The sequence below is a fragment of the Sorex araneus genome, chromosome 8 (assembly GCF_027595985.1).
Source record: "Sorex araneus isolate mSorAra2 chromosome 8, mSorAra2.pri, whole genome shotgun sequence".
In the NCBI taxonomy this organism is placed as follows: domain Eukaryota; kingdom Metazoa; phylum Chordata; class Mammalia; order Eulipotyphla; family Soricidae; genus Sorex; species Sorex araneus.
This window is the reverse complement of record NC_073309.1, coordinates 40,065,384-40,135,333: the sequence shown is the minus strand read 5'-3', so window position 1 is coordinate 40,135,333 and position 69,950 is coordinate 40,065,384. Positions and strand designations below refer to the sequence as shown.

At 50.6% G+C, this 69,950-nt stretch overlaps 5 protein-coding genes across 5 annotated transcripts; all 5 read right to left on the bottom strand.

The window, feature by feature from the left end:
• Window positions 1-26,797: 26,797 nt before the first annotated feature.
• On the bottom strand, window positions 26,798-27,769 carry LOC101558467 (free fatty acid receptor 3-like). Its single transcript, XM_004601005.2, has one exon. It carries the CDS (start codon window positions 27,767-27,769, stop codon window positions 26,798-26,800), a length of 972 nt encoding a protein of 323 aa, XP_004601062.2.
• Window positions 27,770-37,726: 9,957 nt separating this feature from the next.
• Window positions 37,727-38,704, bottom strand: LOC101558200 (G-protein coupled receptor 42-like). Its single transcript, XM_004601004.2, has one exon. The coding sequence runs from the start codon at window positions 38,702-38,704 to the stop codon at window positions 37,727-37,729; it is 978 nt and encodes a 325-aa protein (XP_004601061.2).
• A 3,903-nt stretch (window positions 38,705-42,607) lies between these two features.
• Window positions 42,608-43,549, bottom strand: LOC101557924 (free fatty acid receptor 3-like). Its single transcript, XM_004601003.2, has one exon. The coding sequence runs from the start codon at window positions 43,547-43,549 to the stop codon at window positions 42,608-42,610; it is 942 nt and encodes a 313-aa protein (XP_004601060.2).
• Window positions 43,550-50,587: 7,038 nt separating this feature from the next.
• FFAR1 (free fatty acid receptor 1) lies at window positions 50,588-51,490 on the bottom strand. The gene has a single exon (XM_004600744.2). It carries the CDS (start codon window positions 51,488-51,490, stop codon window positions 50,588-50,590), a length of 903 nt encoding a protein of 300 aa, XP_004600801.1.
• A 5,033-nt stretch (window positions 51,491-56,523) lies between these two features.
• On the bottom strand, window positions 56,524-68,787 carry CD22 (CD22 molecule). Its single transcript, XM_055146022.1, has 15 exons — window positions 68,719-68,787; window positions 66,948-67,028; window positions 66,204-66,259; window positions 65,601-65,996; window positions 63,803-64,096; window positions 62,443-62,724; window positions 62,054-62,314; window positions 60,855-61,106; window positions 60,409-60,669; window positions 60,058-60,321; window positions 58,323-58,419; window positions 58,111-58,186; window positions 57,600-57,706; window positions 57,233-57,323; window positions 56,524-57,061 (listed from the first exon to the last, which is right to left on the bottom strand). Exons 3-15 carry the CDS (start codon window positions 66,235-66,237, stop codon window positions 56,924-56,926), a joined length of 2,553 nt encoding a protein of 850 aa, XP_055001997.1. The 5' UTR covers window positions 66,238-66,259; window positions 66,948-67,028; window positions 68,719-68,787; the 3' UTR covers window positions 56,524-56,923.
• Between the last annotated feature and the right edge of the window lie 1,163 nt (window positions 68,788-69,950).

Below are 69,950 nucleotides of genomic sequence, written 5' to 3'. Positions count from 1 at the left end.
ATCAATAGATATGGAATGTGAAGGGAAGTTGGGTCTCAGTCCACAGCACTGTTAGGCCCCTGGCCCCCCACTTTTGTCTCTTCTCTCTCTCTCTCTCTCTCTCTCTCTCTCTCTCTCTCTCTCTCTCTCTCTCTCTCTCTTCAGTTTCTGAGCCACATGTGGCAAGATGCTGGGGGTTACTCCTGGCTCTGCACTCAGCAACCACTCCCAGAAGTGCTCAAGGGCATCATATGGAATGCTGAGGATTAAACCCAGGTGAGCCGCGTGCAGAGCAAGCACCGCACCTGCTGTACTAACTCTCCGGCCCGTTTCATTTTCTCAATCTTCCGTAGTGACTCAGATTCAACCCTGTTCAGCAGGCTGGTCCCCTGTGTTGGAACTGTTGGCTCTCCATGTGGAAGAGATAGAATCAGACAACAGTTATAAATTCCGGTAGGTATATGGAAACATCATATGTGGTTTTAGTTTTGTTTTGGGGTGACACCTGGCGGTGCTCAGGGCTTTCTCCGGCTTCTGTGCTCATGAATCACTCCTGGCAGGCTCAAGGGTACTGGGGATGGAAGCCAGGTTGGCTGCATGCAAGGCAAACACCCTACTGGCTGTACTATCACTCTGAGGATCATGTATGGATTTTTAGTGTGTGTGTGTGTGTGTGTGTGTGTGTGTGTGTGAATGTGTGTAAGTGTGAAAGTGTGTGTGTATGTATGTATAAATGTGAGTGTGAGTGTGTGAAAGTGTGTGTGTATGTATGTATGAATGTGAGTGTGAGAGAGAGAGAGAGTGTGTGTGTGTGTGTGTGTGTGTGTGTGTGTGTGTGTGTGTGTGTTCAGACCATACCTGCTGTGCTCGTGGCTTATTCCTGTCTCTGAACACAGGGATCACTCCTGGCAGACTCCGGGGACCATATGAGTTGCGGATGGATCAAGTCCAGTGGGTTAAATGCAAGGTAGGCACCCAACCTGCTATCACTCTGGCCCCAAGACCATCTATGTTATTAAAGAGTATTGCAGCTGTTATTATATAAAATCATTTTAAGTACTGAGACATTTTATTGTATAATTCATATGATTTTTAAAATAAATTTATTATTTATTTAATGTTTTATTATGTTTATGAGGACCTAAACATAAAAGTGATTGAAAGAAATGACAGATATGAGCACATAAAAATATAAAGCTAGATCCACATATGTGTTACATATGTGCTAGAGCACATACTGGGCTTGTACAAGGCACTGAGTTCAGAGGCCACGTGTTGAGGCGGCCATGAGGTGCCCTGAGTACTGCTGGGTGTAGGCTGGTGGTCCCCATCTCTCCCACCCCTGAGCAGCATTGCACTGAGGGACAGACCGTCACCAGGAGATGCCCCAGGCCCCCCAAACACCACTGAAAGAGACCCTTATTTAAAAAATTGGAAAAGTAGGGCTGGATCGATAGCACAGCGGGTAGGGCATTTGCCTTGCACAAGGCCGATCCAGGTTCGATTCCCAGCATCCCATATTGTTCCCTGAGCACCGCCAGGAGTGATTCCTGAGTGCAGAGCCAGGAGTAACCCCTGAGCATCGCTGGGTGTGACCTAAAAAGAAAAAAAATTGGAAAAGTATAGTTAATAAAGTTAAAAGATCATTGTCTTTCTACATATACATGATCAAGCATTACTAGAACACCTTTAAATCAAATAAGAAAATGGCAAGCATATAGAATAAGCATAAATGACAAGGCTCAATTTGCAAATATTTTCCACCTCATTTTCCGTCTGAGAGTGAAGTTGGTTTTTATGTTTCAGATTGACTGATACTTGGCCACGCATCTGGGAGGATTTGAATGAATAATGGGAGTGGGTAAAGTTTGAGTCGAGCCGATTCCCCTCCATAATCAGCTGGAAACCTGAGTAGGAGAAGGGGCTGACCTCCCCTTACGGAGAGGGAACTCTCCAGCAAACTGCGTCCAGCCTTCCTCAGTCTGCCAGCCGATTGCCTTTGGATGTGAGCGCAGATGCTTCCCTGCATCAGCAGCCTGCCAGCTCCTCCATCAGATTTCGGACCCTTACCACCGCCACCATCACGTGAGCCAATTTCTTTATTAAATTGCTTTACATGAAATAGAACACTTTAATGCCCTTGGAATCATTGTGGATATTTTTTATTTTTTAAAAAATTATTTATTTATTTACACCTTACTTTCTCTCTGCTTTGATCACTTAGACTGGAAAGCTTTGTAACTGTTCTCATGGTGATTCAATAAAAAAATATAAATAAATAAATAATTTAAAGATTATTTATTTTAAAAAATTGAATTGCAGTGAGATACACAGTTACAAGGTTGTTTACGGTTGGCTTTCAGATATATAATGTTCCAACACCCATCCCTTCACCAGTGTACATTTCCCACCACCAATGTCCTCAGTTTCCCTTCCATCCACCTCTATGGCCGGCACTTCTCTCTCTCTCTCTCTCTCTCTCTCTCTCTCTTTCTTTCTCTCTCTCTCTCTCTCTCTCTTCCCTTTGGGCATTATGGTTACCTACTTCCAGCACTCAGTTTTTGTCCGGAGTGATCATTTCCAACTATTATTGTCATACTGGTTCCGTGGCTATCCTAACTGCCTTTCGTGTCCCCTACCTTCCACCCTGCCACTTGTGTCAAGCTTCCAGTCATCGACCAGACCTGGCCCCTGTTTTACCTGACCTTGGATATCAGTCTCATACTATTTTTTTTTGACATCTTACAAATGAATGCAGTCATTCTATATCTGTCCTTCTCCTTCTGATTCATTTCACTCAGCATGATACTCTCCATGTCCATCCATTTATAAGTTAATTTCATGAATTCATTTTTCCTAACAGCTGCATAGTGTTCCACTACGTAGATATTTTCTTTATCCGTCGTCTATTCTCAGGCACTCGGGTTGTTTCCAGATTTTGGTTATTGTGAGTAGTGCTGCAGTGAATGTAGGAGTGGAGATGGTGTTTCTGCTATGTGTTTTGGGGCCTCCAGGGTATATTCCCAGAAGTGGTATTGATGGGTCAAATGGAAGAAAGAATCTTTTCACATCCAGAAGTTGCATGCCACATCTCTTCTAGTACTTGCCCCAGGTAACAAAAGTGTTATATTCTAAAGCAATGACTTACTTTTAAAATAGAATCCATGGGGGTCAGAGAGATAGTACTGTGGTTAAGGTGCTCATCACATGGTCCCCATGAGCCAGTCAGGAAAGATCCCTGAGCAGGTGTAAGCCCTGAGCAGAGTCGGGTATGCTCCCTCCCCTAAAAAATATAGGGGAAACATATAGGCATACTTTACATAAATATGGTTTTGAAAAATTGCTTTACATTTGTTGACACATTCTATTGTTTCTGTTGTCCTGGAGAACTAGAACACAACTCTTAAATTTTGAATGGTCAACTTGAAAAAAAAAGTTGATATCTTCCCTTACTGGCTAGCATATAGAATGGTAGAAGAGGGAAAGAAGATTTGACTTACCCAGGGAATAATCATTTGTTAATATGAGGATTTCAAATGTTTGTATCACTTAATAAAGCAGTACCAATTTCTGGTTTGTTTTGGGGGCTTTACTTGGTGGTGCTCAGGGTTTACTCTTGGTTCTGTGCTCAGGAATCACCTTGGTGGGCTCGGAGGGACCCTATGTGGTGCTGGGGATTGAACGTGGGTCAGCTGCAAGCAAAATAAGAGCAAGGCAAATGCCTTCCCCACTGTACTAGCTCTCCAGCCCCTACTCTTCAGAAAAGTGTAAGTACACAGTATTTATGTTTAGAGCATATTCCTCGTAACATTATTGAGACTAGCAGAAACTGAAAGATTTATTTATATTTTATTATTCCTCTATTTGTCAATTTGTATCATTATTCATCTTTATTACTCATTATTATTCATCTATTTGTTTATCAGGGTGTTGACTCTGCGGTCTGTATTGCTTCAGGCAGAGAGCAATGAATTAAACAGGAAGCCACACTGCTGCCAATGGCTTTGCTATCTGGAGGGAGGATGATCACATAGTTAAGAAATGAAAGGACCTTGGGGCCGGAGCTATAGCACAGTGGGTAGGGCGTTTGCCTTGCACGCAGCCAACCTGGGTTCAATCCCCAGCATTCCATATGGTCCCCTGAGCACCACCAGGAGTAATTCCTGAGTGCAGAGCCAGGAGTAACCCCGGAGCATCACTGGGTGTGACCCAAAAAGACACACACACACACACATACACACACACACACACAAGAAAGAAGTGAAAGGACCAATATATAAATCCAGTGGCCCTGGCACATTGGGTTGACTATGAGGGACTATTCCATGGTGAGGGTGCTGCGCACGGCCGTGAGAGAGGCCTCTGGAGAGAGACTCTGGGGAGACGCCCAGGAGGAGTCAGGGTAGTGAGCATGGGGGACAAGTTGCAGGCTGACAGCAGAGTTAGGGAACATGGCAGGCTGGAGTCAGGCTGCAGAAGCCATCAGAGGGCTGGGTGGGCAGCAGAGGAGCTCAGGAAAGAGGGGGCCCAGGTGCGGCGGAACAGCAGCCAATCAAGGAGCCACCCACAGCTTTATCCCGGGCAGTGTGGCTCCCGTGTGTGTGCTCACCAAAGTCCCCTTGGACCGTGGTGGGAATAGGACCAGGAACAAGGACAAAGGACAGCGCGGGGGCGGGGAGAACGTCGGCAGGAGATCCCGGGGAGAGAAGACGCACCTTCCCACAAGGCCTCCTCTGGGGTGGAGACAAGAAGACCAGGAGAGGAGGCCACGGGTGGCTCTCCTGCCCCTCAGGGCCTCTCAGAGCTGGAGGGAGGAGACTGATGACAGCAGTGCAGTAGAGAGGCCAGAGTGATAGCACAGCGGAAAGGATGTTTGCCTGGCACGCGGCCGGCCCGGGTTCTACCCTTGGTGTCTCATAGGGTTCCCCGAGCACCGCCAGGAGCCATTCCTGTGTGCAGAGTCAGGAGGAACCCCTGAACATAGTCAGGTGTGACCCAAAACAACAATAACCAAAAAAATAATAATAACCACATCGCACGGGAGAGTCTGAGGAGCATCTGAGTCTCCCAAACAGGGCAGAACGGCAGAGCTGAGTGGGCAAATGCGGGCAAGTGAGGTTGGACCTACAGTGACCACAGGGTTCAGCCTCCTGGGCATTCGACCCAGAGACATGAAAGCTTTATCCACACAGAAGTGAGTCCAAGAGCAGGTGTAAAGGGAAACAAGCAAATGTCCTTCAGCAGGTAGGTGGGGGAGGAACTTGTCATGACACTGTCAGGCCCCGGAACAGCAGCTCAGCAGGAAGTCCTATCTTAGTGGCCTCATAGGGTGAATCTCAAAGACACGCAGAGGGGCAGGAGGGCTAGCTGACGTGACCCTGAGTTTGATCCCCGGCACTGCCGAATGTGAACCTGAACACTGCCAGAAACCTCAGGTCCACACGGTCAGACCCCCAGGAGTGCGCCTTGATATAAAAGACACGATGCTGAGTGAAAGAAGAATGTGGTCCCGCCGATGTGACATACTTTAAGTGTTTTTGTCTTGAATGCAGGAGCAGAGCTGTGGTTGTCAGCGGTCAGGGGTGAGGGGAAGGTATGACTTAACTGCTCCTTATCTTGATTTTGCTGGTGTGATGGGAAACTCCAGTTTGCTAAAATCCACAGATCAGTACTCCCCCTCCCTGAAAAATGTCCCTTTCATCGTGTGGTCATTTTTAACAGCAAGGGGGAAAATTAAAAAGCTTTTAAAATTATTTATTAATTGGCTTGGGGCCACCCCCGTGATGCTTAGAGCTTACTCCTGGCTTTGCACTAGTAATTACTCCTGGCGGTGCTTGGGTGACCATCTGGGGTGCCAGGGATTGAACTGGGTTGGCTGCACATGTAAGGCAAGTGCCCTACCCTCTGTACTGTTTCTCCAGCCCTTAAACATATATATATTTTTATTGATGTCTGGGCCTTTGGGTTTCTGAATCCAAATTTCTGTGAGTGTGTGTGTGTGTGTGTGTGTGAGAGAGAGAGAGAGAGAGAGAGAGAGAACATCAACAAGTGACTCAGTTCTAACACTGTCAGCCTAAATATAGCAGTCAATCTCACAGGCAATGGGGTCAATGCCACAAGAATTCCCCAAAGCCCTATCCCCACCTGGTCACACCTTCTGAGCAAGAGACAGACAGACAGACAGACAGAGACACAGAGAGACAAAGAAACAGAGAGAGACAGAGAGAGAGAGAGAGAACATCTGAGCAGCTACAGGTCAGGCATCCCCCTGTCATGTGATCATTCCTCCTCCGGTTCAATTAATTTTGCTCAATTGGCTATAGAACTCACAGAAACATTTTACTTACTAGATTTCTGGTGTGTTCTCCAGGGAGCGACTTCTGAGCACAGCCAGGTGTAACCCCAAAACCAAACCAAATCAAAATGAAACAGAAATTTACCTGAGGAGAAGGGGGTGGGGGAGAAAAATGAGAGAAGGTATAAAAATAACTTTATTTCCAAGAAACTGTTATTTGTTTACAGACTCCTTTGTAAACTAAAATTAAATAAAAAAAAAACCCAAAGGTAGGGGCCGAGTACTAGTACAGCAGGTAGGGCTCTTGCCTCAAACATGGCTGACCCAAGTTCAATTCCCAGCATCCCATATGGTCCCCAGAGCGAGAGAGAGAGACAGAGAGACAGAGACAGAGATAGAGACAGAGAAAGACTGAGAGTGTATTCCTTTTTTTTTTCTTTTTGGGTCACACCTGGCGATGCACAGGAGTTACTCCTGACTCAGGAACTACTCCTGGAAGTGCTCGTGGGACAAAGGCAGAGCCACAGACCAGTGGAACAAGGTTGAATATCCTGAAACACATCCTCAAATATATGATCATCTTATCTTTGATAAGGGATCAAGAAATGTGAAGTGGAGCAAGGAAAGCCTCTTCAAATGGTGCTGGCAAAACTGGACAGCTACGTGCAAAAAATGGGGCTCAGATCTCTACCTAACACCATGTACAAAAGTCAGGTCAAGGTGGATTAAAGATCTCAACATCAGACCAGAATTTATAAGGTACATGGAAGACAAGGTTGGCAAAACCCTCCATGACATTGAAGCTAAAGGTATTTTCAAAGATGACACGCCATTGGCCAAGCAAGTGAAAACAGAGATAAACAAATGGGACTATCTTAAACTAAGAAGCTTCTGCACCTCAAAAGAAACAGTGACCAGAATACAAAGACAGTCTACAGAATGGGAAAGGATATTCACCCAATAACCATCTGATGAGGGGTTGGTATCAAGGATATATAAGACACTGGTTGAACTCTACAAGAAGAAAACATCCAACCCCATCGGGAAATGGGGGGTGGAAGTGAACAGAAATTTTCTCAAAGAAAAAAATCCGAATGACTAAAAGACTCGTGAGAAAATGTTCTACATCACTAACCATCAGGGAAATGCAGATCAAAACAACTATGAGATATCATTTCACACCACAGAGACTGGCCCACATCCAAAAGAGCAAAAGCAACTGGTGTTGGCGTGGATGTGGGGAGAAAGGGACTCTCCTTCACTGCTGGTGGGAATGCCGCCTTGTTCAGCCCTTTTGGAAAACAATATGGACGATTCTCAAAAATTAGAAATTGAGCTTCCATTGGAGGACCATGTGGGATGCTGGGAATCAAACCCAGGTCTGCCGCATACAAGGCAAATGCCCTATCCGCTGTGCTATCACTCCAGCCCCTAGAGTAATATTCCTTAGGTGGAGGAGCAGCCACCCCGGAAAATGGGGAGGTGGGCTGTTGGCTCTTGTAAGTTGGCTTTATAGGTTTCTCCCAAGCTGCCCCCATGTGGAGCATGGCTATCAAGGAGAAGACTTTGAATCTTTCCATAGTATTCCTTCCTGTCCTTCTCACAACCTTTTGGTCATGCCTGAGCTTTTCTCCTCTGGGCCTGCCTGTGCTGGCACATCCCCGCGTTCACTGAATGAGTCAGGCAATAATGCTTTAGGGCTAGTGACAAAGTGACTTTTTCAAATCCCATCTTGGTTTTATTACCAAGAACTTACTGCCAACTCTCCACCCCCAATTACCTGCCTGCTTCAAAAGCAAGGGGCCAGAGAGAAAATACAATGGTTAGGGTTCTTGCCTTGCACACCCTGAGCTCAGAGCCAGGAATAGGCTCTGAGCACCACCAGATGTGTCCCCGCCCTTTCCCCCAAGAAAGTGGAGAAAGCACCATTCGGTAGATTCGAGTGGAACGGAGGATGCTTGGAGTCTGGCTTCTCCTTGAGAGTTAAGATAGTCTCTGCAAATCAGAGGCTCTCTGGTCCGTGGTGAGTCAGTGATCGGGATGCTTCTTGACCATGTGTTTGGAGGTGGTGGTCCTGGCCACAAAGGTCACCAAGGCCCCAGCACTTGTCCATACTGCTGCTCGGCCATCCGAAGCTGCATAGCGTTCTTCTTCAAGGCTGTGGCCCTCTGGTCCCGGAGCAGCTGCTTTAGCTCTCACTGCCGCATCCTCACAGGCAACAGGAAGAAGGGGCACCCCTTCACACCTCTCAGCAGGGAGGAGCTAGTTCTTGGGGACCCCACAGCACTCACCAGCACAGGAATTGGTTCCTGTGTCCATTTTGTGTTCCACCACTAATAAATGGAGTCAAGCGTGTCATGCTTAGTGCCAAGGACAATTCTACCTCTGCGATGGGAGGGTCGGCCACAGGATGGTTGGTTCGCTTTGCTCGCTGTACTCTGCCTGTCCTAACCCCTGTAAAATCCCACTCTTCCTAAAAATGTTGGTGCCAGCCAAGGAGATGGCTCAAAGCTCCCCTGAGCATATGTTTTGTATTTGGTTTGGGGGCCACACCTGGTGGCGTTCAGGGTTTACTCTTGGCTTTGCATTCGGGGATAACTCCTGGTGGGGCTCAGGGGATCACAGGGGGATGCCGGAGATCAAGCCTGGTTGGCAGTGTGTAAGGTAAGTGCCTGACCCACTGTACTATGGCTTCAGTCCTAGAGTGTGTACTTTGTATGTGGGGACCCTGGGTTTAAGCCTCAGCACTCCTGGGAGTGGCCCCAAACCAAAAATAAATAGATCGCTGTACTCCACTTCCCTTTCCCACGTGTATTATCCCCCCAACCTTCTCCCCAGTTCTATGGCCCCCAGGGCTGCCTGGAGCTGCTCCCTGCACCTTCTTACTCCCTCCAGTGCCAGTCACATTTCAGTCTTTCTCTCCCATCTTTATCTGGAATGTGGCCCCAGAATCCTTTTCCCAGAATATGGGCCACTTTTGTGATGCTTTGAGCATAAAGATAGTTTTTCAGAACCAGCTTTAAAGGGAAGTCAGCAAGTCTCTGGTAGAGTTTGCTTTGTTTGGCTTTTTGGGACACACCCGACGATGCACAGGGGTTACTCCTGGCTCTGCACTCAGGAATTACCCCTGGCGGTGCTCAGGGAACCATATGGGATGCTGGGAATCGAACCGGGTCGCCAGCCGCTCGCTCGTGCAAGGCAAATGCCCTACCCGCTGTGCTATTGTTCCAGTCCTAACACTTTTTTTTTTAAACAAGAGAGAGGAAGGTAAAAAGCTGAGCTCTTCCTCACACTATGTCACTCTGTCTGTTCCCTTACCCACACAAGCTCTCACCTTTAGTTCTCCTCACCCAGAATCTGTGGCCTGGCACCAGGATCTCTCTACTGCCATTGCAGCTTCATCTCTTCGGCCTTAATTCTTGAGACTCAATTGCAGACCCCATGCTTCTTGCTCATATCATTTGTTCAACATTCCCCCCCCCACCCATTTTCTCCTCCTCATGCCCTCACCTGGTCTGGGTCTTGCACTTTCCAGGATCCTGTGGAGGCAGGTGGACAGCCCCCCCCACCCCAGCTAACTGCCATGCCCTTGCCCCTGGCACATGTGGATAGACTGGGGTGGGGGGCTTCCCCCCAGCTGATGCTTTGGCCCAGGAACAAGCATCCCAGCCTAGTTCCTCCTCAGTTCCTGTCTGCCCCCTCTGCCCCGCCCCTCTGACAGGGGCTGTGAACCCTCCTAGGCTCGGCAGGAGCCCAGCTGCCAGCCAGGCCAGACAGAACCATCTTTGCTGGATCTTTGCTGACCTCCGGAGCTTTGGCTCTAGTCACATGGTGGATTAACGCCTCTATGATACCTCCTGCCCCTTGTCAGCTGACTTGCCCTGGGGGAAGCCAGCAGTGGCCTGGACAGGTCAGGTGTGCTGTCCTCCCTCCCCTCTGGGTTTGCAGGGATGTGGGCATGGGAGTCCTCTAGACAGGAGGGAATAGCCATCAGACTTTATTTTAAGGGCACCCTGATTTATCATTCTGTTTACTAAGAGAATTTCAGACTGGCAATGTTCCAACCCCGTGTGGTGTCTCCCAAGTCAACCAGTGCCAGTGAGGTTGACTGGGAGTGAAGATGGGAAAGAGGGTGAAATAGAGTGGAGTCTGGATAAGAGATCTGTCCCCAGGAGAGGAGTGAAGCCTACGGGCTAATTAGAAAGGAGAGGGAGAGTATGAGAGCCCAGCGTGAAGGAGGCATTTGCACAGGATTCATGATATTACCCTCAACACCAACAACAGAGAGCAAAGAAGGGGAAAAAGAAAAATTAGGGAAGGGTTGAATTGCTTTCCCTTGAGTCAATTAAAAGACATCAGTGTGGTCATCTCCCACTGGAAGTTGTCCTAGGCCCAGTCATTGGGTGCCCCACCAAGCTCAGGGGAGGGGGAGTCGGACTGAACAACTCCCAAGACCTCTTCCTCAGTGCTGGATGGGGCGATGGCTGTAAAGGACAGGGGGCTCCCCGTTTTGCAGGGAGGGGCAGTTGCTTTTCCAATATCCATGGTGTTTGCCAGGGTAGAAGGTGGAGGGCCTTGTTGGAGCACTGCTTGCTCCAGTGTCTGTACTGTTTTCACTGGAAACATCCTGTGGGAGTCTGGGTCTATCTGAGGTGGTGAGACGAACTGTGGGCCTGTATTTGTTCTTGGGGGACACGGTTGCTCTGGGGGAGAGTCACTCTTCTTTAGATTCCTCCTTCACCCTGTTGCTAGGGACCCTGAAGGTCATATTAAGAATTGGCCCTGAGGGCTAGAGCGATAGCACAGTAGATAAGGTGGTTACCTTGCACGTGGCCGACCCGGGTTCGATTCCTAGCATCCCATAGGGTCCCCCAAGCACCTCCAGGAATAATTCCTGAGTGTAGAGCCAGGAGTAACCCATGTGCATTTCCGGGTGTGACCCAAAAAAGAAAAAAAAAAAAGGATTGATCTTGAAGAAGTGGTGGTTGTTTATTGAGCTGCTGGGGGTTTGTTGAATGTCCTGGGCTGACTAGGATGTAAAATGTATAGCTAACATGGTTCTCTCCTCCACGGAGTCAGGGGTCTATATTCCCATGCTTAGGAAGGGTCTCGGAAAGATGGCTAAGAAAAGCTTGGGGGCTTTCATGGGGCTCTTGAGTGACTTCCTAACTTAACTGGTCATCATGGAAGGGTTTGGTGGGTGCCAGTTTTATGCCCTAAAGGAGACATTCAATCCTATGATCTCACCAAACACATTCAAGGGATTTAGGATGAGAGTCCCACTCAGTCTCTATTTTGGGATCTGTCTGCTGTCCCAGACGGGGTGTCTGTTATTTCGAGCATGAGGCTAGTCTGCACATGCGCGTGCTTTGGAGTAGGGGTGGTGTCTTTCCAGGGAGCAGCGGAGAAACCCATGTGGTGTCTCCCAAGTCAAGTCAGAGGAGCGAACTTTTCAGCAAATTGGGTAGAATCAGAGGATAAAGAGCCCAGGGTGGCTTTAAGATAAGCAGCGATGTGACAGGAGGGAACCTAGAGAAATGGGAAATGACAGCAGTTCGCAGAGATCGGGATAATCGCAGTCTGCACGGAGGGCACTTAGACACGAAAGTTCTCTTCTGCAGAAGATAAAAAGCATTGACAAGGGTGTTAAATTGCAAGATCCACCAGGGGCCTAAGACCTCATTGTCATTGGGTGAGTACCAAGGGCAGGCTGCATTTCTAGAGAAAACCAGATAAACGGTTAGAAGCACTGCCCCATCAAGTACGAGTTCTGAGATTGAGGAAGCGGCAGAGTTTAGGGCAGTCTGGAGGCAGTTCGCTTCACTGGTTTCCCACTTTGGGCCAACCTGAACAGAAGGAAACATGAGGCCTCAGAGGAAAATCTTGCATTATGGAACTGAACGCAGTGCAGTCACTCTAGGTGCTCCCAGAATGAAGAGCATTGAGTTTGGCCTGTTAAGTAGTAGAAGGCTGGGGCTGTAGTGATAGCACAGGGGGTAGGGTGTTTGCCTTGCACGCGGCTGACCCGGGTTTGATTTCCAGCATCCCATATGGTCCCCTGAGCACCGCCAGGGGTGATTCCTGAGTGCAGAGCCAGGAGTAACTCCTGTGCATCGCCGGGTATGACCCCAAAAGAAAAAAAAATAATAATAATAGTAGAAGGCTCTGTAGCCAGGAGGTTCAAGATAGGTAAGAGGCGTCATTACAAACGCATCTAGCCTTTGAGTCCCACAATGGCTGGAAGACTGAGACAAATATGGGGCATTCCTACAAAGTCTCCACAAACATTCCTCCCTGATTTATCTGGCCTTAGGGATAAGCCTGGTTGGGGGCTTGAGTCTAATTCTGCAAGTGAAGCAAATCACCAACCCGGCTAGATTCACATCTCAGAGGCAAAGAAGCAATGAGTCTGGGTCTTGGGTGGGTATTTCTTGCCCATTTATTCACCAAATGATGAATCAGATGAGATTGAGCAAGTAGATCATGAAATAGTATGAAGACAGGAGATGATGAAATAAACGTTTACTTCTACAAGGGCCCGTCAAGTATGCAAAATACAGGAGAATCTCCCTCGTCATCCTAGGAAAGGGGAAGTGGGTTTACAGAGGCTTTACAGATTAGCTTATGCAGAACCAAGAAAAATATTAGGAAATTTTAAGAGGTCAGAGCAATAGTGCAGTGGGTAGGCTGTTTGCCTTGCAAACAGCCAATCCAAGTCCCCAGCACAACATAAGCTTCCCTGAGCAACACCAGGAGTGATCCCTTAGTACAGAGGCAGGAGTAAGCCATGAGCACAGCTGAATGAGACCCCCACCCCACAAAAGAAGAAATATTAAAATTTCAGTTTCTTCAGAAGACTTTACTTCAGGGGACTGGATGCCTGGACAGGAACAAATTTGCTGAATTTGCAAGGCCCGTTTAAAGCTGTGAGCTGGGGGCTCCATATTAACTGTAAAAGGGGTTTTGTTCTACAGGGTATTCTTCATGTCCTGAAAAAAAAAAACAACTAAAGTTATTTACTCAAAATGTCTCAATCCAGATGGAGTTTTTTAAATTTTATTTTTATAAAGTTGTTCACAATCATTTATTGCATTCAATATTTCAACACCAATCCCACCACCATTGCACCTTCCCTCCAACATTATTTTGAACTTTTTTTTTTTTTTTTTTTTGCTTTTTGGGTCACACCCAGCGATGCTCAGGGGTTACTCCTGGCTTTGCACTCAGGAACTACTCCTGGCGGTGCTTGGGGGACCATATGGGATGCCGGGGATCGAACCCGGGTCGGCCGCATGCAAGGCAAACGCCCTACCCGCTGTGCTATCGCTCCGGCCCCTATTTTGAACTTTTTCACCACCACCCCAAGCCTGCCCCAAAGGCAGATGTTAAATTATTTATTTTGTATTGCTTATTATGAATAATCCACTAAAAGTGATCAAAAGATTTCCTTAGAGGAAAGTGTGTGAAAATTGTTGTATCTCACCTTGGGATAATTAAACCCCTGTATAAGAGATCTCTAACATGTTGTTACAGGTTGAGCCTTGTGTGCTAATACATACATATGTATATGTGTGTGTGTGTATATATATATATATATACACATACAATTTTTTTAATCAAAATTGGTTGCCTTTACTTTACACCCCCTCAAATTTGTGTGCTACTCTTGGTATATCAGTGGCATAAAGTCTGCTCCAGGAATTCTAAAATTTTAAATAGGGTGTTAGAACTGAAGTTAAATTTTTAACCGGATGGTGATTTGGGGGTCCGGAGACATGCAGTGTGTTGCTCTTTTCTGAGATTTCTTTGTGGGTCTCTGGATCATGGCTGTTAATGAGCTGATATGGCGCCAGAGGCAGTTTGTGGGCGTAACTGCCTTCAGATGGATTTAGCCTTAAGACTCTAGTTGGATGTGCACCCTAACTTTAGTGTCTGAGATGCCTTCGCTGAAACTCTCAGAGCAGAAAGCTTCCGCCTCTGTGTCATGGGCTTCGTCTCAGATGCTCCTGTGAGCTCCAGGATGTTCTATTCTCACAGACAGGATACAAACAGTTCAGTTTCTCAAATTGGATCAGATGACCCAGACTGCCCACCCAGCTGCCGCACAGTTAATGCTCAAGGATATTTAAAGTCCCCACCTGCTCTCCTGACTCTTCAATTTGGGAAGTTATCCCAGGACTGGTGTGGTGAAGAGCCTGCACATTTATAAACACCTTTGCAGGGGCACTCCAGGGACTTGCTACTATAATAAAAAAGGCACCAGGCTTCCTACTAAAACGATTACACTAATAACCACCATCATTCCTCATTCGGTCTTCCACACAGTCTTCAAAGTGACAGTGGCCCTTATTTCAAGTCTCCAATCTCACACAAAGACAGCAACTGTGAGCATAGAATCATGAAAAGGATATTCTGAGCCTCTTCCAGCTGCTGCCCATCAGCTCCGCATTACACCCTGGGCCCTTCTAGTCCTCCCCCCTTTAGATCTCAAGTCTGGGGGCGGTCTTCAAAACCACAACAATTCTCTTCTAAATTTGTTACTTGGCGATCTCAGGTCTCAGGTCTTATTCACTCCACTGACACTGACCAAGTCTCTATGTTTACATGTGCCCTATCTTGAATACACCTGAAAAAGACTCCTAGGTTACACTTGCTCGCCTCCCAAAAGCAGAACCTTTAACCTCTCCCCCACGCTGTTTTACAACCTGGAGTCTGGGTTGTACTTAAAAACTCCAGGAGTTACTAAATATCTCCATCCCAAGTGGGAAGGATCCTTCCTTGTTATCCTCCCAAACTTCTAGAAATAGAATCTTGGATACCTCTCAACCCTCTAAAGCCAGCCCTGGGGCTGGAGCGATAGCACAGCGAGTAGGGAGTTTGCCTTGCACGCGGCTGACGCGAGTTGGAATCCCAGCATCCTGTATGGTCCCCTGAGCACCTCCAGGAGTAATTCTTGAGTGCAAAGCCAGAAACAACCCCTGTGCATCACCGGGTGTGACCTAAAAAGAAAAAAATCTAAAGCCAGTCCTGGGGTCAGCAATTGTCCCTATACTCCCCAGAAGCACCCCAAGATAACAACCAAAGTCTTACATCTCCAAAGTGCTCAGTGACTGAAAAGGATTCTGCCTATGAGTGAATCCTTACCTTCGAGGGAGAATTTCCCTCCCACCGCAGGGTTCTCTTTGTTTTGTGTAATTTCATTTCTTTGTTTTTTAAAATTTTATTTTATTGAATCACCGTGACAAAAGTTACAAAGCTTTAAGGTTTAAGTCTCAATCATATAATGATCAGAGCCCCATCCCTTCACCAGTGCCCCAGTTCCCCCACCAAGAACCCCAATATACCCCCCTCCCACACCCCCATTCCCTGCAACTGAGTGGCCAATAATCTTTACTTTATTCTCTCTATACTTTGGATACATTTAATATTTCAACAGAGAACTGACTATTATTATTCGGAATTTTCCCCCCAACAATCAAATCTGCTGAAAAGGCATCATTTGATAGTTTGTTTTCCATGGCTGAGAATGAAGATTATAGGAGCTTGCGCAGCCGCAACAGTGGCCTCGCAGTTTTGAATTTCTGTTGTTTTAGCTCAGTTTACAGTCTAGATGCATTTCTTTAAGTCTCTGGTTGCCAAAATGGGTTAGTAGAACCTCCCAGATCATAGTCTTTAAGGAGCAGAGGGGCCATGTCGTGCGAGGCTGCTCCGGATCATAATTTCATTTCTGCTGTGATTGTGCTGCTGAGAAACTTCTTCAGTTCAGGGAATGGAAATTTTTTTTATCTTTTTCCCCTTCTAAATCAAATGCTGTTTATTCCATACTTATTTTCTCTTCTCTTTCTTCACAGCACCCTCCCCCCACCCCCAACACACACACAAATTCTTTTTTGGCTTTTTGTTGAGCATCTGTTGATGCTCGGGTATAATTCCCAACTCTACACTGAGGAATTACTCCTGACGGTGCTCGGGGGACCATATGGGATGCCAGGGATCAAACTTGGGTTGGTCATGTGCAAGGAAAGCACACTCTCCACTGTACTATCATTCCTGATCCTCTTTCTCCTGAATTTTATCCCACCTTTGCTTCTTCACCAAAAGTCCTATGTCTCTATCATGCTATTCTTCAAGACATCAACAATTCTGTCCTCAAGTTGTTGGAGTGAATGTCACCGATGCAAATAGGTTTGCCATTGGGCTACCCAGGGAATTCCTTCAGGGAACTCTAATTTCTAATATTTGAAACCTCCTTATATCTTCACTTCTAACACTCATAGCAAATAGATATGCTAATATCTATTTCAAGCTCAGAGATCACTCCTTATTTCCTTAGCATTTAAAAAAAGGCAATTAAAACTAAAAAGCTTCTGCACCACAAAAGATACTGTGACTAGAATACAAAGACAATCTACAGAATGGGAAAGGATATTCATCCAATACCCATCAGATAAGGGGTTGATATCAAGGGTATATAAGGCACTGGTTGAACTCTACAAGAAGAAAACATCCAACTCCATCAGAAAATGGGGCGAAAAAATCAACAGAAACTTTCCCAAGGAAGAGATACAAATGGCCAAAAGGCACATGAAAAACTGCTCTACATCACTAATCATCAGGGAGATGCAGATCAAAACAACCATGAGATACCACCTCACACCACAGAGACTGGCACACATCCAAAAGAACAAAAGCAACCTCTGTTGGAGAGGATGTGGGGAGAAAGGGACCCTTCTACACTGCTGGTGGGAATGCCAACTGGTTCAGCCCTTTTGGAAAACAATATGGGCGATTCTCAAAAAATTAGAAATTGAGCTCCCATTTGACCCAGCAATACCACTGCTGGGAATATATCCCAGAGAAGCAAAAAAGTATAGTCGAAATGATATCTGCACTTATATGTTCATCGCAGCACTGTTTACTATAGCCAGAATCTGGAAAAAACCCGAGTGCCCTAGAACAGATGACTGGTTAAAGAAACTTTGGTACATCTATATAATGAAATACTATGCAGCTGTTAGAAAAATGAAGTCATGAACTTTGCGTATAAGTGGATCAATATGGAAAGTATCATGCTAAGTGAAATGAGCCAGAAAGAGAGACAGACATAGAAAGATTGTACTCATCTGTGGAATATAAAATAACAGAGTAGGAGACAAACACCCAAGAATAGTAGAAATAAGTACCAGATGGTTGACTCCATGGCTTGGAAACTGGCCTCACATTCTGGGGAAAAGGCAGCTCAGATAAAGAAGGGAACACCAAGTAAAATGTGGTTGGAGGCCACTCGGGGGAAGGGTGATGCATGCTGAAAGTAGACTAGAGACTTAACACGATGGCCACTCAACAACCCTATTGCAAACCACAACACCCAGTTGGAGAGAGAAAACAAAAGGGAATACCCTGCCACAGAGGCAGGGTGGGGTGGGGGGAGATGGGATTGGGAGGTGGAAGGGATGCTGGGTTTATTGATGGTGGGGAATGAGCACTGGTGAAGGGATGGGTTCTCGAACATTGTATGAGGGAAACACGAGCACGAAAATGTATAAATCTGTAACTGTACCCTCACAGTGATTTACTAATTAAAAAATATTTTTTAAAAAAATAAAATTAAAATTAAAAAAAGGCAATTAATGGGATTGGAGAGATAGGACAGCAGGTAGGGTACTTGCCATGCACAAGGCTGAACCTGGTTTGATCCCCGACATCCCATATGGTTCCTAAGCACTGACAGGTGTGATTCCTGAGTGTAGAGCCAGGGGTAACCCCTGAGCACCAAACAAACAAAAACCAAAAAAATAAAACCCCAAACAATTGTTAAAAAGGCAACTGAAGCCCTAAGTTAATGCTGGGCTCAGTATGTGGTGTGTGTCTGGGTATGTATCTCTGGCTTCCCAAACTTCAGCCTCATTCCTGTGCCAGCCACTCTCACTGACTGGTCTACAGCACCAGCCACTTTACATTCTCACGCAATTTCTCCCAATAAATGAATTTAACTCAATATCTGAAATTTGGGCTTGTAATGGATACTTAGAAATCAACATTTCACAAACATTAACTTGATGTAACTTTCTTACTTTACCTTCTTTTTTTTTTCAATTTTTGAACCACACCCAGCAGTGCTCAGGAGTTATTCCTGACTATGTTCATGAATCCTTCCTGGCAATGCTCAGGGACCATATGGGGTGCCAGGGATCAAACCCAGAGTGACTTCATGCAAGGCAAATACCTTATCTGCCGTACTATCATTCTGGCCCCTGTCTCATTTTTCCTTCTATAGAACCCAGAAGTACGCATCAATCTACCTTCCTTTTCCCATCATCCTCACTCTAAACTGCATACAACCAGCCACTTAAAAATTTTTTTTTAAATTTTATTAAATCACCGTGAAATAGTTACAAGCTTTCATGCTTGGGTTACAATCTCACAATGATCAAACACCCATCCCTCCACCAGTGCACATTCCCCCACCACCAATATCCCTGGTATACCTCCCCTTTCCCACCCTCCCCCTGCCTCCATGGCAGACAATATTCCCCATACTCTCTCTGCTTTTGGGCATTATGGCTTACAACACAGACACTGAGAGGTCATCATGTTTGGTCCAATATCTACTTTTGGCATGCATCTCCCATCCCAACTGACAACCAGCCACTTTATCCCATGGTAAAAGATGACCTCCAAACTCCTCAGCTTCAATAACTCTAGTCTAATAATGTCAACACTGCACGGAGTAGGACAGCACAAGCCAGCTCTGTCACTCTGATGCCCATCTGCCCCAAACTCCCTGCAAACTATTCTCATCTTAGTCACAACTTATCTCTTTCACTCCAGTAGCATTCAGACTTGCCAACATTATTGTGGTATCCGTGATAGCATCTGGGCAATGGACTTGACCATCCTTATTTCTCTTACTGAGTTAAGCGTTGACCTCTTAAATGCTTCCTGTGACCCTATTTGCGACCTATTTCAGAAACTGCAATTGGAGGATCCAGAGAGAGGTGAACGAGGCAAATGGGCAAAGAGGCAATGCTGTTGATTTCTCCTTGCACAGATCCCAGCACGGGATCTATTACAAGTGAGTTCCCAAGGCTTCCCTGTGCTTTCTCCCTCACTAGTACACTCTTACTTACTTGATCTCCAAATTTCCAAAGGATTTGATCTTTCCAGATTCTTTGATCCCCATCGCAGAATTATCTTGGGATAATGGAAAGTCTGTAGGCTGGAGCAATAGCACAGTGGTAGGGCGTTTGCCTTACACGTGGCTGACCCGGGTTGGATTCCTCCACCCCTTTTGGAGAGCCTGGCAAGCTACCCGTGGCATATTCAATATGCCAAAAACAGTAACAACAAGTCTCAAAATGGAGACGTTACTGATGCTGCTTGAGCAAATCTATGAGCAACGGGATGACAGTGATACAGTGATACAGTGAATGAATGGAAAGTCTGCCTCTGTTCCTTGTCTTTGTCAAACAAAAAGAGATGAACCAGTCTCATTTAAAAAAAAAAAAACTGGAATTCTGTAAGAAAAAGGAACTAGAGCAACCATATCTCTCATGCCCATCCGGGCCTTAGATGTGAGCTTAACAGTAGAGGAAACGGAAGCTCTGACGCTTTTGTGGAAGCATTCCCATGACAGCTAAATTCATTAGCGGCCATGGTATTGCAGAATACAGCTCCTTACTGTTAGTCATGGAGGAACTTGCACATATTTGGGTCAGTGATCTTGGTTTTATGCTGATGACTTAGGCACAGGTCTGGATGCCCAGAAAATATTTAAAATAAGTAAAATAAATAAATATTTAAAATAAGTAAAATATTTAATTAAATTATTTAATTAAAAAAATAAAATAAAAGTAAAATATTTAAATAAATAAAAGTAAAATAAAATAAGAAAATATTTAAAATAAATAAAATAATATTAAATAATATTTAAAATAAGATTTATTACTTAATGGACTCCTACCAACATAGGAGTTCTGAGTGGTTCAACTGAAAAATAGGTGTCTGATTTTGGTCCATATGACGAATACCCTTCCTCAGACCCTTGTTTGATGTATTCCTGCTGCTAATGCTCAGTACCTGCTGGCCAAGACATCTTGTTACTCTCAGCCAACAGTCTGTACAAGAAATGCATCATTGCAGCTTGACCTTGACCAAGAATGGTGCCCAGATTCCATCCTTATCTCTCATTTAGGGACATCACTACAGCCCTGATGACAGCAAGAAGAAAATATAGACAGTGAACCTGTTCTCCAATTACAAAAACAAAGAGAAGGGAAAGTTAGGATTTTCATCTAGGTGAGATACTTAAGGTTAAGGATCCAAATGGACTAAGATTCTTGGGTAAATTCCACGTGTTTTCTTACAAGGATACAGAGAATAAAGTGCTCTGCAACACCATTTTTATATATGACACAGAACCCTGCAACCTGCAGCCCTAAAATGACCTTGCAATGCAGCAAACTTGTTTATATCCAGGCGTCCAACCTTGCCTGAAGAAACTGGGTTAGAAGATTGTTTTTTCTTTTTTCTTTTTCTTTTTTTTTCTTTTTTGATTTTTTTGGGTCACACCTGGTGATGCACAGGGGTTACTCCTGGCTTTGCATTCAGGAATTACTCCTGGCAGTGCTCAGGGGACCATATGGGATGCTGGGAATCAAACCCAGGTCGGCCGCGTGCAAGGCAAATGCCCTACCCGCTGTGCTATCACTCCAGCCCTAGAAGATTGTTTTCAATGTAATATCCTGGTTCTGCATGAACTGATCTGTTGAACCGCTGCAAACATAAACCTTCTGCCCTTTCCTAGGGTGAGGAGAGTCTCCTGTATCTCATGTCTTTCTGGGCCCTGGTAGAGTAAACTTTTATTTCATCATCCTTTGTCTTTGTGTTCCATTATCAACTTGTTCAGTCTCATACCCATTTTTTTAATCACATTAGAGAAATATGAAAAGAGAGAACAAGACAGAGACATAGGAGATTACGTGTTCAAGAGAGAATATGGGGGGCTGGAGTGATAGCACAGGGGGTAGGGCGCTTGCTTTGCCCATGGCCGACCCGGGTTCGATTCCAGCATCCCATATAGTCCCCTCAGCACCACCAAGGGGTAATTCCTGAGTGCAGAGCCAGGAGTAATCCCTGTGCATCGCCAGGTGTGACCCAAAAATCAAGAAAAAAAGAGAGAGAGAGAGAGAGAGAGAATATGGGCTTCTCCAGACTGGAGAGAGTTGAAAGAACATGTCATCAGGTTGAAATGCAAGGGGATCTCCAAAATATGCTCAACCAGAGTCTTAAGTCACATGTATATTGGCTGTTGATGTATTTCTGAATGGTACCACTTTATGATATGAATGCACTGCTTTATTTTCCTCTTGATGTAGAGTTAGATTCTATGTCCTTATGAATAAAGCCATGGCAACAGTGTGCGCACTGTGGGGTGCTGTCAGTCAACCACCAGGTGACCTGGGACTTGGCGCAGGTGTTCCATCTGGCACAGACCCTCTGCGATAGGGTCCTGCTCTGCCAGCTGCTCAACAACCTCCGGGCACACTCCATCAACCTCAAGGAGATCAATCTGAGACCACAGATGTCCCAGGTGCTGCCCAGAGATGCAGGCAGGAGCATGTTTGTCAGTGTGCAGATTGTTACAACATGCCAGTCAACCAAAAACTTATATTCGGTAGACTGGGAACACCTGTAAAGGCGATTAGAGGCCACCCCAAAAGCCTCCATCCCTCTCAGAGAGCCTGGCAAGCTACTGAAAGGATTGCCAGCATGGTAGAGCCTGGCAAGCTGCCTGTGGTATACTCGATATGCCAAAAACAGCAGCAATGACGGTCCTCATTCTCCTGACCCTGAAAGAGCCCCCAATACGCCATCAGGCTACACTAGCACGTGACAGTGACAAATGAGACGTTACTGGCTCCAGCTTGAGAAAATCGATAAACAACAGGATGACAGTGATACAGTGATTCAGTGATGTATTATTATTATTATTATTATTATTATTATTATTATTATTATTTTATTATTTGTTTTTTTGGTCACACCCAGTGATTCTCAGGGGTTACTCCTGACTCTGCACTCAGGAATTACTCCTGACAGTGCTTGAGGGACCATATAGGATACTGGGGATTGAACTCGGGTTTGTGGCTTGCAAGGAAATGCTCTACCTGCTGTACTATCTATCCTTATCACACATTTTATTTTTGTAAATTGTCCACAATAATGGGCTGGAGTGATAGCGCAGTGGGTAAGGCATTTGCCTTGCATGCGGCCGATCTGGGTTCGATTTCTCTGCCCCTCTCAGAGAGCCTGGCAAGCTACCAAGAGTATCTCACCCTCACGGCAGAGCCTGGCAAGCTACCCATGGCGTATTTGATATGCCAAAAACAGTAACAACAAGTCTCACGATGGCGACATTACTGGTGCCCACTCGGGCAAATCAATGAGCAATGGGATGACAGTGATAGTGACATCCCACAATAATTTATTACATTCAATGTTCCAACACCAATTCCACAACCATTACACCTTCCCACCACCGTTATTTCAAATTTTCCAACCACCACCCAAACCTACCCCCAAAGCGTGGCCTAAATAATTTATTTTGTATTGCTTGTTATGAATTATCCACTAAAAATTATTCCAAAAAGTATCCTTACAGGAAATTGTGTGAAGATTGTTATGTCCCACCCAAAACCATTAAACCCTTGTAGATTACTAACATGTTATTACAAGTTGAGCCTTGTGTGCTGTTGGAATATTTCCCCTTTTCCAGCTGCCTTCTGGAGTTTTGTCACAGAAACCTTTTGTCACAGAAACCTAGCTGATCTTTGACCCCCGCAGATCTAAGGTGCTAGCCAGGCTTGATTTGACATTGTAGATTCCAGGCTCTGGCCCGGCCTAGTCTTTGGGATGTAAATCCGAGTGCTTTCAGCCCAAAGAAGGCTTCGGTTTTGTTTTTGTATCTTCTTTCCGGGGGGCCTAGATTAAGGGCCTGCAGATACAAGAGAATTATGTTGCCTCAATGTTCTTCCGGTAAGATCTTTTGGTGCTTTTGGTGACGTCAATGTATTGCGCCCTTTGGAAGGGCCATGATTGATAAAAGGGGTTCGGAGAGAAGGTGAGGGGTCGGAAAGTGTATAGAGGGCGGAAAGTGTATAGAGGACGGAGAGTGTATAGAGGGAAGACTGGAATAAACTGCAAGTGAGACCAACCATCATGGCTCCGTTCCTTCCTTCGCCTGCCATATCATCGCCATCAACCTCCCCGGGGTGGGGGAAGTGGCCGGAGGCTACTGAACTCGGGTGGCGGGAGAGACGGCTGCTGCCTTAGGCCCTGTGCCTGGCTCGGTGCGGTGAGGCGTCCCTTCCCTCGCCCGCGCCTTTTCTTTTTATTTTTATACATGTGCTAATATACATATATACACATATATATCTCATATATATATCAACATTTGTTGCCATGCAATGTGGTGTGCTATTCCTGGTACATAAGTGACATAGAGTATGAGATGTAGAGCATTCGTGGCCACGTGATCCAGGAATTCTAAATTTTAAATAGGATGGTACAGCTGGAGTTAAAATTTTACTTGGTTGTGACTTTGGGGTCCAGAGGCATCTCTGCAGCTTGTGGCTCTCTTCCGAGATTTATTAGTGAGTCTCTGGATCATGGCCATTAATGAGCTTATATAGCACCAGAGACAGTTCATAGGTGTGACTGCCTGGCTCCCTGAAGAAGAGGGAGATGGGGGGAGGTCACCTATTCCTGACTCCATGAGAGCTTGGAGGTTTTGGTCACAAAACCTGCAAACAAACCTGAGTTTTTCAGCAGATTGACTTATGCATCTCATACCCATTCTATCAATCTTTAACTTTTCATTTTTCAAGGAACTAGGACCCCAAGTCAGCTGCTCTGAAAGGATGGGGCTGGCCTGTTGCTTTGCTTTGACACTGAGTTTCCCCCAGACGTCACCCTCCCCCCAAATCCTGGATGAATCTTTTCTTTCTAAGAGCCCCATGTTTCTCCTGGGATGTGGTCTCCTTTGCTCCAGCAAGAGAACCGGGTCAGGTCTGCCGACACTCTCTCATGAGATTGTTTCCAACTCATGCACTCTCAGCGGAAGTGTTGCCCCCTACAGGGTGAATGTCCCTTCTAGGGGAGAACAAAAATCTCTCTCTTACATGGTTTGTGGTCTCCTAAACACATGAACGGATACCTAATGTGTACATTGTGTGTTAAACAACAACAAAAAAAAGCAGAATAGAAACAGGAGGTGACTAGAAACAGAAGCTCATTGGGGGGATCAGCAGACATGAGAACTGGTGCTAAGGATGAGGAGTGTTGGGTACCCTCCGTGAGGCAGGTACCAATGTGCTGGTTCTTCTGCCACTAACAACAGTTCTACTGATCTCCATCTCGGGAGAGTTAACCTGGTTTAGACCTCTAGAAATTCTACCCTTGCCCCAGGACATTTGAGACGATTTGCTCTGCACGATGGTCACAGTACCTGACACCCCTTCCATTTCTCCTCCAGTTCTTCCCGTCACTGGATGGTCTCATAGAAGCATCCCCAGAGCACGCCCTACCTTCTCGGAGCAGCCCTCTCCTTGGCTTCTGAGCGATCCGGAAAACCAAACAACTGCCCAGCCTTCGCTTGTCCATGGAGGTTGGGGTGCTGGTGTAGTTGGGGGCAGCAGTCAGCTGTCTCTGATTCCTTGTCAATCCCTGGGACAGGAGGCAGATTCCTCTTCTTCACAGTCTTCTGTAGCATGTGGGGGGCTCATCTCTGCTCTGTCCCCAGGCTTGAGTCCTTTATACCAGTTCTGGAGTCTTAGAACTTTCTGGCACCTCTATTCCTGCTGAACCACAACCCCTGTATTGACCATATTAACAGCTTCCAAGCCTGAGTGCCTCGGGACGGACAGACGACATAAGGTGGCTTATACCTTCACCTCTGCACAGGTATGATGACTCTTTCCCAGTCCCCACCCACAGCTGGTCCTCACTGTCCCAGTTGCCCCGGGAACAACAGATGCCGAGATGTTAGAATTGGGATTTGGGAGACTCTTCACCAGCATGATGGACGGGGGAGAGCCATAGCTGCCTGCACGCAGCTGCCAGCATTTCTTGGGGTGTTTTGCTAGGACAAGACACTGACTCACTCTCACCCAGAGGTCAACCTGATGGAAAATTGACTCCATGGCTCGCTGTGGATTATTTTAGCTCTTAAGGGAGACATTTGTCTTGGTAATAAAGCAAAGTTGGCATTAGCGACTAATTTTCCTAATTTATTGTACCAGAGGACTTCCCTCAGGGATGCGGTGCACACATAATGGGGTTGCTTTGCATCTCCTTTCCTTCCTTATTGTGGCCCGCTGACAGTTGTCCTGCTCAGTATCTGGACTGTGATGGAGCCCGGTCCCTCTGGAGGACACACAGCACCCAGGACAAGGGAGACCCTGGAGTCCGTGAGCTCCAGCTAAGGCCGTGAGCACTAAGTAGCAAGAGGATACTCAGCCCCTCTCTCACGGAAACACAGGACCTGTCAGCGGCCCTCAGGAGGGCTAAGGGGACATCAGGTCAGGCCAAGTCCCTAAAGCGCTTTGCTGTTCCTTTTTCCTTTTCTTTTTCCTTCCTTTTTATTGTTTTGGGATCACACCAGTCGGTGCTCAGGGCTTACTCCTGGCTCTGTGCTCAGGGATCACTCCTGGTGGGGTGTGGAGGACCCTATGTGGTGCCAGGGACCAAACTCAGGTTGACTGTATGCCAGGCAGGAGCCCTCCCTGCTGTTACCTCTCCAGCCACTGCTGTTATCTTCATTCCCCCCCACCACCACCAGCTGCTCCCCTGGGACCCCAAATGCTGCAGGTCAGACCTTTCCCTAGGGCCAGCACCTTTCTCTCACCCCACATCGACTCTTACCCACAGGCACCAGAAAAGAAGCCACATGAGGAGACACCACCCCTCCTCTGCTTGCTGCCACATTTATTTTGGTGAATATTCTTCTCATTCCTCACAAATTCCAACAATCTGAATGTGTTGAACAGGGCAAACCCTGTGGGAAATCCCCCACAAGAACAGGTGCCCCCCTCACCTCGGACCAGAAGTCCTGTGGGACCTCCCACCCCCACCCCCTCCCCCCTGCCACTTCTCAACCTGCTTCACCAATATCTCCCAAGGGATGACGCCCACTGTTCCCTATCCCAAGTCACAGGCTACTCGCTTGCACCCAAGACACAGCTTTCAACTCCTCCTCAGCTTTCAAGGCCTCCTTGGCTGAGCAGATGCATGGCGGGCGGGTGGGCTTCCATTTCCCCGTGACAGCTCCCAGAGTGACCCATGATGTAGACAGAGGAGTTGGGGGATGACCCAGCATGTGTGAGATCAAGAGATCTCGCTGACCAACCTGTCTCTCACCGTCCGAGAACCGAAGAGGTCACTCTAAGTTCCAGTCTTGTCTGAGCAAGGACCAGCCTAAGGTGCCAGCCCCCTACCCCGAAGCCTCCTAAAGACGGTTGTTCTCTAGGTATAAACGTTGTGGATGACACCCTCTCCTGCCATCACATCCCTCAGTTTTCCACAGTCCCCCTGCCTCCCAAGTCTGCAGGCCCCGGCCAGTCTCCTCAGCATCCCATGGACCTCAGCTTGGAACTGAGAGGAAGAGAAGTAGTAGACGAGAGGGTCGATGCAGGAGTTCAGGGTGCTGAGCAGCAGCACGTAACTTCTCCACGCCGGGCTTCGACCCTGGATATAGCCCACGACGTGGGACACATTGTAGGGTCCAAAGAAGATGAGAAAGTTGAGCAGCGTGGCCACCACCAGCCCCGCCACCCTCCTCCTCCGGCGACGGCTGCATCCCTTACTGAGCAAATATATCAGGTGACTGTAGCAGTAAATCGTAATGAGCAGAGGCACCCCAAAGAGAACCACCACCATCTCCAACCGGACAGGTAGGAGGATGGCCAGCTGTTCCTCCTGGAATTCCAGATAACAGGTGTAGTTGCTTCCTTGGGTAGGGGAGGAATGCCCGGAGAATTCCACAATATAGACCACACTGCAGTTAGTCCCTGACAGCAGCCAGCAGGCCCCGCCGACCAGCAACGCCTGTCTTAGCCTGGGCCGGCTCTGGTACCATACCGGGTAGGCCACGCTCAGGAAGCGCTCGACGCTCACAGCCGCCAGGGAGAGGGAGGTGACATAGATGGTGGTGAAGAAGAGGAATCTCGAGAAGGGGCAGAGGAAGAAGGGCAGAGGCCAGAGCATGTCACTGGCCGCCTCCACCATGCGGAAGGGCAGGAAGAGAAGCAGGATGAGGTCCGAGATGGTCAGGTTGAGCAGGAGCACGTCCACGGCCACTGCGCGGCTCCGCAGCTTGCCCACGAAGATCACCAGGGCCAGCAGGTTCAGGGGGAGCCCCACGAGGAAGGCAAAGAGGTACACGGAGAAGTGGAGCCAGGGGTTGCCATGAAAGAATGGGTCTGTGCTTGCGTTCATGCTGATGGTCACTGGCAAGAGAGAGAAAGAAAAAGAGAGATAGAAGGGGACATCATCAGTCCCCTCCCCTTACTGCCTGTGTTCCCCGATGCTCTGCCCTTTGTGCCATGTGGCTGGCGTCCTGCCCCTTCTCCCCATAAAGCAAGCAGCACCCAAGTATCCTCCACACCAGCCCTAAGGCTCTGTGCTCACCTGCTGTGCCGAGTCCTGAAGTGTCCAGCCCTGAGCACCGTGAGGGAACCCCCAGCGCAAGTGTGGTCAGCTCATTATGTCTGAACTGCACTGATAAAGACATCACATGACACTGCCAAGATGTCTGGAACTCTGCCCAGAGCTCAGCCTCTATGCATAATGAGGAGCAAATTCAACTACTGTGTGTCTGGCTTCTCTGGCAGGCTCTGACGGAGGTTATTCCAGGCCTGAGCAGACATTCAATTCGCTGCTTTGACCTCCACTTGAATGCTTGATCTTGCAAAAGATCTCTAAGTCCCTTTGCTTGGATCTGAGACGTTGGGGGGGGGGGGGCTGGGGCTGCCCCAAGGCCCAGGGTGTGGTGCCTCTCAGTTATTTTCTCACTTTGGGGCAAACTTCATGTATCTCTGCATTCTCCTCCAGAGAGCAAGGGGGATCACGGCGACTGGCTCATGGGACGGTAGTGTATAGAAAACATCAGTGCACTTCTGAGACATTTTTTTTCTTTTTGGGTCACACCTGGTGATGCTCAGGGGTTACTCCTGGCTTTAAGCTCAGGAATTACCCCTGACGGTGCTCAGGGGACCATATGGGATGCTGGGAATCAAACCCGGATCGGCATTGTGCAAGGCAAACACCCTACCCACTGTGCTATCACTCCAGCCCCGACATTTTTTTAATATAAAATTTATGGAGCAGGGAGGTACCATTTCCTACAATTGCAATAGCTTTAATAAAAATAATCACTTAATAACAAGAGTTGACAAAGAAATGAAGAAACAGCAACCCTCAACCCCTGCTCCTTGGAGTATGAAATAGTTGTAACCTCTTTAGAAAGCATTTTTGCAGCTTCTAAGGAGATGTCATCATAAAGTTACCAGACTATCTAATTCCAGGGGCAAGAGAGATAGTACACGGAAGGAAGGAAGGAAGGAAGGAAGGAAGGAAGGAAGGAAGGAAGGAAGGAAGGAAGGAAGGAAGGAAGGAAGGAAGGAAGGAAGGAAGGAAGGAAGGAACGGTAGGCAAGAGGGAGGGAGGGAAAGAGGGAGGGAAAGGGAGATGGAGAGAGGGAGGAAGGGAGGGAGAGAGGGAGGGAGGGAGGGAGGGAAAGAGGGATGGAGAGAGGGAGGAAGGGAGGGGAAGGGAAGGGAAAGAGGGAGGGGAGGGTGAGGGAGGGAGAGAGGGAGGGAGGAAGGAAGGAAGGAAGGAAGGAAGGAAGGAAGGAAGGAAGGAAGGAAGGAAGGAAGGAAGGAAGGAAGGAAGGAAGGAAGGAAGGAAGGAAGGAAGGGAGGGAGGGAGGGAGGGAGGAAGGGAGAGAGAGAGAGAATGGCAACCCAAGAGCAGAAGGAAGCTGAACATAAAAACAGCCAAACATCAGAGTTTTTTTAGAAAATTTTTTTTTTAAGAATTTTATTTTATTGGGGCTGGAGTGATAGCACAGCGGGTAGGGTGTTTGCCTTGCATGCGGCCAACCCGGGTTCAATTCCCGGCATCCCATAAGGTCCCCTGAGCACGGCCAGGGGTAATTCCTGAGTGCAGAGCCAGGAGTGACCCCTGAGCATCGCTGGATGTGACCCAAAAAGAAAAAAAAAAGAATTTTATTTTATTGAACCACCATGTGGAAAATTACAATGCTTTCATGCTTAAGTCTCAGTTATACAAAGCTGAAACAACCATCCCTTCACCAATGCCCATATCCCACCACAAAAAAAAAAACAACACAGTAGGCCTCCCATCCCGCCCCTCTGCGCCCCCCACCCCGCCTTGTAACTGATAAATTTCACTTTACTTTCTATTTACTTTGGTTACATTCAATATCTCAACACAAACCTCACTATTATTATTAGGAGTGCCCCACTAGAGTCAGACCTGTTGTGAAGAGATCTGAGGTCTTGGATTTCTGTACTTTAACAACTAAGTCCAGGGAGATTTCTTCCAGATATTGGATCACTGCAAGCTTGTAAACTCCATCTGTGGTCCTCATAATATGGCAGTCACCACGCCCTTCACCCCTGGCGAGAGAGAGAAATACCTTTCCCCTCCTGGGCGGGCATGGGGCCGAGGCTTAGTTCTCAGTCTGGAGACATTCTGCGAGGAGCTGCCCATGCCGAAAAATTAAGCTGGCGTCTGGAGTCACGCTCGTGCAGCTGCGAAGAGGACGCACACACGTGCAGCCCCAGGATCACATCTTGGCGGCAGCTAGAAAAGTTTTTTTTTTTTATTTAAATTTTATTGAATCACCATGTGGAGGGTTACATAGTTCTCAGGATTATGTCAATTATACAATACTCAAACACCCTTCCCTTCACCCGTGCCCATATTCCATCACCAACCACCCCATTATACCTCCCACCCCCTCCCGCCCCCCCAGTCCCCACCCTTGTAAGTGATAAGTTTCACTTCCTTTACGCTTTATCTTGGTTACAGTCCATGTTTCAACACATAACTCACTATTGTTGCTAGGGTTTCCCCCCAAAAAAGAAAAGACAGTCCCACTGTCAAGGAAGCATTTGATGGCTCTCCATTGCTGAGAATGTAGAGATGTTAAGTCCCGCTGTTTGTTACATAACTTTTCTATATTTTCCCCCCTCGTCCCTCGCCACCGAGTTCACGCCTGTTTAGTAATCACCACGCTGCTTGACAAAGGGAAAACAAACCAAAAAAGATGGTCATTTCCCGTCATCAGCCGGCGTGGGGCTCTGGCTTAGTTGATAGTCTGGTAGAATGTCTGCAAGCAGTTAGAAAAGTATTTTTTTAAGTGAATCACCATGAGATACAGTTACAGACTTAACAAACTTTCATGATTACGTTCCAGTCATACAATGATCGAGTGTCCATCCATCCACCAGTGCCCACTCTCCACCAACACAATATTCCCAATATCCTGCCCACCCCCACCCCTTCCCACCCCCTACCTCTGTGGCAGGCACATCCCCTCTTACTCTCTCTCTCTCTCTCTCTCTCTCTCTCTCTCTCTCTCTCTCTCTCATCTCTTCCATGGTGTCAATTTTGTTTTTATAAGATTCCTTTCCTTTTCATCTTTCTTGAAAATTCAGGTTGTATGTGATGACTTCTCTGAAGGATCTTTATCCCCCTTCAGTTTTGAATATTAATTTTTCTGGGCTGAAATATATTTTTAACACTTTGAATATAGAGAGGCTTTCTTTTCCTGTTCTAAGAGGTCTCCATTGAAAAGTCCATGGATGAGCATATATGAGTTCACTCCTATGTGATTTGCTTTTCTCTAGGTGCTTGTAGTATTCTGCCCTGGATTATCTTCAGTTTTTACCAATTTTGTGAATATAGTTTGGAAGGGGTCTGTGTGAAGTTTCTGTTGGCATTGAGGTCCAATTCCTTCCCCAGGTCTCATTCCTAGGATATCTAGTTCCTTCCCCAAGTTAAGAAATGTCTCAGTAGTTATTTCTTCAAATGGGGTATCTATCTCTTCTTGGTCCCCCACTTCCTCCCTCCCTCCCTTCATTTCTCCTTCCTTCTCCCCTCTCCCTCTCTATTTCACACTCTCCTCATCCTCCTGGGAGCCCTATGATGTGGATTTTGTTGTTGCTGTTTTTAATATTTTTTTATTTGGGGTTTGGGGCCATACCTGGATGTGCTCAAGGTGTACTCCTGGCTCTGCACTCAGGGATCACTCCTGGCAAGCGTGGGGGAAGACCATATGAGATACAGGGATTAAACCCAGGTCAGCCACATGCAAGGCAAGGTCCCTACCCAACTGTGCTGTCTCTCCAGCCCAGTGAAGTGAGCTTAGTGCTTTTGGTGTTTTCCCATTGGACTCTCAGGCTGTTAACATGCTTTCCAACTCCCTTTCTCTTTTTCCTGATTTGTTGAGTGCTTTTCATTTCGATGTGTTTCAACTTATCATTCTATCATGATGCTAGTTCTTTTGTACAATTCAGTCACTCTATAGTATTTTATCATCATTTTAAAACTATTATTTCTATTAGACATTTTGTCAATGTTTGGAATCAACCACAAGCGTGTGGGGGGCAGAGGGTAGGTAAGATAGAGAAGGGACAAGAATGATAATAATAACTGGAAATGATCGCACTGGACAATAATTGAGTGTTGAAAGTAGATAAAGGGATATACTGGATAACTTTTCAGTATTTGCATTGAAAACTACAGTGCCCAAAAGTAAAGAGAGAAAGAGAGAGAGAAGAAAAGTGCCTGCCATTGAGGAAGCCTAGGGGTGGGCAGGGGTGGGCAGGGGTGAGGGGTGATGGGAGGGAACTTGAGGACACTGGTGCTGGGAAATGTACACTGGTGGAGGGATGAGTGTTGGAACACTGACTATACGGCTGAAACCTAGTCAGGAACAGCTTTGTAAGGGTTTATGCCACAGTGACTAAAAAAAAAAAAAAATCTATGTTTTCCTCCTGATACCTTCACTACAGGAAAAGAATTAAAAATAAATTTAAAAAATCTAATATCCATTCATGAAAAAAATCCTTAATAAATGAGAAAAAAAATTTTTTTGGCTTTTTGGGTCACACCTGGCAATGCTTCGGGCTGACTCCTGGCTCTGCACTCAGGAATCACTCCTGGTGGTGCTCGGGGGACCATATGGGATGCTGGGAACCGACCCGGGTGGACTGCGTGCAAGGCAAACGCCCTACCCGCTGTACTATCGCTCCAGCCCCTAGAAAAAAAATTTAAATAAGTAAAAATTAAACTGAAAAAGCATTTTGTCAACTTTCTCCTTGTGGTAATACATCATTAATTAATTTTTCTTATTTTCATAATTGTTGGCAACTTGTTGCTTTTGACATGTGGGCCTTAAATGTACAAGATCATAGGCTGCAATGTATAATCCTAAATTACTTACCAGATGCCTGATTTCTGTTGCATCTCTAGGTGTTTAAATGACTAGCATTCTATTGACACTGTGGAAAAAAATGACCAAGGCAGCAGAGAGGTGGCTGCTAGAGATGTACCCCAATTTGAGCGTTCCTAGAACTTCTGGTGTTCAAGGTGAGGAGAAGAGATGCAACTATAGCTGCACCAGACCAGTACTATAATCAGGATGTTCCGTCTTCTCTCTCCACCTACAAGACACCATGCCCCAGGAGAAATGTTCGTACAGTTTCCACCATCTCTTTTGTTGCCTTTATTATGTTGCTAGCCCCAGCCCGGACCTTAACTCTTTTATGAAGACACTGCCCCATGACCACCTAATCCTTTACTCTTTGAAAGAGTAAAACCAAAAATCTATCATTTTGATGAAAACAGAAAGAGGAAGTGATCAGTGTCCTCATTCTCCTGCATCCGTGGGAAATGTCCCTACAAATTAGCTCCCAAACATACATTTGTTCTTCATAGACATAATGTCGGTGCAGTCCTTCAATTATTTATTCGAAGTGGGGAGGAGAGAGGCTGAGCCTCAAGAAGGGAATCTACCATTTTCTCTTCACCCACCTCTGTTCTCCCCGGCCACATCCACCCCCTCCAAAGGAACCAGCTGGGGAAATCTAGGACTGATCAGAGTCTGCTGGAAGCCTCAGTCTTTGCAGGACAGGAAAGTTAGTCCTAGACCTTCCCCAGGCCTTTCAGGTCTGTTGTCTTTCCCTTACAGAGAAAGAATTTTCACTGGGAGACCAGCAGTGAAGTAAAAACAAGCTTTTATTTAGAAATGTGAGGAAGGGGAGGGAGAGAGAGAGAACAAACGCTCAAGAGAGAGCCTGACCTTCTCCAGGGAGGAGGGTGAGCCCCAGCACACGTCCCAGCATTGAGGTACAGAGCTCCAGAGGGGAGACAGAGGGGGCACAGGCGTGCGGGCACCATGTGCATGGGCCAGCAACCAACAGGTACACGCTTCCTTATTTCCAAGTTGGCTTTTATAGAGGTTTTGCCTAGCTGCCCCATGTGGGGCTTTCTATCTAAATAAGAGTCCGTTGCTAGGGTGGTTGCCAGGGGAAGAGTTGGGAGCACCTGATGGTCTCCTTTGCCGTTCCTTTCCTGGCCTTTGTTCTTGCTGGAGCTGCTCTCAGAGGTCTGGCCTCCTTCATGCCTACCGGGGTATCTATTAAAGATCTTATCAGGTTCCTGTGTTCACATGTGGGTCCTGGCAGCCTCAGAGAGAGTTTTTTTTAAATGGAGAAGGGAACACCAAGTAAAATGTGATGGGAGATCCTGCGTGGTAAGGCAAATGCGTGCTGAAAGTGGACTAGTGTCCGAACATGATGGCCACTCAATACCCCTATTGCAGACCACAACACCCAAAAGGAGAGAGAGAGAGAACAAATTGGAATGCCCTGCCACAGAGGCGGGGTGGGGTGGGGGGATGGGATTTTGGGGGGTGGGAGTGGTGGAGAATGGACACTGGTGGAGGGATGGGCTCCCAAACACTGCATGAGGGAAAAACAAGCACGAAATGTTTGAATCTGTAACTGTACCCTCACTGTGACTCACTAATAAAATAAAATTTTAAAAAGAGATAGTTTGTTTTATTTTTTTCCCAAGACCTCACTGCCATGGGAAGGGAGCGTGGGCAGAGGGCAGGGGTGGGGGGAATGGTCTTTCCCCTTTCCCTATCTGCCTGCTGGCTTCAGTAATACAAAGTCAGCTGTGGGAGCTAATTTCCCTAGTTTACTGTCCCAGAGGGCTTCTCTTGGAAAAAGGAGGCGTGAGCACAGATAACAGAGCTCCTTTGCATCCCCGTCTCTTCCTTATTGTGGCCTGTTGACAGATGTCTTGGTCAGACAGCCTGGGTGAAGTTTGGAAGGTGAATGAGCCTGGTTGGTGCGGAGGAAACACACATACAAGAGCACAAAAAGGGTGTTGTGGGACACAATAGCAAGGGTAGGGAACCAACCCAAGTGTCCAATGACTGGTGAGCGGGTTATGAAGTTGGAACTCTTGTGCAGCTGGAAGGAAGGATGGAGTCGTGCAATGTGTTACAACTTGGATGGAACTGGAGGATCCCATGTGAGGTGAATCAGAAGGTTAAACACCAGACGAACTTGCTTATCTGTGGTGTGTCGGATAAGTGTGGGAATATCTGACACTTTGCCATAATAAAGCCCATTGGATTGGCTCCTTTGGCCTTCGTTCAGCCGTGGTCAGTCACCGGAAGTGAGACAGACAATCACAGAAGGGCTGCCCCTGCTTTAGGGTCACCCGCACAGCATCAGTGAGCTCCTGGGCTGCCCATTTATCCAATGCAAACTCACTCCCCCACCCGGCTCCCAAAACCCTGAGCCACTGTTTAAGTTGAGAGAGACATTAAAGACAGTCAAACACATCAAAATTCATCTGTGTATCTCACAGTGGTGATTCAGTGAAAAAATTAAAAAATAAGTATTAAAAAATTTGAAGTTTTGCAAGCTACAAAAATAAAGTTCAATAGATCTGTGAAGAGCAGTGGCCATGGTATTTCACATAGCCAGTCAGCAAGCACCATTGACATAGAAATTTGAGACAATTTCCTATTCTATTTTTGCCTACATTGCTCTCTACATCTCATCACCCTAAACCATTTATTTCTATTTTTCCTGGGTGCAGAGAACACTGTTGCTGCCCCTCATCTATTCTATTCTTTCTTGGACACACATTTGCTGCCCAGTGAGATTCTAAAAGACCTAAACTGGGGGCTGGAGCACTAGGACAGTAGGGAAGATGCCCACCTTGCAGAAGAGGCTGACCCAGGTTCGAAAGCCAGCATTTCATATGGCCTCCCAAGCACCATCAGGAGTGATTCCTGAGTGCAGAGCCAGGAGTCATTCCTGAGCATCAACAGCTGTGGCCAAAAGCTAAAATAATAATAATAATAATAATAATAATAATAATAATAATAATAATAATAATAACTTTTTAAAGACCTGAACTGTTTTGCTTCAGGGATATCCTGGTCTTGGAGTTTTTGTTAAGGGGACATTTTTTCCCCACAGGAATGCAAGCTATCAGAGGGGGAGTACCTAGACTACCATTGATCTTAGATTCTAGAAATGAGAAGGGCAGGAAAGGAAAGACATTGAGAGGGAAGTAAGAAGAAGTGAAAGTGAGATAACAGGATAGGAGTCAGAGGCCTCAGGTGCATTGGTGGTGTAGAGGTGTGGTTTATGTCCGCCCCTTAACCACAGAAGCAATAACACTGTAAGAATGAGACCCAAAAATGGTTGGAAGCTTACCACAACTTGGCGGGGGGCAAAAATTGGGGGAGACAAAGGGCAGTTAGGACAGAGAAGGGACCATTATGACAATCATAGTTAGAAATGATCACTCTGGACAAGAACTGAGTGTTCAAAGCAGGGAAAGGGATATACATGATAACCTTTCAGTATCTATATTGCAAACAGATAATGCCTAAAAGGAGAGACAGGGAGAGAGAGAGAGAGGGAGAGAGAGAGAAAGAGAGAGATGGAGAGGGAGAGAGAAAGAGAGAAAGAGAGAGGGGGGAAGGAGAGAAGAAAAGGCCGCCATAGGCAGGAGGGAAACTGGGGAAACTGGTGGTGGGAAATGTACACTGGGGAAGGGATAGCTGTTAGAACGTTATATAACTGAAACCCAATCACGCACAACCTTGTCACTGTGATTCAATTAAAAAATGTTTTTAAGTATTAAAAAAGGAGACCCAAACTACAACCTAACTTTAAAGTATGGGTGACTAGAGCTATGGTAAAATGGGTAGGGTGTTTGCCTGGTATGCGGCTGGCCCGGGGTTCAATCCCTGGCATCCCACATGGAGGCCCAACCCCATACTCCTGAGTGCAGAACGAGGAGTGAGCCCTGAGCACCAGTGGGTGTGGCCAAAACCCAAAAACTAAAACCAAAGAATACAAACAAAATTAACGTGCTTGCTAAGGACATAGGCTGAGGAGTGGAAGAGAACCTGGGGACCTTGGTGGAGGGAAGTTGACAGGGGAGATGGCAGAGATGGGATTGGTGTTGGAACACTGTATGCTTGAAAATCAACTGTAAGTAGCTTTGCACATGGCATCTCAATTAAAAAAAAATCTAAAGGCGATGTGGAGTCCGTGAAGTCCAACTCCACCAAGGGTACAGATGGCTCGGTAGGGAGAGGAGATTAAACCCCGTCTCTCTCAGGAAAACGCAGGAACTGCCATAGAGACCCTCGAGAGGGATGAGGGGACAATGGGTCAGACCATGACCCCAAAGTGCCTGGCTGTTATTTTCATTCCTCCAGGCACCAGGTTCCCTTCTCATCCCCCATCTTCTTAGACTCACGGGCACCACAAGAAGAAGCAGAATGAGGAGACACTACCTTCCTTTGCTTGCTACCAAATTTATTTTGGTGACCTTTATTCTATGATCCCTTACAAACGTCCCTGACCATCTGAATTTGTTGAACAAGCAACTGCTTTGGAAAAGTTCCCCCCACCCCACCCCGGAGGACAGATTGTCCCTATGGGCCTGAAGTCCTGTGCCCTACCTCCCTACTCCTTTCCTAAAGGTCAAAGCCTCCCAAGGGAAGACTCTCCCTGTCCCCTGCCCCAAGCCACAGGGAACCCAGGACATGGCTCTCTACTTGTCAGTGACCCTAGAATGTTCTAGAACTAGTTGACCAGCTGTTGTGGAGATTCCCTTTTCTTCAGAATCTCTCGCTTTGACTGCTTCTTAGGGCAGGCCCCTGCTGTGAATGAGGTGAGGAAGGCTCCTCACATGTGAGATCAGTCTGACCCTCACCACACGCGCCCCCAGCTTCTCACTTAAGAGAAAGAGTTTCTCTTGTTCTTGCCTTGAGCAGGCAACTGCCCAGGTCTCCTGGCCACCAGCCCACGGCAGTCCCTAGAGTCTAGAACTCTCCGTACTGGACACTTCCTGCTGCTGTCCCTCTGACTTTGTCTTCTTGCTCAGCTTGACATGGTTTTTCTGTCTCCCGGGATGGTAGGTCAACCTCCTCAGCAGCCCGTGGACTTGCGCCTGGAACTGAGAGGATGAGAAGTAGCAGACAAGAGGGTCGACGCAGGCGTTCAGGGTGCTGAGCAGCAGCACGTAACTTCTCCACGGTGGGTTGTGACCCTGGATATAGCCCACGACGTGGGACATGGCAAAAGGTCCGCAGAAGACGAGAAAGTTGAGCAGCGTGGCCGCCACCAGCCCCGCCACCCTCCGTCGCAGGTGCCGTCTAGATCCCTTACTGAGCAGCCAGAGTAAGTGGCTGTAGCAATAGGCGGTGATGAGCAAGGGTATGAAACACAGAACCACGGCAATCTCTAACCGGACCGGCAGGAGAATTGACAGCTGGTAGTTCTCGAATTCCAGATAGCAGGTCGTATTTCTATTGACGGAGGAGTTTCCTGAGTATTCCACGATGTAGACCACGCTGCAGTGAGAACAGGACAGCAGCCAGCAGGCCCCGCTGACCAGCACCGCCTGTCTCAGCCTGGGCCGGCTCTGGTACCACACCGGGTAGGCCACGCTCAGGAAGCGCTCGACGCTCACAGTCGCCAGGGAGAGGGAGGTGACGTAGATGGTGGTGAAGAAGAGGAATCTCGAGAAGGGGCAGAGGAAGACGGGCAGAGGCCAGAGCATGTCATTGGCCGCCTCCGCCATGCGGATGGGCAGGAAGAGAAGCAGGATGAGGTCCGAGATGGTCAGGTTGAGCAGGAGCACGTCCACGGCCACCGCGCGGCTCCGCAGCTTGCCCACGAAGATCACCAGGGCCAGCATGTTCAGGGGGAGCCCCACGAGGAAGGCAAAGAGGTACACGGAGAAGTGGAGCCAGGGGCTGCCATGAAATAACTGGTCCGTGTTTTTGCTCATGCTGATGGCCACTGATGAGAGAGAGAGAGAGAGAGAGAGAGAGAGAGAGAGAGAGAGAGAGTCACCACTCCAGGGCAGATGCTGTCACCAGTCACATAGCAGCTCCCACGAACTCCCTGTGTCCCCTGATGCTTCTGAGCAGTGTCAGATGGCCTGGCCTGGCCCTTCTCCCAATAAAGCAAGCACCACGTGTCCCCTGTGCCATCCCTCAGGCTCGTGCTTACCTGCTTCGTCCCTAAGTGCCCTGCCACTCAGCATCACGCAGGCTCCTCCAGAACAAATGTGGTCGGCTAGTTACTCATCAGCAGACCCGATAACCATCTGCTGGGTCACATGACATCACTCACCTTCATGTCTCTCTTCTCTTTCCGGAGCTGCACCTATATGCAAAATGAGGAGCAAATTCCATGGCTGGGCTCTTCCGACATCCCCGATGGTGGCTCGACCAGGGCCAAGCAGACACTGCTTTTATGCCCTGACCTCCATCTGAAATCATTATTATTATTATCATTATGATGATGATGATGATGATGATGGGGCTGGAGCGATAGCGCAGCGGGTAGGGCATTCGCCTTGCACGCAGCTGACCTGGGTTCGATTCCTCTGCCCCTCTCAGAGAGCCCGGCAAGCTACCAAGAGTATCTTGCCCGCATGGCAGAGCCTGGCAAGCTACCCGTGGCGTATTTGATATGCCAAAAACAGTAACAATGAGTCTCACAATGGAGTCGTTACTGATGCCCGCTTGAGCAACTCGATGAGCAACGGGATGACAGTGACAGTGATTATTATTATTGTTTGGGGCCACATTCTAGGCTTACTTCTGGCTCCATGCTTGGGGATCACTTCTGGTGGGCTTGGGGACCTTATGGGGTTCTAGCAATCAAACCCAGGTGGGCTGCATATAAAGCAAGTGTCCTACTCAGTGAACTATTGCTCTGGCTCTGGGTTTGTCATCTTTTGATACTTGTAATTCCATTGCCTTGGTTTTCTATAGATCACAGATTAGTGAGATCATTCAGTATTTATCCTTTCCCCCTAACTTAATTTATTGGACATGATATCCTTCAGTTCCAGCTAATTTGCAGCGAATTGCATAATTTATTTTTTTCCTTATGACTGCATAGTATTATACCATGTACATATGCCACAATTTTTTAATCTATTTATATATTATTGAACATTTGAGTTGTCTATCATACTAAGATCTGCAGTGAGCATAGATGTGCACAGATCTTTTAAAATTAATGTTCTTATTTTTGGGGAGTAAATACCAAGAAATGGAATTGCTGGATTATGTGGGAGTCCTATTCTCACTTTTTCTTTAAGAAATACGCACTGTTTTCCAAGGGTCTGAACCAGGTAACATTGCCAGCAACAATGAATGAGGAATCTCTTTCACCACATCCCCACGAACACAGATTATTTCCAGTCCTTTTGGTATGCATATACCATTCTCACTGACATGAGAGATAGTGTCTCATTGTTGTTTTGATTGACAATACCTCATTAACAAAAGGCCACCAATTTTTGTCTGATACACCTCTTGACTATCCATATGTCCTCTTTTAGGAAGTGTCTGTTCATCTCAATCCCAATAGGTATATTGAGAATTTTCCTGAGTCCAGTTTGTGAACTAGCCTTGCAAATGTTTTGTGTGCACTTGAGGAAAATGTCAATTGTTGCCGGCATCCCGGCATCTGGGATACACCCAGTTTCCACTGTGCTGGATTTCACCTGGCGAGCCATATACACTGCACTTGCCAAAACAATCACAAAGTCCCAAACCCCAATACGGGCTTGAGTCCCTTGTTGACAGAGGAGGTACTCCTAACTCAGCCTCTCCTCCTTCACAGGTCACTGTGAAAAACTTTCATCCTCTTGTTTGTCACCAATCACCTCTCTGTGAAGACACTGCTAATCCTTTATCAGCAAGTATAAACTCCAAAAATATTTTTACTATAGTGTAAGACAAAATGATTTTAGTAATATTCATGGGGGGGTTGGGGGTCTGATGTACAGCTATTATATAACTACCAAAGTTCCCACATCCTCCACTGTTGCCTTTTTAAAAATATTTTTAAATAAATAAATAAAATGATTTATGGGACCAGGGCAATAGTACAGCAGATGGGGCATTTGCCTTGCATGCGGCTAACCCGTATTGTATCTACAGCACCCACATGGTCCCCTGAACTCACAGAAGTGATGCCTGAGTGTAAAGTGAGGAGTAAATTTTTAAAACTTTTTATTATTGATCCAAAGGTCAGTAGAATGGCGGAGGGGCTTGCTGTGGACTAGGCTAGCCCTAGTTCAATTCTTGACACCCCTTGAGATCCCTCAAACCCCCACCAGGAGTGATCCCTGAGTGCAGAAGCCCTTAGCATGGCTGAGTGTGACACAAAATGAATGACTATACTTGAGGTATGTGTTCACGATAGTGTTGCTGTGTACTGCATTGATGTCACAGTTACTGACCATCCCTGGCACCAAAAATGTGCCCATGGTCTCCCACCACTGCCCTGTGTTGATTATTCTGATGAAAGTGAATGTGGTTCCTGTCTCCCTCCCCTCCCCTATGCAATACCCTCATTTAGCTTATTTAATCTCTCAAATGCCAGTTATCTTAAGGTAATACAAAGTCAGCCATGGGACTAATTTTCCTAATTTGTTGTACCGGAGGGTTTCTCTGGGGGGCAGGGGGCGTGCACACAGATAACGAGGCTGCTTTGCATCTCCTTCCCTTCCTCATCGTGGCACATTGATTGTGGTCCTGCTCAGATATCTAGACTGTGGTGGAGCCCGGTCCCTCTGGAGGACACACAGCACCCAGGGCGAGGGGGACCCTGGAGTCCGTGGGCTCCAGCTAAGGCCATGAGCACTAAGGAGCAAGAGGAGACTCAGCCCCTCTTTCACGGAAACACAGGACCTGTCAGTGGCCCTCAGGAGGGCTGAGGGGACAGTGGGTCAGGCCAAGTCCCTAAAGACTTTGCATTCATTTTTCTTCCTCTACGTACCCAGGTACTGGGCCCTTTCCCCTGGGACCAGCACCTTTCCCTTCCCACTCCCCATACCCCCCTACACACACACACACACACACACACACACACAACACACACACATACACACACACACGTGGCCACGAGAAGAGGCAGAATAAGGAGACACCACTTTCCTTCGCTTGCTACCATATTTATTTTGGTGACGTTTCTTCTGTTATTCCGTGCAATGTTTCTGACCATCTGAATGTGTTGGACAAGAAAAACGCTTGGGAAAAGTTCCCATGAGGGAGGATAGACTGTCCTTTTGGGCCTGAAGTCCTGTGCCCCGTGCTCCCCCCACCCACTCCTCACCTGCGGGTCAGTGGCTCCCAAGGCCATTCTCTCTCTGTCCCATATCCCAAGTCACAGGCTGCCCCATTGTACATAGAACACAGCCCTTAACTCTTCTTCTGCTTCCTTGGCTGGCCAGCTATGTGGGGGGCTTCCATTTCTTTCTTTATTTATTTTTTTGCTTTTTGGGTCACACCTGGCTCTGCATTCAGGAATTACTCCTGGCGGGACTTGGGGGACCAAATGGGATGCTGGGAATCGAACCCAGGTCAGCCGCGTTCAGACAAACACCCTACCCGCTGTGCTATCACTCCAGCCCCGGCTTCCATTTCTTCAGTCTCTCACTTTGCTGCCAGAGTGGCCCCAGGGACAGGGGCGGGAAGAAGCCTGGGTAAGATCCAGATTGGGAGTCGGTGATTACACTGATGAGCCCCATCCCTCACCACACAAGTCCCCAACTGGTCCCTTCAAGGCCCGGCCTGCCTTGAGCAGGGAACCGTCTGGCCTCTTGGTCACTTCCCTGCTGACTCTTTTTCTACCAGATTCTGTTGATTTGGACATCGAAGCTCTCCTGCTACTGCCTCTCTCTCTCCATCACGTCCCTCAACTTCCCACAGTCCCCCTGTGACCCGGCCAGTCTCCTCAGCCACGAATGGACTTGAGTCTGGAACTGAGAGGATGAGAAGTAGCAGACGAGAGGGTCGACGCAGGCATTCAGGGTGCTGAGCAGCAGCACGTAACTCCTCCACGGCGGGTTGTGACGCTGGATATAGCCCACGACGTGGGACACATTGTAGGGTCCAAAGAAGACGAGAAAGTTGAGCAGCGTGGCTGCCACCAGCCCCGCCACCCTCCTCCTCCGGCGACGGCTGCATCCCTTACTGAGCAGCCAGAGTAAGTGGCCGTAGCAGTAGGCGGTGATGAGCAAGGGTATGAAAAAAAAGATCACCGCCACCTCCAGCCGGACAGGCAGGAGGAGAGCAAGCTGATGGGTCCGGAACTCCAGATAGCAAGTGGCGTTGCTTCCTTGGCCGGGGGAGGAATGCCCGGAGAATTCCACAATATAGATCACACTGCAGTGAATACCAACCAGAAGCCAGCAGGCCCCACTGACCAGCACCGCCTGTCTCGGCCTGGGCCGGCTCCGGTACCACACCGGGTAGGCCACGCTCAGGAAGCGCTCGACGCTCACAGCCGCCAGGGAGACAGACGTGACGTAGATGGTGGCGAAGAAGAGGAATCTGGAGAAGGGGCAGAGGAAGGCGGACAGAGGCCAGAGCATGCCACTGGCCGCCTCCACCATGCGGAAGGGCAGGAAGAGAAGCAGGATGAGGTCCGAGATGGTCAGGTTGAGCAGGAGCACGTCCACGGCCACCGCGCGGCGCCGCAGCTTGTCCACGAAGATCACCAGGGCCAGCAGGTTCAGGGGGAGCCCCACGAGGAAGGCAAAGAGGTACACGGAGAAGTGGAACCAGGGGCTGCCATGGGAGGACGGTTGGTCCCAGCTTGTGTTCATGTTGATGGCCCCTAGAGAGAGAGAGAGAGAGAGAGAGAGAGAGAGAGAGAGAGAGAGAGAGGTGACTCTGGGACAGATGGCTCAGCAGTCACATCTGCTGTAGTAGTAGGGGACTCCGCCAGTCCCTTCCCCTTTCTGCCTTGTGTCCCCTGATGCTCTGCCCTTAGCGCCAGCCTGCCCGAGTCCTGTCCCTTTCCCCCAATAAAGCAAGCACCAAAGTGTCCTCGGTACCCTCCCTCAGGCTCTGTGCTCACCTGTTGTGCTGAGCCCCAGAATGCCCTGCCGCTGAGTGCCGCGCGGGGCACCTTCAGAGCGAGTGTGGTCTGCTCCTACCTCTCGGCAGAACTAATAAAGACCAAGCAGGTCACGTGACATCATCAACTCTGAGCAATCACACGAAAAGATGCTTCTTTAGCTCCATGGCCCGTATGCGAAATGAGAAGCAGCTTCATCGGGTCCTCATCTCACCTCTGATGGGGAGCCCATGTAGGCCAGGAAGATTTCCGCTCCCTGCTGCCCTTGGTGACTCTGTTTGTTTTGTTTTAGGGCGTGCTCAGGGGTTACTCCTGGCTCTGTGCTCAAGGATCACTCCTGGTAGGCGTGGGGGGTGGGGGGCATATGAGATCCCAGGGATTGAACCTGAGTCCACCGTGTGCAAGGCCAGTGCCCTACTCACTGCATCATGACTCCGGCCCCTGCCCTTGGCTTTTATCTGCTCCCCTAGAATGATGCTTTTCCACGTTGCCTTGTAAGTGCAGGAAGCATGAAGAGATGGTAGGGGGTCGACCTTGAGGGCCCTAGAGCCACTTTCTAACTGTGATTCAGAGAAAATGACTCACTTCCTGTGTCTGTTTTCTCTTGTGTAAAACAGGGATCACTGTGGCAGAGAGGGCTTTTTTGTGTAGATTAAAGTATTTCAGAAGCTGAAAAAAAATCTCAGCAGGGGTGTTGCCAGCTTCTATGATCACTATGGCTCAGAGGTCAATTTGTTTGTGAAGCCAGACATGCACAAGAGAATGTAAAGTGGCCCTCAAATGACCCTGGGCCTCAGAGGAATCACCTCCCATCTGCAGAACTAAGACTCAGAGAAGTTGAAATGCGATGGCCTCATTTGAAGCAAGAGGTCCCACAAAGACCTGTTTGTTTGGACTAATTTGAAAATTACCAATTAGCTTCACTGAGTCAGTATTTTCCTCTATTTGCTACATATCCAGTTCCTGTTTTTTCCAACAAAATAAACAAAGATCCCTAGAAACAAATTTCTAATTTGAGCCTTGCCTCCTATAGGCTTGCTGGTTGACCTCACAATTGTGTTTTAATTTTCCAAAACCTTAAACCATAGTTTTGGCTTCTGTTGGCTTCTATTGGCAGAGATCCATTGTCTGATGATATTACTGTGTCCCAAATGCTTAGAGTGGATGCTGACCTTCGGATCACTTAACACATTAGCGACTCTTCATTGTTGTGGTTACAGCTCTGGGAGATAGTAAAAGTAACGATGCTGATGAAGACACTAGCAAGGAGCGACCTATGAGTGGATCTATAACCCATAAAAGACTCAGGTTTCCTCATTCTGTCTTGAAATTCTTATGTCCCACAGTAGCAGGGAAGCAACTCGCTCCAAGTAATACAAACAGGTTAAGTTTCCCCTCCAAGGTTCAAATCCAGTTTCTGTCCAACCTCAGAGATTATTTATGGATTTATTCAAATGCCTATAGTGTATAATAAGAAACCGTCCATGCTCTCAAGGGTGACTTTTAGTAAAAAAGAATGGTATAATGTCATCTGGGCTGGAGCGATAGCACGGCGGTTGGGCGTTCCCTTTCACACAGCCGACCCGAGTTTGATTCCTCCGCCCCTCTCGGAGAGCCCAGCAAGCTACCAAGAGTATCGAGCCCGCGCTGCAGAGCCTGGCAAGCTACCCGTGCGTATTGGATATGCCAAAAACAGTAACAATAAGTCTCTCAATGAGAGACATTACTGGTGCCCACTCGAACAAATCGACGAGCAACGGGATGACAGTGACAGTGACAGATAATGTCATTTGTGCACAAGGATACGGAGAAATGGGACTTATTCTCACTGCTGGTGAGAATACAAAATGATGTGGTCACCTTGGAAAACTGCTGACAATTTCTGAAAACTGTCATCATAAATTTGCCGTGAAGCCCAACTCCCCAGCAGGTGCCGACTGTAGAGAAATGAAGCGTGTGCTCATGCAGTCCTGTTCACGCAGCTTCCTCTCTGCGACAGTCAGGGGAGCCCAAAAAGTAGATATAGCACCTGGAGTCCCGTCAGCTTTCAGAAGCATGAAACATGCAGAGGTATGTTTCATTACAGTGCAATACCATGTGGCAACTCATAAACACCCAGGGGTAAAGTCACCAGGATGAACCTCCAGAATATTTTGTTAAGTAAAACAAGTCAGGGTTAAGGGATCTTATATTATACATGAAATTTCCCAAAGGACAAGTTTATCAGAGACCAAAAAAAAAAAAAAGTAGATTATGGGGACTGGAGCGATAGCACAGCGGGTAGGGCGTTTGCCTTGCACGAGGCCAACCCAGGTTCGATTATCAGCATCCCATATGGTCCCCTGAACACCCCCAGAAGTAACTCCTGAGTGAAGAGCCAGGAATAACTCCTGTGCATCTCCAGGTGTGACCCAAAAAGAAAAAAAAAAAGTAGATTATGGACTGCCCTAGGGGCAAGGGAGAGAAACCAAAAGAACCCTAATGAGGGGCCTTCTGGGTTGGTGAAAAATTTTCTAAAAAGCATCAATAGTGGAAGTTGCCCACCTCAGAAAATTGTGTGAAGACCATTGAATTATAATCTTAGAATGGGTGACCATTTTCCCTCAACTATGTTGGTACAATCCATCACTGAAGAAAAGAAGGTTTTTGCTGCTTATATTAGGGTGGGGGTGGGGGACCTCAGGAGAGCTGAGCGTCAGCAATGAGGTGGGGGAAGCTGCAGATATGCTGCAGGCAGAGGGACTGGAATGGACACAGGGGGCAGGGAGCTCGTCTTGTATGCCACAGGTCCAGCTTCAATCCCTGGTACCCCAGCGGGTCCCCTAAGTACTGCCAGGATTTATCCTTGAGCACAGAGCCAGGAGTCAGCCCTGAGCACTGCCAGGTGTGGTGGAGGGTTCTGCAAGCCTCCTGCACTGGGTGACCCCAGGTCATCAGGACACAAGGAACAAACGGGGTCTTCGGTCAGTTACTTAACTTCTCTGGTCTGTTTCAGAACTTCAGAAACAGGGCAAATGAAACTCTTATCATGCCCAGTGCTCTAAAATGTTACACACATTTCTTTGAAAGAGGAAGGAAAAGGGATGAGGAGAGACTCCAAGGGGCAGAGCACCAGACTGCCACAGGATCTGAATCCGAGCCCCAGCACCACATGCTCCCCCTGCCAACTCCCAGCACCTCTCAGTGTAGATCTGGTGGGGCCTTCTAGGAGTGGGTGCCATGACCCAAGAGTGGCCAGGCCCACATCGAGCCCCAGGAGAAGCCCTGGGGTCCTATAAAAGTAGTCTAAGGGACTAGAGAAACAGCACAAGGCTAGGGCATATGCTTGCAAGCACAGGGCCCCAGTTCAATCCCTGGCACTACTTATTCCCTCCCCCGAATACCAGCAGGTAAAGGCCTAAAGGTCCCCAGAGCACTGCCAGAGTAACCATGGAATACCCCACATCTCAGGGCCCAAAGACCACCATATTCTCCAGCCCTTGCACTGACCTATAGTGCCAGTTGGCCAAGATTGCCAAGAGTGGATCCAGCATTGTCTGAGCATCTTTGGGAGCACTCACCCCTGTCTGAGCATCATTTGGGAGCACTCACCCCTGTCTGAGCATCATTTGGGAGCACTCACCCTGTCTGAGCATCATTGGAGAGCACTCAGTCTGATCAACGTTTTTCATAAGACAGAAAAGAAAACTCTGCTTCTTATTGGGTTCGGGGAGGTTTTATTTTGTTTGGGGACCACATCCAGCAGTGCTTAGGCCTGGCTCTTGGCTCTACACTCAGAGATCAGTCCTGGTGGTGCTCAGGGCACTCCATGGGGTGCTGGGGATCAAATCCAGTTTGTAAGGCAAACGCCCTACCCACTGTATTATCACCCTCAGAAAACTCCCCTTTGGAAGGAGATTCATTCATTCAACAAACACTGAGCACCTGGTGACAAGCTGCCTCGGAGGGGCCAGTGATATAGTAGTGGGTGAAGCAAAGTTCCTTGCCTCGTAGACATCTAAGCAGGAAACAGGTGGGTGGGGAGGTACTTCCATTGACCAGATCCATCACCCCATGTGCTCCTGTACGTTGTCCTGTAGGAGCAAGTGGCTGCTGCACTGGGGCCTCAGCTCAACAGATGCCCAGGTGCCGGTCTCCTTCCTGGCCGCACCCCTCTGCCCACTCTGTGAGCTCAAGGGGCCCATAGGGACCAGTGTGAGCCCCGATACCCCAAGTTTTCCATCTGCCTCCTGACCCTTGGGGTCCTGCCTGCCTTGAAAGGAACTCACCCCACATCCACATCTTCCGTGCTAGGAGCATCCAGCAAATTTCTTCCTTTCCCCCCTGCCCAAATGAAGACAGACGTCAGGCACGCCCGTCTCCAGAGCCATGGCCAGCTCATTGACACCGCGCAGATGCGGAAAAGGTGGCCCCAAGGGAGCAGCCAGCACAGCCCCACAGCAAGGCACGGGCCTGAGCAGTTGGTGGCATCTCCACTCAGAGCAGAAAGAGATGACCCTTTCCTGGAAGCTGCCCAGGGCCAGCCACAGGACTGGATGAACAAACTAAGCACAGGCTAGAATGTCACCAGTGCTGGCCTTACGCCTGGCACTCTTGCACAGCAAACCTCCTCCTCATCCGTACCACAGCCACATGGCCAAATCCAAGGATGGTGGGAGGATAAAAGGGGACATTTATAAGCTCTTGGCTTGGCGACAATCACGTATGAGAGGATATCTTTGCCCGCCGCTATTTAAATGCCCTGCTGCTCAAGCAGCTTTTCCTCCCAACTGACTCTAAATAGGGCCACTGCTGCCCCCTAGTGAGCGCCAGATGGCATAGCAGGATCACTCAGGCCTGACTGCTCAGATAGGAATGCTCTTTCCTCTGACCAGATCCAGGGCGGCATCAGTTACCCATCCTCCAAACCCCAGCAAGATTCTGCCCCATGACAGGGACACCTCTGCCTGTTACGCAGGGGCTGGCAGAGAGAGTGAAAGAGGAAACCGAGGTCTCTGCCAGCAAGCAGCTTCAGGGTATCTGCCCCATCCTACATTTTAAGCATTCCTGCAAATTTCTAGGTTCCTTCTGAGACTAGGCACTGTAGCACTGTAGCAGTGTCCTCCCGTTGTTCATCGATTTGCTCGAGCAGGCACCAGTTTCCATTGTGAGATTCTGGTTACTGTTATTGGCATATCGAATACACCACAAGTAGCTTGCCAGGCTCTGCTGTGTGGGTAGGATACTCTCGGTAGCTTGCCGGGCTCACCGAGAGGGATGGAGGAATCGAACCCGGGTTGGCCGCGTGCAAGGCAAGTTTACAATTTCCTAGGATTGTAAATTCTGCTCCAGACTTTGGGCTCACGGGAGACTAAGAGATAAAAGGGCAATACCTGAGCATATGGTGAAATCTAGACCCTAAAAGGTCTTAAATGAACAGACAGTCCCACCAGTCAAAGTGGGAAAGATGTCAGTCTTATCTTTACAACACAGCTGAGCCCTAGATTAACAAGACATCTCTGGGAAACAAATGGGAATCCTCTGAGACTTTGGTTGACAAGTAACACAGTGCAGTTTTCCTATAAAAATCTCAGGAAATGAGCTATATTTAGTCCTATTCTAAGTTCCTCCTGGCTAGGGAGATTCTTTCTCTCCTACTTTCAAATAAACTTTTTTGGAAAAAAGGTTTCAAATAAACTTTTCTCTCTTTTTTGTTCTGATTTTGGACAACACCTGGCATTGTTCAGGGGTTAGTCTGGGCATTCAGGAATGATTCCTGGCAGTGCATGGAGGGACCATATGGGATGCTGAGGATCAACCTGGGTTGGCTGTGGACAAGATAAACGCCCTACACGCTGTACTATGGCTCCTCCAAAAAAAAAAATCTTTTCTGTTTTCTAACTCTGAGTCTGAGCATCTTGATAACTCAATATTTTTGTTCTTGAAAATGCTGAAGTAGGTAAGATGGAGAAGAGACTGTTTTGACAATAATAACTGAGAATGATCACCTGGACAAAATCTGAAGGTTAAAAGTAGGTAAGCAATAGCCCAGCGGGTAGGGCGTTTGCCTTGCACTTGGCCAACCCAGGTTCGATTCCCAGCATCCCATATGGTCTCCTGAGCACCGCCAGGAGTAATTCCTGAGTGCATGAGCCAGGAGTAACCCCTGTGCATCGCCGGCTGTGACCCCCAAAGGAAAAAAAAAAGTAGGTAAGAGATATTCTTGATAACCTTTCAGTATCAATATTGCAAACCACAATGTCCAAAAGGAAAGAGAGAGAGAAAGAGAGAGAGAGAGAGAGAGAGAGAGAGAGAGAGAGAGAGAGAGAGAGAGAGAGAGAGAGGAAAAGCACCTGCCATAGAGGAAGCAGGGAGTGGAGGGTGGGGGGTGATGGGAGGGAACCTGGGGACACTGGTGCTGGGAAATGTGCACTGGTGGAGGGATGGGTGTTGGAGCACTGTATGACTGAAATCCAATAATGAATAGCTTTGTAAGGGTCTATCTCACAGTGATTCAATTAAAAAGTTTTTTAAAAAAGAAAATACTGAAGAACCTGGGAACCGTGGGTGAACACAGAGACGTGCTGTCACCACTCCTGCATGGAGAAGATAAAAGGTGGCCTCACCTTCCTCCTGGGGCCGAGTCCGAGGCCGCCCACGTCTCCTTCCTTCCGCCAACACGCGTCTTCCCACGGGCTCAGTTCTGACCATCCTGCCGAGGATCCTTTGCAGAAGCCCCCTCCAGGGGCCCGGAGACGCAGCTGGGCCCCCCTGCTCCATGCTCCTCCGACCCCAGCCCTGGCGGCTACTTCTGGGATGTGCCCCCTTTGGTTTTGGCCACACACGCTGTCCCCCGGCCGGGCCCGCCTCCCAGGTAGCCGGTCACCAGCGGGTTGAGGACCACACTCCAAGCCCCGGTGATGAGCCCCAGCTTGCGCCAGCGGGCCCCCATGTCGGGGCGCAGGAAGCCAGCCACGTTGGAGGCGTTGTAGGGCCCCAAGCAGAGCAAGAGCGTGAGCAGGGCCCCTCCGGCCACCCAGGCCGCCCTCAGCTTGCGTCTGTGGCTCAGGCCCGAGCCGGCCAGCGCCCGCAGGCAGCCCACGTAGCAGAAAGCCGTGATGCACAGGGGCAGGAAGAAGAGCAGCAGAGAGAGGCTGAGGCGAGCGGGCCCCGCGGAGGCGGGGTCCCAGGCCTCCAAGCACACGGGAGAGCCATTGACCGGCCTGTTGATGCCCAGAGAGGTGTTGGTATTGTCCATCCAGCCTCCGGGAGCCTCCAGCCCAAAGACCAGCCCCAGGTGGCAGAGAACCAGGCCCCATACAGCCACACACACGCCCCAGGAATAGCAGGGTCTCCGGATGGCTTGGTAGCCCAAGGGGAAGGCGGCGCCCAGGTAGCGGCCGGCGCTCAGAGAGGCCAGGAAGCCCCCGCCCGCGTAGAGCGGGGCAAAGTGGATCAGGGCAAAGGCCGGGCAGAGCGCCACCGGCAGCGGCCAGGTGCCCCCTGCCAGCGCCTCCACCGCCTTCAGGGGCAGAGAGAGGGTCAGCAGCAGGTCGGAGCAGCCCAGGTGGAGGGCATAGACGAGGCTGGGCGTGAGGCGGAGCCGGGCGTGCGCCACGGCCCCGCGGATGGCCAGCACGTTGAGCGGGAAGCCCAGCACGAAGGCCGCCACGTAGAGGGCGAAGGAGAGCTGCGGGGGCAGGTCCATGGGGCCGGCGGCGGGGCTGCCCGCGGGCAGGTCGGGGCGCGCTGGGTGGAGTTCCTGGTCGCTCCGTGGGGTGCCCACGCAACCCTGGGTGCCCGGGTCAGAAGCCCCCGGCGCCCGGCGCCCCCATCACCTCTGCAGACAGGAGCCGGAGACGGGCACGAAGCGGGGGCTCCCGGCTTCGAGACTCTGGGGAGAGAAGGGGCCAGTGTTCCCCGCGCTGCTCTTCCCAACGCAAGCGCGCTCCTGCCTTAGCGCCTCCCACCCGGCGGCCCCCAGAACCTGCCGGCCGCGGTGCAAGGTTTGGTGGGCTTGTGCCCTCTGGCTGGGGACCAAGAATCGGTGGACGGCACCCGGGGAGAGCGTGGAGTGGGCAAGGCCATCGTGGCACCAGAAGTGGCCGTAGGGGGTTTCAGAGGGCCCTTAAGCAAGGAGCTGGGGTGGGGCGCGGTGGTGGGTGGAGGTGACTCACCCTTGGCGCTGCCAGATGTCTCTGAGGGCTGCAGCGGCCCAGGGGTGCTGAGCGAGGGGGCGGGGGGCAGTGAGCCGGAAGGCCGGGAAGGGCGGGGTACAGGGCCATTAGCTGAGGTACTCGAAGCCTGGCTGAGCAGCTAATGGGGCATCCCTGGTGAGAGCTGGGGCCACACTGAAGGAGAGTCCATGGAGACAGGCCAGCACAGGAAGGGAGAGCAGAAGCAGAAGCTCGGCTATTTGCTGGACAGACTGAGCAGGCACAGCAGCAAACAGCATCTCCCCCACCCCCCTCCCACAGGCACGTAGCCGGCACCCCTGCATTTCCCCATATGCTCGCACCCTGCACCCCTGCTCTTCCCACAGGCACACAGCCAGCATCTCTGCTCTTCCTCAAGGGGTCACAACCTGCACCTCTGCTCTTCCCTATATGCACCCCTGCTCTTTCCTGTATGCTCGCAGCCCGCACCCCTGCTCTTTCCTGTATGCTTGCAGACTGCACCCCTGCTCTTCCCACAGGCACACAGCCAGCATCTCTGCTCTTCCTCGAGGGGTCACAACCTGCACCTCTGCTCTTCCCTATATGCTCGCACCCCTGCTCTTTCCTGTATGCTCGCAGCCCGCACCCCTGCTCTTTCCTGTATGCTTGCAGACTGCACCCCTTCTCTTCCCACAGGCACACAGCCAGCATCTCTGCTCTTCCTCAGGGGTCACAACCTGCACCTCTGCTCTTCCCTATATGCTCGCACCCCTGCTCTTTCCTATATGCTCGCAGCCCGCACCCCTGCTCTTTCCTGTATGCTCACAGCCTGCACCCCTGCTCTTCCCTGTGGTCTCACAGCCTGCACCCCTCCCTGCTCTTGCCGCTCTGGCCGGGCGCTGGCTGGCACAGGGTTCAGCTCATTCCTGGTACCAGGAGCTGCTCTTGATCTTGAGCTGCTCTCGCCTTGGTCCAGACTCTGTACTGCCAACCTCATGCAGTTCCTTCCTGCCCTGGTGCACAGGTCAAAGGAGCTCTTTTTGGGGGCGCTGGGGGGGATGTGCTTCTCTCTCCCCTCCCACTCCCTCCAGCTTGATGCTGGGGTTTCTGACCCCATCTGTGTTGGCAAGAGAAGGCAGTGAGGGACACAGTCTCGTGTGGAGAGACCAGAGCAGCCTCTCTGGCTGCAGAGACACTGGGGACACCTCCCTAGACACTTGTATGGGCACTAGGCTAGACACTCTGGCACAGATGTTCCAGCTTTGTCCTCTGTGCCCTCCATACCTCCAGTCCCTGTTGCCTTCCAGAAGGCTCTTCCGGAGAGGAAACACCCCCGCTGTCTCTGGTGGCCTGTCTCCATCTCTGTCTCTCTGTCTCTGCTGCTTCAGCCTGACAATACAGCCTCCCTCTTGTCACTGGGTTGCAGGGGGACAGCAGTTAGTGAGGGGTCAGCTGGGGTGGTAGTGAGCTGGGAACTGGACAGAGAGGCAGGCGGCAGAGCAGAGGTGCAGCCAGGACCCTCCGAAACTGCACTGGAACTGCATTTGCGTGAGAAGCGCAAGACGAGCAACAGGGTCAGAGCGGAAGCTGATGGGCCCAGCTCTGTGCTCAGGGCACCGACCTCGTTTGCATCTCATCGTAATATGGTTTCTGTGGGGTCTGCCCCCCTCAAGGGCTCTTCTGTCTGGGCCTTGAGTCGATGGAGGATCAACACTTTAGTGATGTAATGCGTACCTGTTAGTCATCTACCCAAATCCCACTTAAAATCCTTGTGACAACCTTGTGACAACCCCATGTGACAACCACATAATGTGCCCTGAAGTCACAGGACAGAAATGTGCCCTGGAGCCAAAGGACAGAAACGTTTCCTCAAGGGGCTAGAAGAGAGTACAGCAGGGAGGGCATTTGCCTTATGCCTGCCGACCTGGGTTAGATCACCGGCATCCTGTGCATCGCCTGGTGTGACCCAAAAAGAAAAAAAAATCACCAGCATCCCACATCTTCCCCTGAGCATTGCCAGGAGTAATTCCTGGTACAGAGCCAGGAGTAACCCCTGAGCATCACTGGGTGTGGTCCCCAACAAAAAACCAAAAGAAAACAAAAGAAATGTGTCCTCAAGTCACAGGTTAGAAATGGGTGCAGACTCATATGTGGAATATAATGTAACTGAGAAGTACAAGTTGGCAACGATGCAACTTCTGGCAGATATCTCTCTGGACTTAGTTACTAAAATACTAAATTACAGAAACCCAAAACTGAGAGGCCGCTAAGTGTGGTCACTCGACCTCATACCTCTTCATCCTCAGCAATGGAAAACAAATTATCTAATGCTTCCTTTTCAGCAGGTCTGACTTTAGGGGAGAGACTCTCCAAACAATAATAGTGAGTTTTGTTGAAATATTGTATGCAATCAAAGTGAAAGTAAAGTGAAATTTATTAGTTACACAGGCGGGGGGAGGGGCTCAGGGTGGGGGGGCTAGGGGCGTGGGGGGGTTAGGGGTGTGAGGGGGCGGGGTGGAGCTATACTGGGATTCTTGGTGGTGGAATATGAGCACTGGTGAAGGGATGGGTATTCGAGCATTGTATAACTGAGATTTAAACCTGAAAACTTTGTAACTTTCCACATGGTGACTCAATAAAAAATTAAAAAAAAAAAAAAAGAAATGGGTGCAGAGTTGCTTAGTCCCAGTTCCCGAGGTCAGCCGGGTCCCACTCTCTGGGGTGTCCCGTGTGGGAATACACCTGACGGCTCTGTTACTGTGAGGTATGTGTGTGTGTGTGTGTGTGTGTGTGTGTGTCTGTCTGTCTGTCTGTCTGTCTCTGTCGTGTGAGACCTTCCGTCCTTTGCACATCATCCACAAGAGCTTCTCATCACCCACCCAGCTACCTGCAATATCGGGTGACAGCTCTGTGTCAAGGGGGTTCCGATCACCCCCCCATGATGTTCCTCTCCCTCCCCCAATCACCCAGAAAAGGTTTCTGTGAGCCGCTCCCTGGACATGCATCTCCCCGACTGCAGGCGGGGACTGCAGAGTGACAGGCCTCTACCAAACAGCCCGGCTCCCTTTCCCGCCTGCCGTCATGAAACAGATTCTCGATTCCTGCTCCATTCCTGCGTCCTGCTCCTCCTGGGTGGGTGGGGGGAGGCAGACGGACCCCCCGATGTTCCCACAGAAGCAGGGAAGGGAGCTGGGGACTCTGTGTCTCCTGGACCCAGCACGGGGCTTGGGGGGCAGGAGAAGAGGGGCTGTCACTGCAGGGCGGCCTGGAATGTTCCAGAGAGTCCAGCTTGGCTCTGCACACCTAGCATTCCCCCGCCAGTGTCATCTGCTGGGTGAGGGCCAGCGAGGGCAGAGCTTGGTCAGCAGCGCCCACGGTGCAGGGGCAGCTGTTTGCGGCCTGGGAGGGGCAGGGCGGGGGGTTGGGCGGGGCAGCCTGAGCCCCAGCATCCATCCCCAGGGGCCTGTGACAGCCACCAGGCCAACAGACTGATGGCCACAGCCGGCCTCACGGACAGGAGGGAAAGGGCCCCAGTGGCCGCCAGGAACTGTGCCAGGTTTCAACCTCCGGGCCCCCTACAGCGAGTCATGCCCTCGAGTCTTGGACCCGTGGCCTCCCAAATTCGGTCTGCCATAGCTCTGTTGCACCCCAACAGCTGGTCCTGTGCTGGGGACACAGACCCCCCCCTGCCACCCTCCCTCTGTCACGTGCTGTTCTTAAGCTCTCCTCTCCCTGCAGAAGAGCTGTGTCCTCACAGCCAAAGTGGGGTTTGGACCCGGACTCTGCCGCAGATCTAAGGACAACCCGTTCCCCAGGTGTGGTCTCTGGTCTATGGGCAGGAGAGGGGGGCAGTGGGTGGGAGGACCCCCAGAGAGGAGGCTGAGGGACACTGGAGGGAGGAGGGAGAAGGCAGAGGCATCAGGGGCATAGTTCCAGGGCTGTCGCAGCGAAGCTCAATGCCCTGCTGGTCCCTCCAAGAGATGTAAATCAGGCAGCCTTCAGCCTGTCGGGACTAGCCCTGCTGCGGTCTCCTGGGACTATAACGGGAATGTGCCTCACTCCCTACCTGAAGATCCTTCTGGAAGGTGTGAGAGCATCTCACTTTCCACCTGGAAGCCTCTGTGGAAGGTATGAGGACATCTCACTTTCCCTCTGAAGGCCCTTGTGGAAGGTGTGAAGGCACCTCACTTCCTACCTGAAATTCCCCTGGGGAAGGTAACAGCTTCCCCCCATTTCACAGCTGTAGAAACTGAGGCTCAGAGAAGACAGTGGACTTGGCCCAAGGCCGCTGGGTGGGGAGGGACAGGAGTCATGGCCCAGCCTTATGTACCTCAGTGTCTGAGCTTCCACCCTGCTGGGGGGGGGTGGGGGGACCCCGCCCCCAGCCCAGCCCGCACTGCCTGCTCCGATCCTCGCACCTGGTCTGACGCTACAGAATGACTTGGCCGGGCCTTGCGGGGTACCAGGCACCTTTATTGTGCGGCACTGCCGTGTGCCGGCCACGCCTGGGGGTGCATTATCGTGTCAGACCACGAGAGCCCTGGGGGCTGGGTGGGGGGCCCTCCCGGGATTGTGTGTCTGGAGCGCCCAGAAATGAGTGCAGACTCCGGCTTCCTTCCACCCCACCCCACCCTTTTCCACCTGGGTTTGGCCCCAGGGGCATCTTGGGAACCTATGATTAGTGAGAAGGGGGGGAAGCAGGTTGGAGGGGGTTGAGGTTGGGGGGGAGGGGAGCGTCACGCAGGGCTCTTGCACATGCTGGATCCTTAGTGCATCCTGGGCAGGGAGGACGAGGGACAGGCCTTCGGTGGCCAGTACCGGGAAGGAACATAGGCACTGGGACAGGCTTCAGCTCTCTGCCCAGAAGGTATTAAGAACTCAGGGTGGGACCCGGGTAGGGGAGGGGCGGGGGAGGCGTCCTGTGACCCAGCAGTCCAGTGGCAGGGCCTGGGCCGGCTCCCACCTCAGCCACCCCGTCTGTCGCATCAGTGCTTGAGTGTCACATATTCCACCGGGTCAGGGGCCGGAGAGCGCGCCCCATGCCCAAACTGAACCAGCTCTGAGTAGTGGATCCCCTCGTCTTCCGGAGTTCCTGGGGCCACGTTCACGTTCTCGTAGTCGCCCTAGAGAAGCACGTGGTGGCCAGCTCAGGCGTCTGCAGCCCCAGCCCTCCCAGCAGAGCTGCTGCCAGCAGGGCCATCCGGGGGACTACACCTGACCCCCGCCTCCTCCTCCCTCCCTCCCTCCCTCCCACCATCCCCCCCTGCCCCCCCCCAGCCTGCCCTGCTTCTCACCACTGGACGCTTCTGCTTCTGCACTACCGAGTAGGTGACCGAGTCCCCCCAGTGCGGGGAAGGCCGCTGTGCCTCGGACGTCCCCTCGTTTCTGAGACGGGATAAGAGAGGACCCGCAGGGTGGTGGGGGGGGCGACACATGGAGTCTCCTCTAGGCCCCCCTCAGCCCAAGAGCACCCCACTCTGTTCCCCGCAAGAGCTCAGGAGCCAGTGAGAGAACAGGGGCCAGAAGCAAGATATGAGCCCTCCAAGCGGCCAGTCCCCAGCCCCCCCCCACCCCCGGCTTCCCCAGGCCTGTGGCAGGGCTGGCACCAAGCAATTATAGGGGAACAGGTCCCGCGCCCCTCAGGACCCCTTCTGTACCCACCTTGGGGTGTCGGGAAAACTCAAGATGGCATAGCTGGTGGCATCCTCCATCACCGGATTGTAGCAGCCTTGGAAAGGGGTGCTCTCAACGAGCGGGGGGCTTCTGACCTGGGGGAGGGAGACAGGGTCTCTGCCCTCGCCCTCCTCCCCACACCACTGTCTTCCTCCTCCACCTCTGACGCCCCTGCGTCCCCAGTGGAACTCTTTAAAAATTAATCTGGGGGTCTCCTAAGCAGTGCTCAGAAACGTGCACCCCCTCCCCCAAGTGGTTATCGGCCAACTGGCCGAGGGCCTGGTGTTGTTTGGACCCTGTGGTGCCAAGGACCCCCCAAGGCCAACCGGGGCGCCTGCTGGGGGGATACCTGCGGGGACCAGGGCAGCTGGAGACAGATTATGGGGGGCTGAGGTCTCTCCGCCCCACTCCCCAGGAACCCCCAGTCACCAGCCTGAGCTCCTCTGAGCTTCTCGGCTGAGGCCCAGCTGGCAGGCAGCTCCTCTTCCTCCATTCCCACCTTTTTATTTCTCACAAAGAAGCTCCGCCCGCTGGAGTTTTCCTGCAGGTCCTGCTGGCTCCGAATCCTCTTCCGGCTTAAGAAATAAAGAGCCACTCGGTGAGACAAGACAGACGTGAGGCATGAGGCGCAAGGCCAGGTGCCCCCTCAGAGGAAGGGGGGGAGTTAAGGCGGGGGGGGAGGGTGGAGAGGGCAGAGTGCCGGGGGCTCACCTTAGCTGGAACTTGACTCCACATACGACCAGGAAGAGGATGGTCAGGCTGACCGACAGCCCCAGGGCCGTTCGCCTGGCGATGGTCTCTGAACTGTCTGATGGGGAAAGGGGGGGGGGGGGGCTGTCAGCTGCTGACCCCTGCAGGGAGATTCAGGCCAACACCAAACTTGCTGTCCGTGGGCCCGCAACACTACGACACTTCCTTCTCCCTGCACCGGGAACAGGAGATGGGGAGTCGCGTCCGTCCCGCCCCACCACCACCTCCTAGGAGGAGGGAAGCCCTTCCCCAGCGGGGCTTCTGTTGGTGATAGGCCTGGGCCCACACAGTTCGTCACCCCTTAACTCATGGCCACACTGTCAGTGCTTGAACCCCTCGTCTTGGGACCCACCAACTCGGGGGTCAGGGTCCACCCTGAACAACCTTCCCAGGAAGCCCAGAGCACGAGGCTGCTGCTGGCCTCTTGCGGGCACTGGCCCGGACACGGGGATGTGATCAGCCCTGGAGGACAAGACAGATGTGGGGCAGCTGCCAAGAAAACACCCCAGAAGTATGTGTTTATTCTGCATATTACGTTTCTAAAGAACCCTCCCAGGCTGCCCTCTTGGCGTTAACTCTGCAGGGGTGTGGGGTGGGGGGCTCACAATTGATTCTCAAGGGCAAGAGCAATAGTACAGCAGAGAAGGCACTTGTCTTGCCCTTGGCCAACCAGACTCAATCCCTGATACCCCGAGCCCTGCCAGGAGTGATGCCCTGAGCACACAGCCAGCCACCAAGCCCTGCACACCTCCAGGTGTAGCCCCCAAAGCAAACTGAACAATTGATCCTCAAAATTGAGAACTGTGGCTCCAGGGAAGGGGGCAATTGCTCGTGCTTTGCTTTCACAGGGGCCTGAGTTCAACCGCTGACACTAGTAACCCGTACCCCACCAGTGCCGCTGGGCGTGGCCTTCAGGCCCCCAGTGACGCCCAGGCTGAGCACTGTTGGCCAAGCATCACTAGGGGTGACTCGGAGCCCCTGGAACACTGTTTGGAAATTTAAAATAAAGTATAAAGAAAATAAAAGACGTGTCTGCAAGGATTAATATGGAAAAAAAAAACCACCATAAAACGTTGAAAATCTTGCTCCTGTTTATGGACTCAGCAGACAGTCTGCAGATGTGGGCGTGTCCGTGTAGCATTCTTACACGGCACATGGCCGACCTGGGTCCCATCCTCAGCATCCCATATGGTCCCTCAAATACCGCTAGGCGTGATCCCTGAACATGGAGCCAGGAGTAATCCAGGAGCACTTCCAGCGGGGACCCAAATCCCAGCCCCTCCCTCCAAAAAAAAAAAAAACCATCTGGGCAAGATGTCCCACCACTCCCTTGGCAAAAAAGGACCTGAGAGGTCCACACTTGAACGGCGCCTGCAGAAGGCTGCAGGAAGGGTGGCCAGAGGCCACCAGCCCCCAGGAAGGGGGAGCTGAAGGGAGCTGCCCTGCCTTGACGTGGTTTATTATGTGGCATCTCCGTGTGTTTTCTATTTTACGTTCACTTGTTTTGCCTTTTGTGCAAATCACTGGAATCTCGGGAGCCGGTGAGAAGCCAGCTTAGCTGAGGGCGAGGCAGAGAGCCCGTGCTCTGCAGGCCGGGGGGCAAGGGGAGTAGCAGTAGGCAGGAAAGCTGGCCCAGGGATCCAGAGAGGGAGGAGGCCGTGGGCTGGAGGGAGCGGCCAAGGCGAGGGGTGCTTACAGTAGACCGTGAGGAGGGTCGGGGGTGACTGGCCCATGCCCAGCCCGTTGGCCCCCCGGCACCAGTAGGTTCCTGAGTGCTGGATCTTCACAGGATCCAGTCTCAGCGTCTGCCCGTAGTGGTGCAGTTCCTGGTTGTTCCCGTCGAACCAGGAGTAGGACCTGATTGGGGGATTGGCATCGCCCTCACAGCTGAGCATGGCCCTCGTCCCTTCTACCACGCCATCCTGCGGGCTGAAGGACACGCGGAGCTTCCGGGGCGGATCTGCAGGAAGAGACAGGATCAGAACACGTTGGCGCCCCAGTCCTCTAACCAGCCACACCGCCCCTCACCCCCGGGCAGCTCACTCACACAGCACAGAGACCACCTGCGCCTGGGACTGTGTCTGGCCAATGGTGTTGTTAACCTCGCAGTGGTACGTTCCGGCATCTTCCGGCAGGATGGCAGGGAAGCGCAGCTCCCGGCCCTCCCGCAGCTGGGTCCCGTCCTTCCTCCAGCGGATGTGCACGGCCGCCGGGCGGCTACTGGAGTAGTTGCAGCTCAGCAGGAGCTGCTGCCCCGAACGAACCACGGAACTGGAGCTGAGCCGCACTGTGACATCTCGGGGGGCGTCTGCAGAGAGAGGACCTCGGGCTCACCTCTTGGGTCCCTTCCTTTCCTCCTGCGCCCACAACTCCCTCCCGCCTTGTCCCTCAGGCCACCTTCTCATCCCTCGTTCTCTGTGAAGGCTCGGGTCCCACCCTCACCCCGAGAGCACCCACACGGCTGCCTCCCGCACCCCGACCCGGGCTGCTCACACTGAACATGCAGGTCGACATCACGGGCCCACGAACACCACTGGTTACAGGCCGCACAGGTCACCGGCTTGGCGTCCCAGGCAATGTTGGAGATCGTCAGCACCTCGGAACCCCCCTGGGTGCCTTGGGGTTTCCATTTATAGTGGGTCACCGCGGGGTTGCTGGAATTGAACTTGCACCGCAGGGTCACGTCATCTCCTTCTCGAATCCACGAGGAGGTCTGAATCACTGCCATCACCCCCTTGGCGGGATCTGGGAGAAAGTGGGGGGTGCAAGTAGTGATGATGGTCAGTAGTCCACACGCCTCTTCCTTCCTGCTTTCTCCTTCCCTGTACCTGCCCCCTGCGCTCACATGGGCCCTCCAGGAAGCAAAGGCAAGTGGCGCCTCCCCTGCCATCTGTGTGGGGACAGTCTTCCCCCCACACACACACCGCCTCAGGCTGTGGCCACACGCAGGACAGTGGTTTCAAGCACAGCACTGGGTAGAGGGCGCTGTCTGTTCTCAGACCCTGCTGCTTGGAGTCATGGGACCCGAGCCCCAAACCTTATGCAGCCAAGAGTCCCTAACCTCATGTAATCATTGTGACTGACTCAGACTGTGACACCCTGGGTCCCGGAAGAAACCTGTGGCCTCTGTTTCTCCTGGGCTTGACCTCAGTGCTTGTGTTAAGGGCTGGAGCGATAGCACACTGGGTAGGGCATTTGCCTTGCACTCGGCCGACCCAGGTTCAATTCCCAGCATCCCATATGGTCCCCCATGCACTGCCAGGAGTAATTCCTGAGTGCAGAGCCAGGAGTGACCCCTGAGCATCGCTGGGTGTGACCCAAAAAGCCAAAATAAAATTAAAAAATAAAAAGAGTGCTTGTGTTAAATGGGGCCATACATGGAGCAGAAACGGACCTTCCATGCCAGTGCTCCTGGAAAACAAAACATCAGAACCCCTTCTGAGACTCAGCCGTGGCCAGGGAGGCCAAGTCTCCTGGTCTTTCTTAGCTCCCCCACCAAAAGTTTCATTCATTCAACAAACACCCACCAAGCCTCTACCACGAGCCAGAAAACCGTCAAGAACAAGAGCGAAGCACAGGCGCCCCAGGAGTGCAGCAAGCCCTGCGCTGCCCGCTGCCCCTCCGGGACCCTAGCACGCTCCTGCCCTGGCCTGCCGCCCTGCTCCCTCTGGACGCCAGCGGGGAGCACTCACACTGCACATCCAGCTGGGCTTCCTGGCCGATCAGCCCATGACCAAGGGTATTTTCTGCCTGACAAGAGTAAGAGCCAGAGTGGTTCAGGAAGGCTTTTGTGATCTGGAGATTCTGGTTCCCTCCCAGCAGAGCCTGACCGTCTCGAAACCAGGTGAAGTTGGTCGGAGGAGGGCTGGCTGATGACAGACACGTCAGTCGGACTGAATTTCCCTCCTTAACGATCGAAGGGAAGATCTGAACTTTGGGAGGTTCTGGAGGATCTGGGAAAAGGAGCAGAGGCAAGGGGGTGAGGGGCAAGGAGGACCACCACGGCTCGTGTCTTACGGGCCTTGGTCCCATGCCCAGGAGTGCCCGGCCACGCCTGCCCACCCAGCACCCAGAAGCTCACAGTGTACTTGGAGGTTCACTTTCTCTGACTGTCCGATGCCCAGGGCATTACTGGCTTGGCACTGGTACTGCCCGATCATGTTCCTGGTCACCACGGACAGAGTGAGGATGTGCCTCTCTTCCTTCAGCTCATCTTGCTTATCCAGCTGCTTCCCATCCTTGAGCCAGGAAAACGTGTGGTAGGTGGGGTTGCTGCTAATGATCTGGCATGTCATGGTCACCTGATCCCCCTCGGTGACCACGGCGTCTTGGGGAGTGACCTCGATGTGCAACTTGGGTGTGTCTGAGGGGATGAGAGGGTGTGTTGGGGGCATGACAGGGAATTCTCAGAGGTGAAGAGCCTCGGGTGAGAAACTTCATGTTTGTATCCTTATAAGGCAGGGGCCTTGCTAGCACGATGGTCACCTTTGTCCAGCCGGGTGCTCCGTGACTGTCACAGCCCCTGAGGACTCCCACACCTCTACCCCTCCCCACTCCGGCCAAATCCACCCCCGGCAGCTCCTAACAGTGCACACTTCACCTCTCTCGTCCTGTGAGCCGTGCATTCCACAGACCTCTTCTGCTGCTCCCCTTCCCCCTCTGTCCCTCCCTCCCACATGGCCCCCCAACCCTGCACACACGCCAAGCCCCCCACTTCCCTACTCCAGGACTGTCCTAGCTCTTCCATCTCTCCCAGATATCTGCCCGCCCCGCCAGGCTCCCCACTCCCTGCCTCCTTTACCTTTACCTTTGCTTTATCTTTGCTCTAATTGGGGGTGGGAGGGTCTCCTAGGCAGTGCTCACCAGATCTGGGGGCCCCAGGGGCAATTCTCAGTCAGCCAGGCCAGCAGGTCAAGGCCAATGGCCTGGGGATACGGTACTGCACCAGTGCTGGGGGACTCCCTGAGACCTTCAGGGCTATACCCAACAATGCCCTGGGGACCTTGTGGTACCAGGAATTGAACCTGGGCCAAGCACATGCTAGCACTTCCCTAACCATTGTGCTATCTCCGTCCCTATCATCTTTTCTCAGGACAGGTGTCACAGCCTACAACTCTGTCCTGTGTTGTTTGTCACCCCCACAGGACTTCTCATAAGAACTTTGTTCTCCATCCCTGGCGGCCCCACTAGGTTCTGGCATCTAGTGGGCTTGGGGTCAATATTTATTGAATGAATGAGGCAAAACTAATGATATGAAACCACCCCCCAGGGCAGCACAACTCCCCTAACCAGACGGTGCCTCCAGTCAGAGCAAGGGTTGAATTCTTTTCCTCTATCAGGCCACAGCACTAACCACAGGGGTTGGAGGAGGGGGAGGAGAGGGGAATAGGGGTTGGTCAGGGCAGCTAGGGCCTGCCCAGCGGCCAATGAGGGAGACTCACACTTCACATTCAGCTCTGCAGACGCCTCCGACAGCAGCCGGCCCTTCTCGTGATCCCAGAGCTGGCAGGTCACTGTCCTGCCGTGATGCGTCCACTCTGCCTGGAACGTCAGCTGGCTCTTGGTGACAACGCTCGTGGGGGTCAGATTTGTGGAGTTGATGACTGACCCCTCCAGGGACCACTGCAGTCCTATGTGGTAGCCAAAGCAGGCTGTGTTCACCGAGCAGTTCAGGATGGCCATCCGGGACTCAAGGATTTCTGGAGGGAGCTCAATAGAAGGCGGAGGAGCCGTTTCTGCAAAGAGTGGATGGGATGGGGCGCGCATACTGGAGGCCGGGGAGACCAGGGGAGTGGGTGCCACCTTCGTCCACGAGAAGCGCTAGTAACCCCCAGTCCCGCTCTCCAGGGAACTTGTTGAACTTCCACTCACCCCTGGCTTCTGCCTTTCCCCAATGTCCAGAACTGCTTCTATCAGTGGCTAAGTGTTAAACTAGAAGCCAATCACAGTCGGAGGGATGAGCAGAGGAGCCAATCACAGATGGAAGGAAAGAGCAGAGGAGCCAATCAGATGGAAGGAAAAGAACAGAGGAGCCAATCACAGTCGGAGAGAAAGAGCAGACAGTAGCTGCTCCCCATTGATGAGCCAAACAGATAAAAGGAAAGAGCAGAGGAGCCAATCACAGTCCGAGGGAAAGAGCAAACAGTAGCTGCTCCCACTGATGATGTCACACAGGTCACGGGAGGCTGACGTGACTCAGCCTGGGCTGGGGAGGGGTGGTCTGGGGAATTTGGCAAAGGGCAGGCAGGCATGCCCGGAGATGTGGCCCCATGAAGTCCTGCAGGACGCTGCAGGGCTGCACCCTTGGTTCATATTTTTTGTCTCCTTCTTCCACAAGTCCTTGAAAAATCTAGCCTAAAAATCAGAGGGTTGGGGGAGACAGGCCTCCCCTTCTTGGGTTCTGGCCTGAATAAACCTATCTTTCTTGCACTAACTCCTGTCTCTGGAGTATTGGCTTCGAGCAACCAGCATCCAGACCTTAGATTGGGTACCCCAGCCCCAAACCTTCGTGAATCCTGGCCAGCCTCTCCTTTCACTGCTTAGGCTCAAAAGAGAAGGGTCTCATGAAGGGTGAGCCTCTATAGAAACTAACTTTCCTATGTTCTGTCCATTTATTTTTCACTTCCTGGCATTTGTTTTCTCAGCACCCCTTTGTGACCTTGGGGTTGACATTTTTCAGCTAGAATGACAATGACAGGGCGATGGCCACCTGTGTTGTTTAGTGTCACAACCTGGCAGCCATCCAGCCAACATTCTTTGCGCACACCTCCAACGGGGCAGGTCTGTGCCCAGTTCTTCCTCTCGCCAGGCTGCAAGTTCTACCTGCCAAACCCGGGCTGCCAAGAACCACTGGGCAAAAAGAGAGAGGCTGGGCAGTGAGTGGGAATACCCCCCGGCTCCAGGCCCCAGACCCTAATCTCCACAAATACAGGTGTCATTTAGCCATAAAGGACAAATGAGTATGAGCCCCATCATGAGTGCATGGGGAGATGCCCCTGGATTGCCCAGAATTCCAAGACTCTTGGAGAAGACTCTTGGAGACTCACACCACTTTGGAGACTCACAAGTGAACAATGAACTGAGAGCCTCAGGAGAGAGCGCGCAGGATTCAGGTGCTGTCTTGCCACTCGAGGGATCCTCACCTGGTTTCTGTAGGGATCTACACCCCATCCCAGGAGTCAGGTGCTCCCTCCCTCCTGGCCTTGCCTGAGCCCAAGGACCCCCAACCCAAAGCCTTACCGGAGATGTTGAGGGTGACATTCTCCATCCATTTGTCCGCTTTCGCCATCATCCTCAGCCCCAGCAGGCCATTGTCATGGACATGCACAGGGCGGATGCGTAGAGTGCAGTTGGATCTATTGTTGCCCAGAAACTGGACCCGCGGATCGCCAGCAGGAAGCTCCTGGGTCTGTGATTTCTTAGAGATCCCCGTGATATTAGAGAGGATAGTCCCACTGAAGTCCTTTGTGTTCTTATCATACGTGTAGTTGTGATACACGATCAGATTTTCCAGTAGTATTCCATTTCCTGGGATCATGTAGGTGCAGGGGATCCAGACGCAGCCCCCCTCCCAGGCGTAGAGCACTGGCGGGTGATGGACTTGCCAATTGGTTGAATCAGAGAAAGCCACGTATTCTGGAAGCCACCAAAGTGATCAGAAAGCATGATTGGTGGGGGACATAGAGCTTTCAGGCAAGTAAAGCACCTCTAAAAAGGCAGAAAGGGTAGATCTAGACTCAGTGCAACCTGGCCTGGCTCCAGTCAACCCCACATTGATTCTTCTCTGTCCCGGTTCCCGTCGTTATCCCAGAGCCCAATCCCAGCCAAGGCAGTGGCCCTTACCGAGGAGCAGGAGCAAGGGTCCAAGCAGGTGCATGCCGTCCGGGGCCAAGTCTGAGCTGGGAAGAGTTTGTCTGTGAGCTACTTGGTCACTTCCTTCTCCCAAACTGCTTTCCCTACTCACCACTGAGCCTGGCCTCTTTGCCTTGGTTCCGGGAGGACCATCTCTGATTGTAAGGTGGGGATGTGACATTCCAGATACTCCTCTGGTGTGCTGTGTCTCTCCTAGCAGCCCTGTAGGGTGGGCCTCTCTTCCCCCACACAGCCACCCATTTTTTTGCACAGGTTCTTCCCACAAGCTCTCAGATGCTGCGTGGCACCAAATGCTAAAGCAACTCAACTTATAGGCCCTGAGTAACTTGGAGTTCGGTGTGAGAGCACTGGGAAGGGTTTACATAGGGGAAGACAGGGGCTGGAGCGATAGCACAGTCGGTAGGGCATTTGCCCTGCACGCGGCCGACCTGGGTTCGATTCCCAGCATCCCATATGGTTCCCTGAGCACTACCAGGAGTAATTCCTGAGTGCACGAGCCAGGAGTAACCCTTGTGCATTGCTGGGTGTGGCCCAAAAACAAAAACAATACATAGGAAAAGACACGGTCAAATCTTGATTTTAAAGCCCAGGGGAGGGGTGGAGGGGAAAAGAGGAACTCCAAAGTCAGTGATGAAGTGTGTTGCCAGGAGAGATTAGAGGGGCATGTGATCCGAGGGGCCACTCAGATACCTCAGGGGGTGGGTAAGGTCCTACCTGTACAAAGATGAAGCCCAATTCAGTTCTAGCTGATTGTCTTCAGTTGGAAATGTGGCCTTAGCATTGCCTAATGTTCCACTGGTTTGGGAAAAAATGAGAAATCAGAGAGAGGCTGGAGCAATAGTACAGCAGGTAGGGCATTTGTCTTGCACCTGGCTGACCTGGGTTCAATCCCCGGCCATTCCTGAGTGCAGAGCCAGGAGTAACCCCTGAGCATTGCTGGATGTGCCCCCCCTCACCCACCCCCCCACACATACACCCAAAAAAGGGAGAAAAATCAGAGAAAAGTCTTACTAAAAAAAAAGAAACACGAGGCCAGAGTGATCGTGGCAGGGTTGAGGTGCTTGCCTTGTGGGTGGCTGACCCTGGTTCGATTCCCGGTACACCGTCTCCCAAGCATCCCTGAGCACTGCTAGGGTGGCTCAGGCAATGCCCAACACCTGAGGGTGCTGAGAAGACCTGAGCAGCACTGTACCCATGGACCCTCACTGGTCCGGCTGGCCAAGAATCACCTGGAGGGACCCCAGGCCCCTGAGCACCCTGTGAGAGGTCCCCTCAAAAAAAATTCACAGTACTGGTAGAACAAGACATGTTTGGGAGCTAAAAAAAAAAAAAAGTCCAAAGAACACTCATTTGCACCCCCACATCCCCTACATATCTGCCTCTCTTTCTCTTGCTCTCCCATCCTTCCCCCAAAGACCTCGCCAACTATTTAGACTTTTATACCCCACTAAAGGAGTTAGATTTAGCCCTCAATTTGCATGCCTGCGCCCTCAGTGCTGGTCCCTGGGGAGCAAGCAGGATGCATCCACAGAGTGTGTCTCCTGTCTCAGCACAGCCCTGCACCCCTTCCACCAGTCCCCCTCCCATATTTTTCAAGCCTCCTTTTTCCTCCGCTCTGGCTATTTATCCCTTATGCTGTGTGGCTCTCGCCAAAGGCCGCTGGGTATGTGCCCCAGTGATGGGTCGGCAGAGCTGCATATAGGAAGCAGGAAGGAGGTCTCATCCGGCTTCTGAAGGACATTCTTTTTAAAATTTATTGAGTAGGGAAAGAAGCAGTGAGGGTGAACACCAGTGGTGCCCAGGGATTTCTCCTGACTCTGAACTCAGGAATCACTCCTGGTGGTGCTCAGGGACCATATGAGACACCAGGGATTGAACCAGGGTCAGCTGTGTTCGAGGCAAATGCCCTCCCCACTACAGTATCATTCTGGCCAGGAGTCATTCCTGAGCATCATTTCCCAATCATTCCTGAGTCACAAGGGACATTCTTTGGTCCCCTCCGGGGTCCAGCCTTTGGACGCCGCTGCCAATGAGCACACCCTCACTGGGCGGCTCAGCGAGGCCAGGCAAGCGGGAGAAAGCACTTCTCCAGACAGGGCTGCGCGCCCACCCCAAGGAGCAACAAGCACAAGATGTGGGGCCCCAGGCCCAGAAGCGGAGAGTGATGCTGAGATGGCATGAGGCGGAGAGTTTGGTCCCGACAAGGCCCTTCACTGCAGATCTCTGGTCTCCCCACAGCTGTCAGGGGCCACTTTGGACCTCAGAATTGACCTTTGGGTCCATTATCCCCTCCTGGGCTTTTTGAGTCCCCCACACTACTCTTAAGACCCTCCCCATGCCTGGAGGGGGCTTGCTGGGAGAGAGGGATCCACCACAGCCATGAGAGAAAGGGGCCTCCCCACTGAGCTCTCAGCCCCTCAGAGCCCGGCCCCCCACACAGCAGCTGCTCCAACTGAATGGGAAGAAAAACAAAATTGTTTTTTACCTCTCTGTGTGTGTGTCTTCTCTCTTCAGGCGCTGCTGAAATCTGAGGCCGAAAGGGGAAGCAAGAGAAGGCCCCAGTGACAGATTTTCACCCTCCTTGGCCACACCCTCTCTTCTCAGGCCTCTGAGGGGGGCTAAGAGGCACCTGGGGAAAAGAAGTAAAGAGGCCATGCGGGGCATGTGTGCTAGGAGCCAGATAACCCTCAGAGATCCATGGCCAGTTGTTAAGACTCAGGGTCAGGGAGCCTGTGTCCACCACTATACACACACACACACACACACACACACACACACACACACACACACACACACACACACACACACACCGGCACATTCAGGACACACTAATGACTCAAGTCAAGCAGATCCAAGACTGCCAGCCTGCTGAGAAAAGGCCTGGGTGAACCCGAAAGTATTGAGTATCTTTTGGTTAGTGACCACTGGTTCCCTCTGTGGTCATAGGCAGGAAGAGATGAGATCAGAGCAGATCATGGGCCTAGAGGCTTCAGCCATTTCCCCCCCCCAGAATGCAGGAAGAGCAGAGGCAGTAGGAAGGGGTAGATAACAGCTGAGCAGTATTCTTGGATAGGCAAGGCTAGAAACTAAAGCCATACCACTGTATGAGGCTTCTGCCGTGAGCGTCCAAAGACCAGCTCTCAGGCAAACCCACGCAAATCACTGAAGCGATAGTACAGTGCCTTATACATGGCTGACTTGGGTTCTATTCCTGGCACTCTATATGGTCCCCAGAGACCCACCAGGAATAAGCCCTGAGAGTAGAACCAGGAATAAGCCTTGAGCACCTCTAGGTGTGACCCCAAGCCCCCCCCAAAAAAAAAAGAAGAAGAAGGGAACTGTATCTGTGAGATCCCCACACTGCACCCTCACCATCACTTCCTGTTGACTGCCTGACACAGGGGAAAAAAATCAAGAGGGAAGAAATTCCTCAAAAAGGGGTCTAGGAAAATGGGTCAATGTACAGTTCTCTAATTTCTTTTGCTGAGTAGAATTCACTCAAGTGAGAGAAGAAATCCGGAGTTCCAACCTCCGTTGACAATCGAGGATCAGGGATGCTGTCTCGTTTGCCAAGGCATCGAAAATCAGATGGGCCGGACACATAATGTGATTTGAAGACGACCGCTGGACTAAAGCCATTACCAATTGAATTCCAGGGGACATCAAAAGACTGCGTGGCCGCCCCCCCTATGAGATGGTCAGACTTCTTCATCAAGA

Coding starts and splice junctions, on each gene's coding strand:
- LOC101558200 (XM_004601004.2), bottom strand. CDS start 38,704: ATGAGCAAAAACACGGACCAGTTATTTCATGGCAGCCCCTGGCTCCAC.
- FFAR1 (XM_004600744.2), bottom strand. CDS start 51,490: ATGGACCTGCCCCCGCAGCTCTCCTTCGCCCTCTACGTGGCGGCCTTC.
- LOC101557924 (XM_004601003.2), bottom strand. CDS start 43,549: ATGAACACAAGCTGGGACCAACCGTCCTCCCATGGCAGCCCCTGGTTC.
- LOC101558467 (XM_004601005.2), bottom strand. CDS start 27,769: ATGAACGCAAGCACAGACCCATTCTTTCATGGCAACCCCTGGCTCCAC.
- CD22 (XM_055146022.1), bottom strand. CDS start 66,237: ATGCACCTGCTTGGACCCTTGCTCCTGCTCCTCG. Junction 64,097..65,600: donor TGTCACCCTCAACATCTCCG/GTAAGGCTTTGG, acceptor CACTCTTTGCAG/AAACGGCTCCTCCGCCTTCT. Junction 60,670..60,854: donor TGTCGACCTGCATGTTCAGT/GTGAGCAGCCCG, acceptor CTCTCTCTGCAG/ACGCCCCCCGAGATGTCACA.